The sequence below is a fragment of the Anas platyrhynchos genome, chromosome 4 (assembly GCF_047663525.1).
Source record: "Anas platyrhynchos isolate ZD024472 breed Pekin duck chromosome 4, IASCAAS_PekinDuck_T2T, whole genome shotgun sequence".
Lineage (NCBI taxonomy): Eukaryota > Metazoa > Chordata > Aves > Anseriformes > Anatidae > Anas > Anas platyrhynchos.
Genome location: NC_092590.1, coordinates 1,037,161 through 1,108,691, shown reverse-complemented (window position 1 = coordinate 1,108,691; position 71,531 = coordinate 1,037,161). Strand labels below are relative to the sequence as shown.

Below are 71,531 nucleotides of genomic sequence, written 5' to 3'. Positions count from 1 at the left end.
GTCACAATGCTGAGGTCCTATTGCTGAGGTCACAATGCTAAGGTCCTATTGATGAGGTCACAATGCTAAGGTCCTATTGCTGAGTTCCTATTGCTGAGGTCGCAATGCTTAGGTCCTATTGCTGAGGTCACAATGCTGAGGTCACAATGCTGAGGTCCTATTGCTGAGGTTCTATTGCTGAGGTCACAACTCTGAGGTCCTATTGCTGAGGTCACAAGGCTGAGGTCCTATTGCTGAGGTCCTATTGATGAGGTCACAATGCTGAGGTGCTATTGCTGAGGTCCTATTTCTGAGGTCACAATGCTGAAGTCACAATGATGAGGTCCTATTGCTGAGGTCCCATTGCTGAGGTCCCATTGCTGAGGTCGTATTGCTGAGGTCCTATTGCTGAGGTCACAATGCTGAGGTCCTATTGCTTTGGTCACAAGACTGAGGTGCTGTTGCTGAGGTCCTCTTGCTGAGGTCACAATGCTGAGATCACGATGCTGAGATCACGATGCTGAGGTCACGATGCTGAGGTCACGATGCTGAGGTCCTATTGCTGAGGTCCTATTGCTGAGGTCCTATTGCTGAGGTCCTATTGCTGAGGTCCTATTGCTGAGGTCCTATTGCTGATGTCACAAGGCTGAGGTCCTATTGCTGAGGTCCTATTGCTGAGGTCCTATTGCTGAGGTCCTATTGCGTAGGTCCTATTGCGTAGGTCCTATTGCGTAGGTCACAATGCTGAGGTCCTATTGCTGAGGTCCTATTGCTGAGGTCCTATTGCTGAGGTCCTCTTGCTGATGTCACAAGGCTGAGGTCCTATTGCTGAGGTCCTATTGCTGAGGTCCTATTGCGTAGGTCACAATGCTGAGGTCCTATTGCTGAGGTCCTATTGCTGAAGTCCTATTGCTGAGGTCACAATGATGAGGTCCTATTGCTGAGGTCGTTTTGCTGAGGTCACAGTTCTGTGGTCCTATTGCTGAGTTCCTATTGCTTAGGTCCTATTTCTGAGGTCCTATTGCTGAGGTCACAATGCTGAGGTCCTATTGCTGAGGTCACAATGCTGAGGTAAGAATGCTGAGGTCCTATTGCTGAGGTCACAATGCTGAGGTCACAATGCTGAGGTCCTATTGCTGAGGTCCTGTTGCTGAGGTCACAATGCTGAGGTCCTATTGCTGAGGTCGCAATGCTGAGGTCACAATGCTGAGGTCCTATTTCTGAGGTCGCAATGCTTAGGTCCTATTGCTGAGGTCACAATGCTGAGGTCACAATGCTTAGGTCCTATTGCTGAGGTCCTATTGCTTAGGTCACAATGCAGAGGTCACAATGCAGAGGTCACAATGCAGAGGTCACAATGCTGAGGTCCTATTGCTGAGGTCACAATGCTGAGGTCCTATTGATGAGGTCACAATGCTGAGGTCGTATTGACGAGGTCCTATTGCTGAGGTCACACTGCTGAGGTCCTATTGCAGAGGTCACAATGCTGAGGTCCTATTGCAGAGGTCCTATTGCTGAGGTCACAATGCTGAGGTCCTATTGCTGAGGTCACAATGCTGAGGTCACAACGCTGAGGTCCTATTGCTGAGGTCCTATTGCTGATGTCCTGTTGCTGAGGTCACAAGACTGAGGTGCTATTGCTGGGGTCCAATTGCTGAGGTCCAGTTGCTGAGGTCCAATTGCTGAGGTCCAATTGCTGAGGTCCAATTGCTGAGGTCCTATTGCTGAGGTCACAATGCTGAGGTCACAATGCTGAGGTCCTATTGCTGAGGTACTATTGCTGAGGTTCCTTTGCTGAGGTCACAATGCTGAGGTCGTATTGCTTAGGTCCTACTTCTGAGTTCCCATTGCTGAGGTCCTACTTCTGAGTTCCCATTGCTGAGGTCCTGTTGCTGAGGTCACAATGCTGAGGTCCTATTGCTGAGGTCACAATGCTGAGGTCCTATTGCTGAGGTCAAAATGCTGAGGTCCTATTGCTGAGATCCTATTGCTGAGGTCACAATGCTGAGGTCCTATTGCTGAGGTCCTATTGCTGAGGTCCTATTGCTGAGGTCACTATGATGAGGTCACAACGCTGAGGTCCTATTGCTGAGGTCCTATTGCTGATGTCCTATTGCTAAGGTCACAAGACTGAGGTCCTATTGCTGAGGTCCTATTGCTGAGGTCACAATGCTGAGGTCCTATTTCTGAGGTCCTATTGTTGAGGTCACAGTGCTGAGGTCACAGTGCTGAGGTCCTCTTGCTGAGATCACGATGCTGAGGTCCTATTGCTGAGGTCCTATTGCTGAGGTCCTATTGCTGAGGTCCTATTGCTGAGGTCACAATGCTGGGGTCACAATGCTGAGGTCCTATTGCTGTGGTCACAATGCTGAGGTCCTATTGCTGAGGTTACAATGCTGAGGTCCTATTGCTGAGGTCACAAGGCTGAGGTCCTATTGCTGAGGTCCTATTGCTGAGGTCCTATTGCTGAGGTCCTATTGCTGAGGTCCTATTGCTGAGATAACAATGCTGAGGTCCTATTGCTGTGGTCACAAAGCTGAGGTCACAGTGCTGAGGTCCTATTGCTGAGGTACTATTGCTGAGGTCACAAGGCTGAGGTCCTATTGCTGAGGTCCTATTGATGAGGTCACAGTGCTGAGGTCCTATTGCTGAGGTCGCAATGCTGAGGTCCTGTTACTGAGGTCCTATTGCTGAAGTCCTATTGCTGACGTACTATTCCTGAGGTCCTATTGCTGAGGTCACAATGCAGAGGTCACAATGCTGAGGACCTATTGCTGAGGTCCTATTGCGGAGGTCACAATGCTGAGGTCCTATTGCTGAGGTCACAATGCTGAGGTCACAACGCTGAGGTCCTAGTGATGAGGTCCTATTGCCGAGGTCACAGTGCTGAGGTCCTCTTTCTGAGGTCACAATGCTGAGGTCCTATTGCTGAGGTCACAATGCTGAGGTCACAAGACTGAGGTCCTATTGCTGAGGTCCTATTGCCGAGGTCACAGTGCTGAGGTCCTCTTTCTGAGGTCACAATGCTGAGGTCCTATTGCTGAGGTCACAATGCTGAAGTCACAATGCTGAGATCACTATGCTGAGGTCCTATTGCTGAGGTCCTATTGCTGAGGTCACAATGCTGAGGTCACAATGCTGAGGTCGTATTGCTGAGGTCGTATTGCTGAGGTCGTATTGCTGAGGTCGTATTGCTGAGGTCGTATTGCTGAGGTCCTATTGCTGAGGTCCTATTGCTGAGGTCCTATTGCTGAGGTCCTATTGCTGATGTCCTATTGCTGAGGTCCTATTGCTCAGGTCACAATGCTGAGGTCCTATTGCTGAGGTCCTATTGCTGAGGTCACAATGCTGAGGTCCTATTCCTGAGGCCGTATTGCTGAGGTCACAATTCTGAGGTCCTATTGCTGAGTTCCTATTGCTTAGGTCCAATTTCTGAGGTCCTATTGCTGAGGTCACAATGCTGAGGTCCTATTGCTGAGGTCACAATGCTGAGGTAACAATGCTGAGGTCCTATTGCTGAGGTCCTATTGCTGATGTCCTATTGCTGAGGTCGTGTTGCTGAGGTCACAATGCTGAGATCACAATGCTGAGGTCCTATTGCTGAGGTCACAATGCTTAGGTCTTACTGCTGAGGTCACAATGCTGAGGTCCTATTGCTGAGGTCCTATTGCTGAGGTCCTAGTGCTGAGGTCACAATGCTGAGGTCACAATGCTGAGGTCACAATGCTGAGGTCCTATTGCTGAGGTCACAATGCTAAGGTCCTATTGATGAGGTCACAATGCTAAGGTCCTATTGCTGAGTTCCTATTGCTGAGGTCACAATGCTGAGGTCACAACGCTGAGGTCCTATTGCTGAGGTCCTATTGCTGAGGTCACAAGGCTGAGGTCCTATTGCTGAGGTCCTTTTGATGAGGTCACAATGCTGAGGTGCTATTGCTGAGGTCCTATTTCTGAGGTCACAATGCTGAAGTCACAATGATGAGGTCCTATTGCTGAGGTCCCATTGCTGAGGTCACAATGCTGAGGTCGTATTGCTGAGGTCCTATTGCTGAGGTCACAATGCTGAGGTCCTATTGCTGAGGTCACAATGCTGAGGTCCTATTGCTGATGTCCTATTGCTGAGGTCACAATGCTGAGGTCACAACGCTGAGGTCCTATTGATGAGGTCCTATTGCTGATGTCCTATTGCTGAGGTCACAAGACTGAGGTCCTATTGCTGAGGTCCTATTTCTGAGGTCACAGTGCTGAGGTCCTCTTGCTGAGGTCACAATGCTGAGGTCCTATTGCTGAGGTCACAATGCTGAGATCACGATGCTGAGGTCACAATGCTGAGGTCACAATCCTGAGGTCCTATTGCTGAGGTCCTATTGCTGAGGTCCTATTGCTGCGGTCACAAGGCTGAGGTCCTATTGCTGAGGTCCTATTGCTGAGGTCACAATGCTGAGGTAACAATGCTGAGGTCCTATTGCTGAGGTAACAATGCTGAGGTCCTATTGCTGAGGTCCTATTGCTGATGTCCTATTGCTGAGGTCGTGTTGCTGAGGTCACAATGCTGAGATCACAATGCTGAGGTCCTATTGCTGAGGTCACAATGCTTAGGTCTTATTGCTGAGGTCCTATTGCTGAGGTCCTATTGCTGAGGTCCTAGTGCTGAGGTCACAGTGCTGAGGTCACAATGCTGAGGTCCTATTGCTGAGGTCACAATGCTAAGGTCCTATTGATGAGGTCACAATGCTAAGGTCCTATTGCTGAGTTCCTATTGCTGAGGTCACAAGGCTGAGGTCCTATTGCTGAGGTCGCAATGCTTAGGTCCTATTGCTGAGGTCACAATGCTGAGGTCACAATGCTGAGGTCCTATTGCTGAGGTTCTATTGCTGAGGTCACAACTCTGAGGTCCTATTGCTGAGGTCCTATTGATGAGGTCACAAGGCTGAGGTCCTATTGCTGAGGTCCTATTGATGAGGTCACAATTCTGAGGTGCTATTGCTGAGGTCCTATTTCTGAGGTCACAATGCTGAAGTCACAATGATGAGGTCCTATTGCTGAGGTCCTATTGCTGAGGTCCCATTGCTGAGGTCACAATGCTGAGGTCCTATTGCTGAGGTCCTATTGCTGAGGTCACAATGCTGAGGTCCTATTGCTGAGGTCCTATTGCTGATGTCCTATTGCTGAGGTCACAATGCTGAGGTCACAACGCTGAGGTCCTATTGATGAGGTCCTATTGCTGATGTCCTATTGCTGAGGTCACAATCCTGAGGTCCTATTGCTGAGGTCACAAGGCTGAAATCCTATTGCTGAAGTCCTATTGCTGAGGTCCTATTGCTGAGGTCCTATTGCTGAGGTCCTATTGCTGAGGTCCTGTTGCTGAGGTCCTGTTGCTGATGTCACAAGGCTGAGGTCCTATTGCTGAGGTCCTATTGCTGAGGTACTATTGCTGAGGTCCTATTGCTGAGGTCCTATTGCTGAGGTCCTATTGCGTAGGTCACAATGCTGAGGTCCTATTGCTGAGGTCCTATTGCTGAGGTCACAATGATGAGGTCCTATTGCTGAGGTCGTTTTGCTGAGGTCACAGTTCTTAGGTCCTATTGCTGAGTTCCTATTGCTTAGGTCCTATTTCTGAGGTCCTATTGCTGAGGTCACAATGCTGAGGTCCTATTGCTGAGGTCACAATGCTGAGGTAAGAATGCTGAGGTCCTATTGTTGAGGTCCTATTGCTGATGTCCTATTGCTGAGGTCCTGTTGCTGAGGTCACAATGCTGAGATCACAATGCTGAGGTCCTATTGCTGAGGTCCTGTTGCTGAGGTCACAATGCTGAGGTCCTATTGCTGAGGTCGCAATGCTGAGGTCACAATGCTGAGGTCCTATTTCTGAGGTCGCAATGCTTAGGTGCTATTGCTGAGGTCACAATGCTGAGGTCACAATGCTGAGGTCACAATGCTGAGGTCCTATTGCTGAGGTCACAATGCTTAGGTCCTATTGCTGAGGTCCGATTGCTGAGGTCACAAGGCTGAGGTCCTATTGCTGAGGTCCTATTGCTTAGGTCACAATGCAGAGGTCACAGTGCTGAGGTACTATTGCTGAGGTCACAATGCTGAGGTCCTATTGATGAGGTCACAATGCTGAGGTCGTATTGACGAGGTCCTATTGCTGAGGTCCTATTGCTGAGGTCCTATTGCTGAGGTCACACTGCTGAGGTCCTATTGCAGAGGTCACAATGCTGAGGTCCTATTGCAGAGGTCCTATGGCTGAGGTCACAATGCTGAGGTCCTATTGCTGAGGTCACAATGCTGAGGTCACAACGCTGAGGTCCTATTGCTGAGGTCCTATTGCTGATGTCCTGTTGTTGAGGTCACAAGACTGAGGTGCTATTGCTGAGGTCCAATTGCTGAGGTCCAATTGCTGAGGTCCTATTGCTGAGGTCACAATGCTGAGGTCACAATGCTGAGGTCCTATTGCTGAGGTACTATTGCTGAGGTTCCATTGCTGAGGTCACAATGCTGAGGTCGTATTGCTGAGGTCCTACTTCTGAGTTCCTATTGCTGAGGTCCTATTGCTGAGGTCACAATTCTGAGGTCCTATTGCTGAGGTCCTATTGCTGAGGTCACAATGCTGAGGTCACAATGCTGAGGTCACAATGCTGAGGTCACAATGCTGAGATCCTATTACTGAGGTCCTATTGCTGAGGTCCTATTGCTGAGGTCCTATGGCTGAGGTCCTATGGCTGAGGTCCTATTGCTGAGGTCACAAGGCTGAGGTCCTATTGCTGAGGTCCTATTGCTGAGGTCCTATTGCTGAGGTCCTATTGCTGAGGTCCTGTTGCTGATGTCACAAGGCTGAGGTCCTATTGCTGAGGTCCTATTGCTGAGGTCCTATTGCTGAGGTCCTATTGCTGAGGTCACAATGCTGAGGTCTTATTGCTGAGGTCCTATTGCTGAGGTCACAATGCTGAGGTGCTATTTCTGAGGTCACAATGCTGAGGTCACAATGCTGAGGTCCTATTGCTGAGGTCCTATTGCTGATGTCCTATTGCTAAGGTCCTATTGCTGAGATCACTATGCTGAGGTCCTATTGCTGATGTCCTATTGCTGAGGTCGCAAGGCTGAGGTCCTATTGCTGAGGTCACAATGCAGAGGTCACAGTGCTGAGGTCCTGTTGCTGATGTCCTGTTGCTGAGGTCCTATTGCTGAGGTCACAATGCAGAGGTCCTATTGCTGAGGTCACAATGCTGAGGTCCTATTGCTGAGGTCCTATTGCTGAGGTCCTATTGCTGAGGTCCAATTGCTGAGGTCCTATTGCTGAGGTCACAATGCTGAGGTCCTATTGCTGAGGTCCTATTTCTGAGGTCACAATGCTTAGGTCACAATGCTGAGGTCCTATTTTTGAGGTCCTATTTTTGAGGTCCTATTGCTGAGGTCACAATGCTGAGGTCACAATGCTGAGGTCCTATTGCTGAGGTCACAATGCTGAGGTTACAATGCTGAGGCCCTATTGCTGAGGTCGTATTGCTGAGGTCCTATTGCTGAGGTCACAATGCTGAGGTCCTACTGCTGAGGTCCTACTGCTGATGTCTTAATGCTGAGGTCCTGTTGCTGAGGTCCTATTTCTGAGGTCCTATTGCTGAGGTCCTATTGCTTAGGTCCTATGGCTGAGGTCCTATTACTGAGCTACTATTGCTGAGGTCACATTGCTGAGGTCCTATTGCTGAGGTCACAATGCTGAGGTAACAATGCTGAGGTCCTATTGCTGAGGTCCTATTGCTGAGGTCCTATTGCTGAGATCCTATTGCTGAGGTCACAATGCTGAGATCCCCATGCTGAGGTCCTATTGCTGAGGTCCTATTGCTGAGGTCACAATGCTGAGGTCCTACGTCTGAGGTCCTATTGCTGAGGTCCTATTGCTGAGGTCACAATACAGAGGTCCTATTGCTGAGGTCCTATTGCTGAGGTCCTATTGCTGAGGTCCTATTGCTGAGGTCCTATTGCTGAGGTCCTATGGCTGAGGTCCTATTGCTGAGGTCCTATTGCTGAGGTCAGAATGCTGAGGTCTCAATGCTGAGGTCCTATTGCTGAGGTCACAATGCTGAGGTTACAATGCTGAGGCCCTTTTGCTGAGGTCCTATTGCTGAGGTCCTATTGCTGAGGTCACAATGCTGAGGTCCGATTGCTGAGGTCACAATGCTGAGGTAACAATGCTGAGGTCCTATTGCTGAGGTCCTATTGCTGAGGTCCTATTGCTGAGGTCACAATGCTGAGGTCCTATTGCTGAGGTCACAATGCTGAGGTCACAATACAGAGGTCCTATTTCTGAGGTCCTATTTCTGAGGTCCTATTTCTGAGGTCCTATGGCTGAGGTCCTATGGCTGAGGTCCTATGGCTGAGGTCCTATTGCTGAGGTCCTATTGCTGAGGTCACAATGCTGACGTCTCAATACTTAGGTCCTATTGCTGGGGTCCTATTCCTGAGGTCCTATTGCTGAAGTCACAATGATGAGGTCCTATTTCTGAGGTCCTATTTCTGAGGTCCTATTGCTGAGGTTACAATGCTGAGGTCCTATTGCTGAGGTCCTATTGCTGAAGACCTATCGCTGAGGTCACAATGCTGAGGTCACAATGCTAAGGTACAATTGATGAGGTCCTATTGCTGATGTCCTATTGCTGAGGTCACAATGCTGAGGTCCTATGGCTGAGGTCCTATTGCTGAGGTCACAATGCTGAGGTCCTGTTTCTGAGGTCCTATTGCTGTGGTCCTATGGCTGAGGTCCTATTGCTGAGGTTACTACGCTGAGGTCCTGTTTCTGAGGTCCTATTTCTGAGGTCCTATTGCTGAGGTCACAATGCTGAGGTCCTATGGCTGAGGTCACAATGCTGAGGTCCTATTGCTGAGGTCACAATGCTTAGGTCACAATGCTGAGGTCCTATTGCAGAGGTCCTATTTCTGAGGTCCTATTGCTGAGGTCACAATGCTGAGGTCACAATGCTAAGGTCCTATTGCTGAGGTCCTATTGCTGAGGTCCCATTACTGAGGTCACAATGCTGAGGTCCTATTGCTGATGTCCTATTGCTGTGGTCCTATTGCTGTGGTCCTATTGCTGAGGTCACAATGATGAGGTCTTATTGCTGAGGTCCTATTGCTGATGTCACAATGCTGAGGTGCTATTTCTGAGGTCCTATTGCTGAGGTCACAATGCTGAGGTCCTATTGCTGAGGTCCTATTGCTGATGTCCTATTGCTAAGGTCCTATTGCTGAGTTCACAATGCTGAGATCACTATGCTGAGGTCCTATTGCTGATGTCCTATTGCTGAGGTGGCAAGGCTGAGGTCCTATTGCTGAGGTCACAATGCAGAGGTCGCAGTGCTGAGGTCCTATTGCTGATGTCCTGTTGCTGAGGTCCTATTGCTGAGGTCCTATTGCTGAGGTCCAATTGCTGAGGTCACAATGCTGAGGTCCTATTGCTGAGGTCACAATGCTGAGGTCCTATTGCTGAGGTCCCATTGCTGAGGTCCCATTGCTGAGGTCCCATTGCTGAGGTCCCATTACTGAGGTCCTATTGCTGATGTCCTATTGCTGATGTCCTATTGCTGAGGTCCTATTGCTGAGGTCCTATTGCTGAGGTCACAATGCTGAGGTCCTATTGCTGAGGTCACAATGCTGAGGTGCTATTTCTGAGGTCCTATTGCTGAGGTCACAATGCTGAGGTCACAATGCTGAGGTCCTATTGCTGAGGTCCTATTGCTGATGTCCTATTGCTAAGGTCCTATTGCTGAGTTCACAATGCTGAGATCACTATGCTGAGGTCCTATTGCTGATGTCCTATTGCTGAGGTCGCAAGGCTGAGGTCCTGTTGCTGAGGTCACAATGCAGAGGTCACAGTGCTGAGGTCCTATTGCTGATGTCCTGTTGCTGAGGTCCTATTGCTGAGGTCACAATGCTGAGGTCCTATTGCTGAGGTCACAATGCTGAGGTCCTATTGCTGAGGTTTCAATGCTGAGGTCCTATTGCTGAGGTCCTATTGCTGAGGTCCTATTGCTGATGTCCTATTGCTGAGGTCCTATTGCTGAGGTCACAATGCTGAGATCACTATGCTGAGGTCCTATTGCTGAGGTCCTATTGCTGAGGTCACAATGCTGAGGTCACAGTTCTGAGGTCCTATTGCTGAGGTCACAATGCTGAGGTCCTATTGCTGAGGTCACAATGCTGAGGTCACAATGCTGAGATCACGATGCTGAGGTCACAATGCTGAGGTCCTATTGCTGAGGTCACAATGCTGAGGTCACAATGCTGAGGTCCTATTGCTGAGGTCCTATTGCTGAGGTCGCAAGGCTGAGGTCCTATTGCTGAGGTCACAATGCAGAGGTCACAGTTCTGAGGTCCTATTGCTGAGGTCACAATGCTGAGGTCCTATTGCTGAGGTCACAATGCAGAGGTCACAGTTCTGAGGTCCTATTGCTGAGGTCACAATGCTGAGGTCACAATGCTGAGGTCACAATGCTGAGGTCCTATTGCAGAGGTCACAATGCTGAGATCACGATGCTGAGCTCCTATTGCTGAGGTCCTATTGCTGAGGTCACAAGGCTGAGGTCCTATTGCTGAGGTCACAATGCTGATGTCCTATTGCTGAGGTCTTATTGCTGAGGTACTATTGCTGAGGTCCTATTGCTGAGGTCACAATGCTGAGGTCCTATTACTGAGGTCCTATTGCTGAGGTCACAATGCTGATGTCCTATTGCTGATGTCCTATTGCTGATGTCCTATTGCTGAGGTCCTATTGCTGAGGTCCTATTGCTGAGGTCCTATTGCTGAGGTCCTATGGCTGAGGTCCTATTGCTGATGTCCTATTGCTGAGGTCACAATGCTGCGGTCCTATGGCTGAGGTCCTATTGCTGAGGTCACAATGCTGATGTCCTGTTTCTGAGGTCCTATTGCTGTGGTCCTATGGCTGAGGTCCTATTGCTGAGGTTACTACGCTGAGGTCCTGTTTCTGAGGTCCTATTTCTGAGGTCCTATTGCTGAGGTCACAATGCTGAGGTCCTATGGCTGAGGTCACAATGCTTAGGTCACAATGCTGAGGTCCTATTGCAGAGGTCCTATTTCTGAGGTCCTATTGCTGAGGTCACAATGCTGAGGTCACAATGCTAAGGTCCTATTGCTGAGGTCCTATTGCTGAGGTCCCATTACTGAGGTCACAATGCTTAGGTCCTATTGCTGATGTCCTATTGCTGAGGTCCTATTGCTGTGGTCCTATTGCTGAGGTCCTATTGCTGAGGTCGCAAGGCTGAGGTCCTATTGCTGAGGTCACAATGCAGAGGTCACAGTGCTGAGGTCCTGTTGCTGATGTCCTGTTGCTGAGGTCCTGTTCCTGAGGTCCTATTGCTGAGGTCCTATTGCTGAGGTCCTATTGCTGAGGTCACAATGCTGAGGTCCTATTGCTGAGGTCACAATGCTGAGGTCCTATTGCTGAGGTACGATTTCTTAGGTCCTATTGCTGAGGTCCTATTGCTGAGGTCAAAATGCTGAGGTCCTATTGCTGAGATCACGATGCTGAGGTCCTATTGCTGAGGTCCTATTGCTGAGGTCCTATTGCTGAGGTCCTATTGCTGAGGTCAAAATGCTGAGGTCCTATTGCTGAGGTCACAATGCTTAGGCCTTATTGCTGAGGTCACAATGCTGAGGTCCTATAGCTGAGGTCAGAATGCTGAGGTCACAATGCTGAGGTCACAATGCTGAGGTCACAATGCTGAGGTCCTATTGCTGAGGTTCTATTGCTGAGGTCCTTTTTCTGTGGTCCTATTTCTGAGGTCCTATTGCTGAGGTCCTATTCCTGAGGTCACAAGGCTGAGGTCTTATTGCTGAGGTCCTATTGCTGAGGTCACAATGCTGAGGTCACAATGCTGAGGTCACAATGCTGAGGTCCTATTGCTGAGGTCCTATTGGTGAGGTCTTATTCCTGAGGTCCTATTGCTGAGGTCTTATTGCTGAGGTCCTATTGCTGAGGTCCTATTGCAGAGGTCACAATGCTGAGATCACGATGCTGAGGTCCTATTGCTGAGGTCTTATTGCTGAGGTCACAATGCTGAGGTCACAATGCTGAGGTCACCATGCTGAGGTCCTGTTGCTGAGGTCCTATTTCTGAGGTCCTATTGCAGAGGTCACAATGCTGAGATCCCGATGCTGAGGTCCTATTGCTGAGGTCCTATTGCTGAGGTCCTATTGCTGAGGTCACAATGCTGAGGTCACAATGCTGAGGTCCTATTGCTGATGTTACAATGCTGAGGCCTTATTGCTGAGGTCACAATGCTGAGGTCCTATAGCTGAGGTCAGAATGCTGAGGTCCTATTGCTGAGGTCACAAGGCTGAGGTCCTATTTCTGAGGTCCTATTTCTGAGGTCACAATGCTGAGGTCACAATGCTGAGGTCCTACTGCTGAGGTCCTACTGCTGAGGTCCTACTGCTGAGGTCCTATTGCTGAGGTCCTATTGCTGAGGTCCTATTGCTTAGGTCCTATTACTGAGGTCACAATGCTGAGGTCCTATTGCTGAGGTCCTTTTGTTGAGGTCCTATTGCTGAGGTCCTATTGCTGAGGTCACAATGCTGAAATCTTATTTCTGAGGTCCTATTGCTGAGGTCCTATTGCTGAGGTCACAATGCTGAGGTGCTATTTCTGAGGTCCTATTGCTGAGGTCCTATTGCTGAGGTCCTATTGCTGAGGTCCTATTGCTGAGGTCACAATGCTGAGGTCACAATGCTGAGGTCCTATTGCTGAGGTCTCAATGCTGAGGTCTCAATGCTGAGGTCCTATTGCTGAGGTCCTATTGCTGAGGTCCTATTGCTGAGGTCCTATTGCTGAGGTCACAATGCTGAGATCACTATGCTGAGGTCCTATTGCTGAGGTCCTATTGCTCACGTCACAAGGCTGAGGTCCTATTGCTGAGGTCACAATGCAGAGGTCACAGTTCTGAGGTCCTATTGCTGAGGTCCTATTGCTGAGGTCCTGTTGCTGAGGTCCTATTGCTGAGGTCCTATTGCTGAGGTCCTATTGCTGAGGTCACAATGCTGAGGTCGTATTGCTGAGGTCACAATGCTGAGGTCCTATTGCTGAGGTCCTATTGCTGAGGTCACAATGCTGAGATCACGATGCTGAGGTACTATTGCTGAGGTCCTATTGCTGAGGTCACAAGGCTGAGGTCCTATTGCTGAGGTCACAATGCCGATGTCCTATTGCTGAGGTCCTATTGCTGAGGTACTATTGCTGAGGTCCTATTGCTGAGGTCACAATGCTGAGGTCCTATTGCTGAGGTCGTATTGCTGAGGTCCTATTGCTGAGGTCACAATGCTGAGGTCCTATTTCTGAGGTCACAATGCTGAGGTCCTATTGCTGAGGTCCTAATGCTGAGGTCCTAATGCTGAGGTCCTATTGCTGAGGTCCTATTTCTGAGGTCCTATTGCTGAGGTCCTATTGCTGAGGTCCTATTGCTGAGGTCACAATGCTGAGGTCACAATGCTGAGGTCCTATTGCTGAGGTCACAATGTTGAGGTCCTATTGCTGAGGTCCTATTGCTGAAGTCCTATTGCTGAGGTCCCATTACTGAGGTCACAATGCTTAGCTCCTATTGCTGAGGTCCTATTGCTGAGGTCCTATTGCTGAGGTCCTATTGCTGAGGTCCTATTGCTGAGGTCCTATTGCTGAGGTCACAATGCTGAGGTCTTATTGCTGAGGTCCTATTGCTGAGGTCACAATGCTGAGGTGCTATTTCTGAGGTCCTATTGCTGAGGTCCTGTTGCTGAGGTCACAATGCTTAGGTCCTATTGCTGAGGTCCTATTGCTGATGTCCTATTGCTAAGGTCCTATTGCTGAGTTCACAATGCTGAGATCACTATGCTGAGGTCCTATTGCTGATGTCCTATTGCTGAGGTCCTACTGCTGAGGTCACAATGCAGAGGTCACAGTGCTGAGGTCCTATTGCTGATGTCTTGTTGCTGAGGTCCTATTGCTGAGGTCCTATTGCTGAGGTCCAATTGCTGAGGTCACAATGCTGAGGTCCTATTGCTGAGGTACGATTGCTTAGGTCCTATTGCTGAGGTCAAAATGCTGAGGTCAAAATGCTGAGGTCCTATTGCTGAGATCACGATGCTGAGGTCCTATTGCTGAGGTCCTATTGCTGAGGTCCTATTGCTGAGGTCCTATTGCTGAGGTCCTATTGCTGAGGTCCTATTGCTGAGGTCCTATTGCTGAGGTCACAGTGCTAAGGTCCTATTGCTGAGGTCCTATTGCTGAGGTCCTATTGCTGAGGTCCTATTGCTGAGGTCACAATGCTGAGGTCACAATGCTGAGGTCCTATTGCTGAGGTCACAATGGTGAGGTGACAATGCTGAGGCCCTATTGCTGAGGTCCTATTGCTATGGTCCGATTGCTGAGGTCCTATTGCTATGGTCCGATTGCTGAGGTCCTATTGCTGAGGTCCTATTGCTGAGGTCCTTTTTCTGAGGTCCTTTTTCTGAGGTCCTTTTTCTGAGGTCCTTTTTCTGAGGTCCTTTTTCTGAGGTCCTTTTTCTGAGGTCCTATTGCTGAGGTCCTATTGCTGAGGTAACAAGGCTGAGGTCTTATTGCTGAGGTCCTATTGCTGAGGTCCTATTGCTGAGGTCACAATGCTGAGGACACAATGCTGAGGTCCTATTGCTGAGGTCACAATGCTGAGGTCCTACTGCTGAGGTCCTACTGCTGAGGTCCTACTGCTGAGGTCCTATTGCTTAGGTCCTATTACTGAGGTCACAATGCTGAGGTCCTATTGCTGAGGTCCTATTTTGAGGTCCTATTGCTGAGGTCCTATTGCTGAGGTCACAAGGCTGAAATCTTATTGCTGAGGTCCTATTGCTGAGGTCCAATTGCTGAGGTCACAATGCTGAGGTGCTATTTCTGAGGTCCTATTGCTGAGGTCACAATGCTGAGGTCACAATGCTGAGGTCCTATTGCAGAGGTCAAAATGCTGAGGTCTCAATGCTGAGGTCCTATTGCTGAGGTCCTATTGCTGATGTCCTATTGCTGAGGTCCTATTGCTGAGGTCAAAATGCTGAGATCACTATGCTGAGGTCCTATTGCTGAGGTCCTATTGCTGAGGTCGCAAGGCTGAGGTCCCATTGCTGAGCTCCTATTGCTGAGGTCACAATGCTGAGGTCCTATTGCTGAGGTCCTATTGCTGAGGTCCTATTGCTGAGGTCCTATTGCTGAGGTCCTATTGCTTAGGTCCTATTACTGAGGTCACAATGCTGAGGTCCTATTGCTGAGGTCCTATTGCTGAGGTCCTATTGCTGAGGTTCTATTGCTGAGGTCGCAAGGCTGAGGTCCTATTGCTGAGGTCACAATGCAGAGGTCACAGTTCTGAGGTCGTATTGCTGAGGTCACAATGCTGAGGTCCTATTGCTGAGGTCCTATTGCTGAGGTCCTATTGCTGAGGACCTATTGCTGAGGTCCTATTGCTGAGGTCACAATGCTGAGGTCGTATTGCTGAGGTCGTATTGCTGAGGTCACAATGCTGATGTCCTATTGCTGAGGTCCTATTGCTGAGGTCCTATTGCTGAGGTCCTATTGCTGAGGTCCTATTGCTGAGGTCCTATTGCTGAGGTCACAATGCTGAGGTCCTATTGCTGAGGTCACAATGCTGATGTCCTATTGCTGATGTCCTATTACTGAGGTCCTATTGCTGAGGTCACAATGCTGAGGTCACAATGCTGAGGTCCTATTGCTGAGGTCCTAATGCTGAGGTCTTATTGCTGAGGTCCTATTGCTGAGGTCCTATTGCTGAGGTCCTATTGCTGAGGTCCTATTGCTGAGGTCCTATTGCTGAGGTCCTATTGCTGAGGTCACAATGCTGAGGTCACAATGCTGAGGTCACAATGCTGAGGTCACAATGCTGAGGCCCTATTGCTGAGGTCCTATTGCTGAGGTCCTATTGCTGAGGTCACAATGCTGAGGCCCTATTGCTGAGGTCCTGTTGCTGAGGTCACAATGCTGAGGTCCTATTCCTGAGGTCCTATTGCTGAGGTCCTATTGCTGAGGTCCCATTGCTGAGGTCCTATTGCTGAGGTCCCATTACTGAGGTCACAATGCTGAGGTCCTATTGCTGAGGTCCTATTTCTGAGGTCCTATTGCTGAGGTCCTATTGCTGAGGTCACAATGCTGAGGTCCTATTGCTGATGTCCTATTGCTAAGGTCCTATTGCTGAGTTCACAATGCTGAGATCACTATGCTGAGGTCCTATTGCTGATGTCCTATTGCTGATGTCCTATTGCTGAGGTCCTATTGCTGAGGTCCTATTGCTGAGGTCACAGTGCTGAGGTCCTATTGCTGAGGTCCTATTGCTGAGGTCACAATGCTGAGGTCATAATGCTGAGGTCCTATTGCTGAGGTCACAGTGCTAAGGTCCAATTGCTGAGGTCCTATTGCTTAGGTCCTATTGCTGAGGTCACAATGCTGAGGTCACAATGCTGAGGTCCCAATACTGAGGTCATAATGCTGAGGTCCTGTTGCTGAGGTCCTATTGCTGAGGTCACAATGCTGAGGTCCTATTGCTGAGTTCATATTGCTTAGGTCCTATTGCTGAGGTCACAATGCTGAGGTCCCAATGCTGAGGTCCCAATGCTGAGGTCCTAATGCTGAGGTCCTATTGCTGAGGTCCTATTGCTGAGGTCACAATGCTGAGGTCCTATTGCTGAGGTCTTATTGCTGAGGTCCTATTGCTGAGGTCACAATTTTGAGGTCCTATTGCTGAGGTCCTACTGCTGAGGTCCTATTGTTGACGTCCTATTGCTGAGGTCACAATGCAAAGGTCCTATTGCTGAGGTCCTATTGCTGAGGTCCTATTGCTGAGGTCCTATTGCTGAGGTCCTATTGCTGAGGTCACAATGCTAAGGTCCTATTGATGAGGTCACAATGGTAAGGTCCTATTGCTAAGGTCACAATGCTGAGATTCTATTTCTGAGGTCCTATTTCTGAGGTCCTATTGCTGAGGTCATAATGCTGAGGTCACAATGCTGAGGTCCTATTGCTGAGGTCACAATGCTGAGGTCCTATTGCTGAGGTCGCAATGCTGAGGTCACAATGCTGAGGTCCTATTGTTGAGGTCCTATTGCCGAGGTCACTATTCTGAGGTCCTATTGCTGAGGTACTGTTGCTGAGGTCACAATGCTGAGGTCCTATTTCTGAGGTCAACATGCTGAGGTCCTAATGCTGAGGTCACAAGGCTGAGGTCACAATGTTGAGGTCCTATAACTGAGGTCACAAGGCTGAGGTCACAATGCTGAGGTCCTATAACTGAGGTCACAATGCTGAGGACACAATGCTTAGGTCCTATTGCTGAGGTCATAATGCTGAGGTCCTATTGCTGAGGTCCTATTCCTGAGGTCCTATTGCTGAGGTCACAATGCTGAGGTCACAATGCAGAGGTCACAATGCTGAGGTCCTATTGCTGAGGTCACAATGCTGACGTCCTATTGCTGAGGTCCTATTGCTGAGGTCACAATGCTGAGGTGCTATTGCTGAGGTCATATTGCTGAGGTCACAATGCTGAGGTCCTATTGCTGAGGTCACAATGCTGACGTCCTATTGCTGAGGTCCTGTTTCTGAGGTCACAAGGCTTAGGTCCTATTGCTGAGGTCATATTGCTGAGGTCACAATGCTGAGGTCCTATTGCTGAGGTCACAATGCAGAGGTCACAATGCTGAGGTCTTATTGCTGAGGTTACAATGCTGAGGTCCTGTTGCTGAGATCACAATTCTGAGGTCGTACTGCTGAGGTCCTGTTTCTGAGGTCCTTTTGCTCAGGTCCTATTGCTGAGGTCCTATTACTCAGGTCCTATTGCTGAGGTCCTGTTGCTGAGGTCACAATGCTGAGGTCCTAGTGCTGAGGTCCTATTGCTGAGGTCCTATTGCTGAGGTCACAAGGCTGAGGTCCTATTGCTGAGGTCATATTGCTGAGATCACAATGCTGAGGTCCTATTGCTGAGGTCACAATGCTGAGGTCTTATTGCTGAGGTCCTATTGCTGAGGTCCTATTGCGGAGGTCACAATGCTGAGGTCCTATTGCTGAGGTCCTATTGCTGAGGTCCTATTGCTGAGGTCACAATGATGAGGTCCTATTGCTGAGGCCCTATTGCTGAGGTCACAATTCTGAGGTCCTATTGCTGAGGTCCTATAGCTTAGGTCCTATTGCTGAGGTCCTATTGCTGAGGTCCTATTGCATAGGTCCTATTGCTGAGGTCACAATGCTTAGGTCCTATTGCTGAGGTCCTATTGCTGAGGTCACAATGTTGAGGTCCAATTTCTGAGGTCAGAATGCTGAGGTCCTATTTCTGAGGTTTTATTGCTGAGGTCCTATTGCTGAGGTCCAATTGCTGAGGTCACAGTGCTGAGGTCCTATTGCTGAGGTCCTATTGCTGAGGTCACAATGCTGAAGTCCTATAACTGAGGTCACAATGCTGAGGTCACAATGCTTAGGTCCTATTGCTGAGGTCATAATGCTGAGGTCCTGTTGCTGAGGTCCTATTCCTGAGTTCCTATTGCTGAGGTCACAAGGCTGAGGTCCTATTGCTGAGGTCCTATTGCTGAGGTCACAATGCTGAGGTGCTATTGCTGAGGTCTTATTGCTTCGGTCCTATTGCTGAGGTCACAATGCTGAGGTCCTATTGCTGAGGTCCCATTGCTGAGGTCACAATGCTGAGGTCCTATTGCTGAGGTCACAATGCTGAGGTCGTACTGCTGAGGTCCTGTTTCTGAGTTCCTATTGCTCAGGTCCTATTGCTCAGGTCCTATTGCTGAGGTCCTATTGCTGAGGTCCCATTGCTGAGGTCACAATGCTGAGGTCCTATTGCTGAGGTCCTATTGCTGAGGTCCTATTGCTGAGGTCACAATGCTTAGGTCCTATATCTGAGGTCCTATTGCTGAGGTCCTATTGCTGAGGTCACAATGCTGAGGTCCTATTGCTGAGGTCCTATTGCTGAGGTCACAATGCAGAGGTCCTATTTCTGAGGTCCTATTGCTGTGGTCCTATTGCTGTGGTCCTATTGCTGAGATCACAATACTGAGGTCCTATTGCTGAGGTCCTATTGCTGAGGTCACAATGCTGAGGTCCTATTGCTGAGTTCCTATTGCTTAGGTCCTATTGCTGACGTCACAATGCTGAGGTCCTATTGCTGAGGTCCTATTGCTGAGGTCACAATGCTGAGGTCCTATTTCTGAGGTCCTATTGCTGAGGTGCTATTGCTGAGGTGTCCTGGTTTCAGTTAGCACAGAATTAATTTTCTTCCTAGTAGCTGGTGGAATGCTGTGTTTTGGCTTAGGATGAGAAGAGTGCTGATCACACCCCGATGCTTTAATTGTTGCAGAGTAGTGCTTATACTAAGCCAAGGACATTTCAGCCTTTTGCTCTGTCCTACCAATGGGCAGGCTGGGGGTGCAGTAAGAGCTGGGAGGGGACAGACCCAGGACAGGTGACCCAAACTAGCCAAAGGGGTATTCCATACCATCTGACGTCATGCTAAACAATATATAGGGGTGGCTAGCCGGGGGGAGGGGGCCGGACTGCTCGGGGTTAGGCTGGGCATCGGTCAGCGAGTGGTGAGCAATTGCATTGTGCATCACTTGTTTGTATATACTATTATTACTTTCGTATTATCACTATTGTATCATTATTATTATTATTATTATTATTATTGTTATTATTATTTTCCATCTTATTAAACTGTCTTTATCTCAACTCACGGGCTTCACTTTCCATTTCTCTCCCCCGTCCCAGAGAGGGAGGGGGGAGGGTGAGCGAACGGCTGCGTGGTGTTTAGCTGCCGGCCGGGTTAAACCACGACAGTCTTTTTGGCGCCCAACGTGGGGCCCGAAAGGTTGAGATAACGGCAGATCTGACCAGAGTGTGTTAAACTAAAACTGGTGTAAGGATTAGACCTGCATAATAGTCACTTGTCATAATGCTGATTGCTTTAATCTCAACTCTGCTGCGCCTGTTTTCCAAATTGAGTATTATAGTACATTATTTTCCGTATTTGCTCTCTGTCGTGGTGTTTATCCTCTCCGGGCCCTGGTTTCAGATCATTATGGTACTAGCAATGGCTTATGAGACGATAAGATACCTGGTCATGACTCTAACTCTTTATTTGTATTCAGTAACATCGTCGACTCTGTACTTTGGAAACTGTATCTTGGAAACTATTAGCAATTATTCCTATTGTTTTTTTCCATTAGGGAGTCAATCTGTGGAGGGGAAAGGGGAGGATATTTTTCCTTACTTGCTTACTCTCCCTTTCTCCTTCACCATCCCTGTATCCTCCTGGATCACTCTGCCTTCCTCCTTCACCACCCTCTTATCCCCTGAGCTTGTCACAATAGCTCTCCAAGATACTGAATATTCTTGGGATACTCAGACCACCATAGTCTTGTTGTTCTGCCTCCTGAATGCACTTCAGGTTCTGCTTAAAGTTAAACAATTACTTAGGAAGCTCATCCGGAGATCTGCCCGGAGGCAGGATAGTTGTGGGTGGCAGGGAGTATGGGTGGATATGGGCAGGCATCTAGAGCAGTTGGCACCCCCAGTGTGTTGGAAATTCACCCCTGAACAATGGCAAAATCCTCAAAAACTGGCAGAATGCTTGAAAAAAAGGTGTCATGATTCTGGCAGTTCCAAAGTAACACAAATCATTGTAACGTGCTGGGGCCTGGCTCATGCCTATCGAGCTGCCATTGATACTGCTATCAACTTAGTGACAGACCCTGCGGCCACTCCAAGCCCTGTGACAGATCCAACGGCCACTGTGACCCCTACGGTGGACTCTGCAGCCGCTCCAGTCCCAGTTCCTGCAGCCGCTCCAGTCCCAGTTCCTGCAGCCGCTCCAGTCCCAGCTCCTGCAGCCGCTCCAGCTCCAGCTCCTGCACCCGCTCCAGTTCCAGCTCCGGCTGCTACTCCAGTCCCAGTTCCTGCAACTGCTCCAGCTCCAGCTCCTGAAGCCGCTACAGCTCCGGTTCCTGCAACTGCTCCAGCTCCTGCAGCCGCTCCAGCTCCTGTGGCTGTGTCAGAGAAACGAGCTGTAGCAGTGCAAGTTGACCCTGCAGAGGGTATTCCAACCTCTGTGGCAGACCCTGTAACAAAGTCAGAGAAACGAGCAGTAGCAGTGCAAGCTGCCCCTGTAGAGAAGGTGAAAAAATGGTATAGAGAGTCAGGTCGTTTAGAACGCAGAGAGTCTTCTGCCAATCCAGGTGAGGCTTCTGCCAAAACTAGGTATAGAGATGACGAGGATGACGACGATGCTGGGCCATCAAGGATTTGGGAGGAGGAAGATGAGGATGTCGAAAAATCAACAGTAACTACCCGAAGCCTAAACGAGCGCGAGCTACGAGATGTGCGAAAAGATTTTGGTCGCTGTATAGGTGAGCAGCTTGTCACCTGGCTGCTCCGGTGCTGGGACTCTGGAGCCAATTGTGTGGAACTAGACGGCAGGGAAGCCAAGCGGCTGGGATCCCTTGCTCGAGACGCCGGCATTGACAAAGCAATTGCAGATGGAGCACAATCCACCAGCCTCTGGAGGCGTCTCCTCTCAGCTGTGAGGGAAAGGTATCCCTTCAAGGAAGAACTTTTATGTCTACCAGGCAAGTGGACCACTATGGAGAAGGGAATCCAGTACCTGAGGGAATTAGCCGTACGGGAAGTGATTTATGAGGATCCAGACCTCAGACAAACATCCAAAGATCCAGATGAAGTCAAGTGTACACGACCCATGTGGCGGAAGTTTGTACGGAGTGCACCATCATCATATGCCAGCTCATTGGCAATAATGGCCTGGAAAGAGGATGAGGAACCCACAGTGGATGAAGCGGCTAAACAACTCCGGCAGTACGAAGAAAGTCTCTCCTCTTCCTTACAGGCCTGCGTCTCAGCTGTGGAGAAACTTTCTGAAAAGGTTCACCAACTTGAAGAGAATCTATCTTCCTCCCCACCTGAACCAACCAGTGTCCAACGACCGAAAGAGAACACCTGGGAGAAAACACTTTCTGAAAAGTTTCACCAACTTGAAGAGAGATTATTCTCCTCTGTACCTGTACAGAGCAGTGTCTCAGCTATCAGGGGTAGGCGTTCATCTACACAAGGAAGACGGTATGGTGGGTACTCACCCCGTGCCACCCTGTGGTTTTACTTACGAGACCATGGAGAGGACATGAGAAAATGGGATGGAAATTCTACCGCGACCCTAGAGGCACGGGTACGTGAGTTGCAAAAGAAAACAATCAGGAAAAAGGGATTCTCTGAAAAGTTTGCTGCTCCAACTTCCAGCAGACAGTCCTTCAAACACAGAAACGAAGAAGATTCTGACCAGGATTAGGGGGGCCCTGCCTCCAGCCAGGGGGAGGAAAGGGACAATCGAGTTTATTGGACTGTGTGGATTCGATGGCCTGGCACGTCACACGCACAGAAGTATAAGGCTTTAGTAGACACCGGTGCACAATGTACTATAATGCCATCGAGCTATAAAGGACCAGAGCCCATCTATATTTGTGGAGTGACAGGGGGATCTCAGCAGTTGACTGTATTGGAGGCTGAAGTGAGTCTGACTGGGAATGAGTGGGAAAAGCACTGCATTGTGACTGGCCCGGATGCTCCATGTATCCTTGGCATAGACTATCTTAGAAGAGGATATTGCAAGGACCCAAAAGGGTTCCGGTGGGCTTTTGGTATAGCTGCCTTAGAGACAGAGGGCATTAAACAATTATCTACCTTGCCTGGTCTCAGAGGACCCTTCTGTTGTGGGGTTGCTGAGGGTTGAAGAACAGCAAATGCCAATCGCTACCACAACTGTGCACCGGCGGCAATATCGCACTAACCGAGACTCCCTGATTCCCATCCATAAGCTAATTCGTCAATTGGAGAGCCAAGGAGTGATCAGCAAGACCCATTCACCTTTCAATAGTCCCATATGGCCAGTGCGAAAGTCTAATGGCGAGTGGAGACTAACAGTGGACTATCGTGGCCTGAACGAAGTGACGCCACCACTGAGTGCTGCAGTGCCGGACATGCTGGAACTTCAGTACGAACTTGAGTCGAAGGCAGCCAAGTGGTACGCCACAATTGATATCGCTAATGCATTTTTCTCCATCCCTCTAGCAGCAGAGTGCAGGCCACAATTTGCCTTCACTTGGAGGGGAGTCCAATATACTTGGAATCGGCTGCCCCAGGGGTGGAAACACAGCCCTATCATTTGCCATGGGCTGATCCAGTCTGTGCTAGAGCAGGGGGAAGCTCCTGAACACCTGCAGTACATCGATGACATTATTGTGTGGGGTGACACAGCAGAGGAAGTTTTCGAGAAAGGGAAGAAAATAGTCCAAATCCTTCTGAAAGCCGGTTTTGCCATAAAACAAAATAAAGTCAAAGGACCTGCACGAGAGATCCAGTTTTTAGGAATAAAATGGCAAGATGGACGTCGTCAAATCCCAATGGATGTGATCAACAAAAGAACAGCTATGTCTCCACCAACTAACAAAAAAGAAACACAGACTTTTCTAGGTGTTGTGGGGTTTTGGAGAATGCACATCCCAAATTACAGTCTGATTGTAAACCCGCTCTACCAAGTAACCCGTAAGAAGAATGAGTTTGAATGGGGCCCTGAACAACGACAAGCCTTTGAACAAATCAAGCAGGAAATAGTCCATGCAGTAGCCCTTGGGCCAGTTCGAACAGGACCAGATGTAAAGAATGTGCTCTACACTGCAGCCGGGGAGAATGGCCCCACCTGGAGCCTCTGGCAGAAAGAACCTGGGGAAACTCGAGGTCGGCCTCTGGGGTTTTGGAGTCGGGGATACAGAGGATCTGAGGCCCGCTATACTCCAACTGAAAAGGAGATGTTGGCAGCATATGAAGGAGTTCGATCTGCTTCGGAGGTGGTCGGTACTGAAGCGCAGCTCCTCCTAGCACCCCGATTGCCAGTACTAGGCTGGATGTTCAAGGGAAGGGTCCCCTCTACGCATCATGCAACTGATGCTACATGGAGCAAGTGGGTTGCACTGATTACTCAGCGGGCTCGAATAGGAAACCCCAGTCGCCCAGGAATATTGGAAGTGATCATGGACTGGCCAGAAGGCAAATACTTTGGGATATCATCAGAGGAGGAGGTGGGTCGTGCTGAAGAAGCCCCGCTGTACAACCAGTTACCAGAGAATGAAAAGAAATATGCCCTGTTCACTGATGGGTCCTGTCGTATTGTGGGGAAGCATCGGAGATGGAAGGCTGCTGTATGGAGTCCTACGCGACGAGTTGCAGAAGCTGCTGAGGGAGAAGGTGAATCGAGTCAGTTTGCAGAAGTGAAAGCCATTCAGCTGGCTTTAGACATTGCTGAACGAGAAAAATGGCCAGTTCTCTATCTCTACACCGATTCATGGATGGTAGCAAATGCCCTGTGGGGATGGTTACAGCAATGGAAGCAAAACAACTGGCAGCGTAGGGGCAAACCCATCTGGGCTGCTGCATTGTGGCAAGATATTGCTGCTCGCGTAGAGAACCTGGCTGTGAAAGTACGCCACGTAGATGCTCATGTGCCCAAGAATCGGGCTACTGAAGAACATCAAAACAACCAGCAGGTGGATCAGGCTGCTAAGATTGAAGTAGCTCAGGTGGACCTGGATTGGCAGCATAAAGGTGAATTATTTATAGCCCGATGGGCCCATGACACCTCAGGCCATCAAGGTAGAGACGCAACATACAGATGGGCTCGTGATCGAGGGGTGGACCTGACCATGGACGCTATAGCACAGGTTATTCATGACTGTGAAACATGTGCTGCAGTCAAGCAAGCCAAACGGTCAAAGCCTCTTTGGTATGGAGGACGGTGGCTGAAATATAAATATGGAGAGGCCTGGCAGATTGATTACATCACACTCCCTCAAACTCGCAATGGCAAGCGCCACGTACTTACAATGGTGGAAGCAACCACCGGATGGCTGGAAACATATTCTGTGCCTCATGCCACCGCCCGGAACACCATCCTGGGCCTTGAAAAGCAAGTCCTATGGCGACATGGCACCCCAGAAAGAATAGAGTCAGACAATGGGACTCACTTCCGAAACAACCTTATAGACACTTGGGCCAAAGAACATGGTATTGAATGGGTGTATCACATCCCCTATCATGCACCAGCCTCCGGGAAAGTTGAACGATACAATGGCCTGTTAAAGACTACCTTGAAAGCAATGGGCGCTGGGACGTTCAAAAACTGGGATACGCATTTGGCAAAGGCCACCTGGTTAGTCAATACTAGGGGATCTACCAACCGAGCTGGACCTGCCCAATCAAACCTGTTACGTACTGTAGATGGGGATAAAGTTCCTGTAGTGCATGTAAAAAATATGCTGGGTAAAACAGTCTGGGCTACTCCTGCCTCAGGAAAAGGCAAACCTATTCGTGGAATTGTTTTCGCTCAGGGACCGGGATACACTTGGTGGGTGATGCAAAAGAACGGAGAGGTCCGGTGTGTACCTCAAGGAGATTTAATACTGGGTGAGAATAGCCCATGAACTGAATTGTACCATGTTAATTAGTATATTATACTGTATGTTATCACTACCATGATTACTATAGGTGACTAATTAGAATGTATGGAAAAGAGTGTAACCTGAGCATGACATAAATGGTATGGAATAAGGGGTGGATAGATGTCCTGGTTTCAGTTAGAACAGAATTAATTTTCTTCCTAGTAGCTGGTGGAATGCTGTGTTTTGGCTTAGGATGAGAAGAGTGCTGATAACACCCCGATGCTTTAATTGTTGCAGAGCAGTGTTTATACTAAGCCAAGGACATCTCAGCCTTTTGCTCTGTCCTGCCAACGGGCAGGCTGGGGGTGCAGTAAGAGCTGGGAGGGGACAGACCCCGGACAGGTGACCCAAACTAGCCAAAGGGGTATTCCATACCATCTGACGTCATGCTAAACAATATATAGGGGTGGCTAGCCGGGGGGAGGGGGCCGGACTGCTCGGGGTGAGGCTGGGCATCGGTCAGCGAGTGGTGAGCAATTGCATTGTGCATCACTTGTTTGTACATATTATTATTATTTCCCTATTATCACCATTGTATTATTATTGTTATTATTATTTTGTTATTATTATTTTCCTGTCTTATTAAACTGTCTTTATCTCAACTCACGGGCTTCACTTTCCATTTCTCTCCCCCGTCCCAGAGAGGGAGGGGGGAGGGTGAGCGAACGGCTGCGTGGTGTTTAACTGCCGGCCGGGTTAAACCACGACATTACTGCATGGGATCAATCATGCACGAGGAAGAGAGATTCCTTTTGAAGCTCCTGCTTAGAATAACAGTAGGGAGCGCTTCAGAAAGCCCAATGGATGTAGCTGTAGGGGGAAGGAGCTGAGCCTAAAGCCTTCCTGCCTCCAGCAGCGGCAAATCCTGAGCTCAGTTCCCACCAAGGTATCAAAAAAACATGTAGTGAGCCAAGCTGAGTGTGGTCTGGTTGTAAGGTTAGCAATGAATATGGTCAACTGCTGTCCTGCCGGGCGGGCTACCCTCCTGGTGCTGCAACCACTGGGGACAACACGGTGCCAGTTCCACAGAGATGCTGACCAGCGTCAAGGCGCTTGACCTGGTCTGCATGAAGGCAATTTCACATCACGAAAAGCAAAGATTTCCTCCAGTGATTCCCGAGCCAGCTCTCAGGTTCTCCTCTGCACCAGCGCTAAGACTTTTAATCCTCAGCCTGGCAGGTGTTGACAAACTTTGTAATCCTCGTCATTTAAAAAGAAGAGGGGAAAAAAATGCTGTTTCTTCTTATGGAATTAAAGCCAATGTGTAAAGAAATCCCCATTAATAGGGCAAATAATAAAACAGAGGGTTAACTCCGGCAGGGTGTCAGGTGGCTGCTGCTTACAGAAACAAGGTGGATACTGATTAAGGAGGTATTGGGGAGGCATTGGTGAGGCAAGGACAATCCCCAGACAAGGACTGTATATCTCGAAACAAGACACTGGAACTCATGATAAGGAAGCGGCAGACGGACAGAGAAACAAACGTAAGGACTATAAATCTCAAAATTGGACATTGGAATTCATTATAAAGATACAACAAACAGAAGAATTGGCAACAACCAGCTCTCGCAATTAAGAAACGTGCCAATTCAGCAGATTCCTGACCAAAGGTGAAAAGTACACTGTGAGGAAGACTCGGGGTCTTCCTCCCAAAGACCCCTGCCCACGTCCCAAAGACCCCTGCCCACAATTCTTGGGAGGCTCTACGCAGGCGCAAGGTGCCAAAAGGCTAATTAGCATGAGAAGCGAGGGAAGGCGGGGATAGGTAATGCATATGTATAGGCGCTTGTAGAATATTGATAGATTGATTGTATAAATTCAAGACTGCTTTCCGCTTTGGGTATGCACGATAGGTGGAGAGATCCCCCGTGCATCCAGCGCTGCAATAAAGAATATACCACTTAAAGGAATTTCAGCTTCGATCTTTGAATCAATCTGGCACCCCAGATGGGACTACCTCTCTGCCGGACCGCAGGACCCGCTGGGGACAGGACTCCCTAGGGTACCCCCGGGATTTCCCGGAGGGACTCCTCGACTCACCGGATCACTGCGGAGGCAGACAAGGACCCCATCATTGTAAGTGAGTATATCCTTTATTCTGCTTTGGTTTTCTGGTAGACCGGTCATCTGGGACTGTCCAGTAAGTCGGAAGGTGACTTCTGCAGGACAGTATTTGGTATATACTTTGTGGTTAGTACCACAAGTATATCTGGGGACCTTGAGGTCCGTCTGTGTCTGGAACTGTCTGTAAGTCGGAAGGTGATCTTCTGCGAGGCAGTGTTTGGTATATACTTTGTGGTAAGCACCATAAGTATATTTGGGGACCTTAAGGAAAGAGCTCGCTTTAAGGTCCATCTGGAATTGTGTTGTTTATTTCGGTTTTCTGACTCATGGAGTATGGTATTTAACTCTGGTTATTGTTACTGTGATTTTGGCTATTTTTCTGGTGGTAATAGTAGGTTCGTGGCATTGTTATAAGAAAGATATCGTTATGGTGTTACACAGTTCGGTTTTCTGACTTATCGCATGTGGAATTTGACTCTGACTGTTGTTATTGTGATTTTAGCAATATTGCTGGTAATAGTAGCTTTGTGACATCGCTACTGAAAGATATTGCGTGCCTGTAAATTTGTGAGTGATACGTTTTTGTGATACGCTTTTGTAAGTAACACGTGTATTCTGAAAGTGTAAACTGGAAAATGGGGGGGCGAGTAAGCAGTGAAATTCCTAAGAAAAGTGCGTTAGGATGTGTTTTGAGTCACTGGAAGGATATTGGAGGATCTGCCGGTGGAAGTGTGAACAGGAAAACATTGATAAAATATTGTAATCAATGGTGGCCGCTTTATAAGCTGGAATGTGGAGAAAAGTGGCCCCTAAATGGAACTTTAAACTCTAATGTTTTGCTACAGTTAATGTTGGTTTTGAGAAGGAGAATAGGATGAAATGTTGTATACTGATGTTGTTTCAGCATCTTGGTGGGAAAAGGTACGGAATTAAGTTGGCCCCTGACTGAGCCTTTGATGTTGGCATTAGAGAAGTAGAGGCTGGAGAAAGATAAAGGAAGTGTTAAAAGGGTTGTTGAAAGTGTTAAAGGTGTTTGAAGTTGAATGAGCAGGGAAAGAGGATGTAGGAATGTTAATAGTTCTGCCTCTGCTCTAGGCAGAGATCTTAAAATCATGGGTGTTAGCCCTTCGGGGCAAATGGATCATGATGGGTCCGAGAGAGAGTTGTTATGGAAACAGAAAAACAGTTAACTCTTAAAACAACCTGAGTTCATGTGCGAGCTCAGATTACCGATGGGACCGCTCAGGGAACTGTGGACAACTGCATTCCCCTGACCAACCCCACTGAGACCCTAATCATCCCTAAAATTATGAACGGCTAAGTAAATACTAAAATCTGGATGAATTGGGAATTGAGAATATGCTTCCAACAAGGTCTAAAAGAAACCCCTATGGAATTTTTGGACCAACTCTGAAATGTAATGAAAATAAATAAATAAATAAATAAAACAAAACGGTTTGGACCTGGCTTCGGAGGACAAATTGACTAGCCTTTTTCTAGGGTAATCATTGGTCCCTGATTTCAACAGGAATAACGGGGACCTGGGGAATCTACCCTAGCGGATCCTCCACTGATTATAATGAAGCTAGGGGAGGAATGGAAGTGAAATTTCTTATTGATATGGGGCAACGTATTCAGTTCTAAATCAAGCATTAATGCCTTCACAGAATTATTATATTAGGGTAAAAGGTGTGTTGTGGTTTAACCCGGCTGGCAGCTAAACACCACGCAGCCGTTCGCTCCCCCTCCCCCTCCCTCTCTGAGACGGGGGAGAGAAATGGAAAGTGAAGCCCGTGAGTTGAGATAAAGACAGTTTAATAAGACAAAATAATAATAATAATAATAATAATAATAGTAATAATACAATGATGATAATAGTACCACTACTAATAATATGTACAAACAAGTGATGCACAATGCAATTGCTTACCACCCGCTGACCGATGCCCAGCCTAACCCCGAGCAGTCAGGCCCCCTCCCCCAGCTAGCCGCCCCTATATATTGTTTAGCATGACGTCAGATGGTATGGAATACCCCTTTGGCTAGTTTGGGTCACCTGTCCTGGCTCTGTCCCCTCCCAGCTCTTACTGCACCCCCAGCCTGCCCGTTGGCAGGACAGAGCAAAAGGCTGAGATGTCCTTGGCTTGGTATAAGCACTGCTCTGCAACAATTAAAGCATTGGGGTGTTATCAGCACTCTTCTCATCCTAAGAAAAAAATTAACTCTATTCTAACTGAAACCAGGACAAGGTGTAACCGAAAAGGCTTATTTTTGTGAACCTTTGAAGTACAAGTTAGGGAAACAATGGGGCATACACAGATTTTTATATACGCCTAACTCTTCCTGGGCACTCTTAGGTAGAGATTTATTAGAGCAATTAGGAGCAGAAATTGTCGTTGAAAAAGGGAAAATGAAATTAAGAATAGGAGAAGAACAACTAATAAATGTGTTAAGCTTGGCACTCATACAAACTGACCCTAAAAGTGAAATACCTTTAGAGATCACAGATCAATATGTCCAGTAGTTTGGGCTACCGAAGTCCCTGGAAGAGCAAAAAAATGTGACCTTAATAATTATTAAATTAAAGCCAGGAGAGAAACCCGTTAAGGTTAAGTAATATCCTTTGAGGATAGAAGATAGGAAAGGAATTAAAGAGATAATTGATAAATTTTTACAGTATGGATTATTGATTGAATGTGAATCAGAATACAATACACCCATATTGCCAATTAAAAAGGCAGATGAAAAAAGCTATAGGTTAGTTCAGGATTTGAGGGCCATAAGTAAAATCACTGAGGATATACATCCAGTAGTGGCAAACCCTTATACTTTGCCGACTAAATTAAAGAATAGTCAAGTCTGGTTTACCGTACTGGATTTAAAAGACGCCTTCTTCTGCCTAGGCTTAGCCACAGAAAGCCAAAACCTATTTGCCTTTGAATGGGAAAATCCCAATTCAGGCAGAAAGACGCAGCTTACGTGGACATTACTACCTCAAGGATTCAAGAATAGCCCCACTATTTTTGGAAACCAATTAGCAAGGGAACTCGAAACATGGATGCCTCCGGACACTGAAGGTGCTTTGTTACAATATGTAGATGATCTCTTAATAGCTACCGAGACTAAAGGGAGCTGTATTCAATGGACTATAAGTTTTCTTAATTTTCTGGGTTTAAAATGGATATCAAGTCTCTCGACAGAAAGTCCAGCTGGCTCAACAAAGTGTGACCTATCTGGGATTTGAAATTTCGGGAGGACAACGAGAACTAGGAACTGAACGTAAGGAAGTCATTTGCCAGACTCCAGAACCTCAAACGGTAAAGGAGCTACAAACCTTTTTAGGAATGACAGGTTGGTGTCGCCTTTGGATTTATAATTATGGACGATTGGTAAAGCCTCTATATGAATTGATAAAGAGTAATCAGTCAAAGTTAGTCTGGACTGGAGAAGCACGAAACGCCTTTAAAAAAACTTAAACAAGAATTGATGCAAGCTCCAGCTTTGGGATTCCCGGATCTCTCGAAACCCTTTTGGTTGTTTTCTCATGAGAGACAAGGGATAGCTTTGGGAGTACTAGCACAAAGACTGGGTCCCTATAAACGAGCAGTAGCTTACTTCTCTAAACAATTAGATGAAGTAAGTAAAGGATGGCCCTGATTCCTTCGAGCTGTTGCAGCTGTTGTTATCAATATACAAGAAGCTCGGAAGTTTACAATGGGACAGAAAATGACAGTGTTAGTCTCCCATACGGTCTCAACAGTTTTGGAACAAAAAGGAAATCATTGGCTTTCACCACAGAGATTTTAAAATATCAAGCAATATTAGTAGAACAAGATGATGTGGAAATTGTGGTCACTAACGTCGTAAATCCAGCTTCTTTCCTTAGCGGAACTCTGGATGAACCTATAACTCATGATTGTATAGAAACAAGAGAGACTGTGTATTCTAGTCGACCCGATCTTAAGGAAGAACCTTTAGAAGATGCTGACGAATCTTGGTATACTGATGGGAGCAGCTTTGTGAAACAAGGACAACGTAAGGCAGGGTACGCCATTACAACCACTCAACAGGTAATCAAGTCCAAACCATTACCCCCTGGGACGTCCACCCAGAAAGCAGAGATAATTGCTCTTACACGAGCACTGGAACTAGCAGCAGGAAGGAAAATAAGTATTTGGACAGACTCTAAATATGCATTCGGCGTGGTACATGCTCATGGAGCGATATGGAAAGAACATGGATTGCTGAGTGCTCAGGGAAAACAAAAAGAAAACATGCTGAAGAAATTTTAAAATTGTTACAGGCTGTAAAACAATCAGAAAAGGTAGCTATGATGCATTGTCAAGGACACCAAAAGGGAAACTCTGATTTTGAAATTGGAAATCGATTGGCAGATCAGGAGGCTAAACAGGCAGCTGAAATAACTGAGGTGAAGGCATTGTCTTTAATACCAGACGGTAAAATCCAAACTATATATATGAACCAAAAAGCCAAATTATACAAAAGAAGACTTAAAATTAATTGAAGATTTGAAAGGTAAAATGAAACCAGATAGATGAGTATATTTAAAAGATAACTGTGTAATAATACCCTCTAATTTGATATGGCCCATACTTCTTATAGAACACAATAAAACACATCGGGGAGCTGACACATTGCATAAGAGCCTGAGTCAGACATTAGTGGAACAAAATTTATATACAACAATAAAACAAGTAACTCAACAATGTAGCATTTGCTTACACAATAACCCCAATACCAGGAATAGAATAAAATTTGGAATAATCAGTAAAGGAAATTATTCGGGGCAACTGTGGCAAATTGATTTTTCAGAACTCCCTAGAAAAGGGGGGTATTGTTATTTACTGGTTCTGACTGACATGATTTCAGGAAGGCCTGAAGCCTTTCCCTGTCGAACAAACAAAGCAAGAAGAAGTGGTTAAAGTCTTGTTAAATGAAATAATACCATGCTTTGGGATTCTAGTAGCAATGTCTTCTGAGAGAGGTTCACATTTTTGTGTGCAAGTGGTACAACAGGTAAGTAAGATTCTAAAGATATTCTAAAGACAACTGCATTCTCTTTATAGACCGCAGGCAAGTGGACAGGTAGAAAAAATGAAACATTTAATTAAACACTAAAATCGGACAAGAATCTAATTTGTCATGACCTCAATCCCTCCCTTTAGCATTACTTAGAATTTGAGTTAAACCTAGAATAAAAGGGAATTTGAGTCCCTTTGAAATCTTATATGGAAGGCCGTATCCATTTCTATTTAGTGGAGAGGATCTAATGCAGCTAGGATTAGAATATTCATATGCATATATAACTGAACTTCAGAAATAATTAAATAAAGTACATAAATTTGTTCTCAGGACCTGGGCTAGACGGTTGGATCAACCAATCCACCCTTTTAAGCTCAGGGATTATATATATAAAGACTTTTTCAGGACAACCCCTAGAGGAAAAACGGAAGGAAAGTGGACGGGACCATACCAGGTATTACTGACAACACACACCGCCATTAAGATTAAGGAGCAAGCAGCTTGGATCCACGATTCAAGGGTGAAGAAGGCCCTGGTGAGGATATGGACCACCACTCCAATTGGACCAACAAAATTATGGTTTTCCAGATCCTAATGATTGCAGGGGTGTGGTTCTCAGATTCGGGGTGGGCAGTTTGGGACGAGAACTTACACCTGACCTTAATACAAACTGTATCTCAAGTGATTAATAAGACGAACTGTTGGGTATGCACCCATCTGCCACAGCATGGGAATAAGGGTGTATCGTTAATCAGGATTCCCTTGCCTGCAAACTTACCTTGGACTAATTTGTGGGAAAACACATCTTGGGGTCAAAAATATGAAGAAGTTTTGGAACTAGAAGTTAGTAGCTTCGTGCCATTGGAATCTTACTATGTATGTGTACAAAGGTGTAACCTGCCTAAGGGTATGGGAAAACAGGATTGTATAAATACGGGTACTACTTATGTGGGAAATCAGACATCTTGTAATCAAACAATTGATATTAGTACAACTAGCAGTTGGGCAAATTCAACCAGCTGGCCGGTTCCAGAAGGAAAAGGGTGGTATTGGTTATGCAATGATACAGCCTGTAAGGTCTTGCCCGAGAATTGGAAGGGAACTTGCACTCTTGGAGCAGTAGTCCCCAATTTGACCATACATGATGTAGCGCCTCGAGGTTATTTGAGAAATCATATCCGGAGAATTAGACAAAAAATTAACAATCCATTGATAGAGAGACACACTGCTTTTCATAGTTTTGTTCGATGGTTTATCCCATGGTTAGGAGTGAGTGAATTGGAAAAGGCGATAGTTAATATTTCTGCAATTATAGAGAAGTTAGAAAACAAAGCTCTGGATGCTATAAAGGCTCAACAAGAAGAGATATCTAGTTTATCACAGGTAGTATTACAAAATCGGATGGCCCTAGACTTGTTACTGGCCGCTCAAGGGGGAGTCTGTACAGTAATAAATACAAGTTGTTGTATGTATGTAGATCAGAGTGGAAGGATCTCTACCGACCTGGAAGAAATATGGAAGCAGACAAGGGTCCTACATGAGATCAGTAAAGATGATCTTTCATGGAGTTTTAGTGAAATATGGAATAAGTTAACCTCCTGGTTGCCCAATTTCCAATGTTTGAAACAAGTGTTCATTGCTCTATAACATTAGTAGTGTTAGGAATATTTGTGTGCATGTTGTTTAGATGCCTGCTTTGTTTTGTTACTGTAAATAATGAAAGTATCTGATGCAAAAGAATTTGCATGGGAAAAGAAAAGGGGGGATTGATTAAGGAGGTATGGGGAAGGCATTGGGGAGGCAAGGACAATCCCCAGACAAGGACTGTATATCTCGAAACAAGACACTGGAACTCATGATAAGGAAGCGGCAGACGGACAGAGAAACAAACGTAAGGACTATAAATCTCAAAATTGGGCATTGGAATTCATTATAAAGATACAACAAACGGAAGAATTGGCAACAACCAGCTCTCGCAATTAAGAAACGTGCCAATTCAGCAGATTCCTGACCAAAGGTGAAAAGTACACTGTGAGGAAGACTCGGGGTCTTCCTCCCAAAGACCCCTGCCCACGTCCCAAAGACCCCTGCCCACAATTCTTGGGAGGCTCTACGCAGGCGCAAGGTGCCAAAAGGCTAATTAGCATGAGAAGCGAGGGAAGGCGGGGATAGGTAATGCATATGTATAGGCGCTTGTAGAATATTGAGAGATTGATTGTATAAATTCAAGACTGCTTTCCGCTTTGGGTATGCACGATAGGTGGAGAGATCCCCCGTGCATCCAGCGCTGCAATAAAGAATATACCACTTAAAGGAATTTCGGCTTCGATCTTTGAATCAATACTTTATTATTATTATTTTTTTTATAAAGGCGGGAGGAGTTGTGGAGATGTGGGTAGTGCTTAGGTCCAGCAGGAAACTTGTGCATGTCAGTGGGACGCTAGAGACTGAGGAGGGGATGAATTTTTAACGCAGCCTGTCCACAGAGATATCACACCATTTGGGGACAGCCCAGTGGCCTCCATTTGACCAAAGTGCCTGGAACTTGCAGAAAAGCGAGAGGGGCACACCTCCAGCAAGCCGCGGGGCAACCGCCTTACGGCTTACAAAATTAAATCAATCCATCCAAAAGAATAAGTTACAGCTCGTGTCTCAAACTCTGCAGCCTGCGCGTCTTCAGGGCTGCTCCCAGCTACTTTCTGAGGGACCCTTTGCAACCTCAGTTCCTAAAGCCCTGTCAGGGAGCCCCAGCGGCCGCCCCGCGCATGCGTCACAGCCTCGCCCCTCCCCTCCCCGCACTGTGGCAACGGCTCCTGCGCATTCAGCGGGGGCGTGCGCAGTGTGCGCAGTGTGCGCAGTGTGCGTAGCGCGCTGCGTGCGCGGCGTTCCTAGGGCGCGGCCGGTGCCCCGCCTGGAGCTGTTTGTTTGTGCCGCTGCGGCGGCGCGGCGCGGCACGGGAGCGGAGCGGAGCGGAGCGGAGCCCGGCCGGGCTCGGCGCTGCTGCGGTCGCCATGTTGAGGCGCAGCAAGGCCGAGGTGGAGCGCTGTGTCGCCTCCGTGCAGGCCTCTGCGGCTTCTCGGAGAGAGGTGAGCGAGGCCTCGCCGCTTCCCTTGGCCGGCGGGGGGGGAGGCGGAGGGGGTCCCGGTGGGGTCCCGGTGGGGTCCCGGTGGGGTCCCGGGTGGGGTGGGGGGCTAGGGGGGTGGCCGGCGTCGTGAGGGGAGGGTTGGGGCTGCCCCTGCCCCTGCCCCGCGGCGCCTCACGGACAGGAGGGGTTTTATAGCAGGGCTTTCCTCGGGGCCGGAGCGAGGGAGAGGTACTTTCCTTCACAAACGAAGCACCGCGCCGCCTTCAAGTTTCAGTGTCCTTTCCGTGCGGCGCCGTGGAGGTTTCTGGCCGGCCGCTCGCTGAAGCGACAGCGCCGAGCGAGGGGGGCTGGGGGCGCACAGCTCCGCTCCCTGTCAGCCAGCGGGCCCGGGGGTGACAAACGCCACCCGTGCCCATTTTAGCTGGGAAACGCTCAGCCGCCTGATGCGATTCAGCGGGCCCTAATCCTGAAAGATCCCGGCCTGCCGCTCGGAGTTGCTTTGAAGCGGCGTGAATGTGCCCGAGCTAAGCGTGATCCGGTAGGGACTGCGTGCAGGGGCTGTGCCTTTGGTTGGTGCCTTTCCCAGCAGCAGCAGCAGCAGCAAAGCTGTCCTGTGACTTTGTGGGTTCGACTTGGGCACTGTTTGGGCTAGACAGCGTCAAGTGCATCGTCGCCAGGTGCACAGATACGTTCCCACAGTGTTGATACTCCCCGGTGGCCTCGACACAAAATATTTCCTCTCCTCTTCTTGTGCTCAAGGCCACCGGACGCGTTTAGTTTTGACTTTCGAGCGATGCTTACAGCTGACTGTGTAGCACAGTCCACCGAGGGAATAGTTACTGGTTTCCTTGTTGTGTTGATTTCGGAGGGAAGGGTCTGCCAAGGCTGCAAGCGTTTCTTTTGAGGTTGCTTTTCATCCCTGTCCGCAAGGCGTCAAGCGTGAGTCCGCTCTGGCGTGTCAGTGATACCTGAAAAGATGGACCGAAAACGCGGAGGCCTGTTTTCATTGAAATTCACTTAAAGTTTTACATAGATCACTTGGGGGTGGGGGAGGGGTGGGGAGTAGCAATTTGAGTGTATTTCGAATGCAGACCGTTGATTCATGTTTTGCGTCGTTGGGCCTAACTACCTCCAGTAGTTTGGAGTTCACAGACAAAACCTGCTTTTTGATCCGATGTTGGGAGCTCGGATTTTAAATACATATTTAAAAATAGCTTCTAGTTTGATATGAGAATTTGATATGAAGCCTGTCTGCAAAACCTGCTATGAGAAGCTTCCTCTAGAGCTGAAGAAAAGACTGAAGAAACTAGCTGAAACTTTGGGAAGGAAGTGAAGACTTTTCTGCTCTCCCTGTTCTTTATGGAAATGTTATACATCGTACTCGTGGGGAGGGACTTTGAGGCTGCAATGAGATAATAGATTATGATGCATGCCTTTCAATCAGACTGAGATATTTTGGAATTTTCCATTCTCTGTACGTGTACATGTATACTTATTTGTTGATAAATAGACCACACTTATAGACTAAATTAAATATCAGCTCACCTGAAAGGTTTCAGACCCTGATAATGCAGTAGAATTGGTACAAGTGTGCCACTGTGCACAGTAATCTCTGTGGAATTTTAGATGGAGAATATGCTTGTGAATACCGGCAAAGACACACTTTGCAAATGTGTCCAATGTTACGGACACAGAGTGTCATTTATATTAATGAAAGTATTGATGTGCAGATTAAGCATGAATATAAAACTTCAAGTGTCTAGGGCAAGAAACCAAACATACCTCACCTCATGGAAAAACAAAACAAAACAAACATGCCCAGATTTCAGGTCAAATAGTCTCATTAAGGAGCCTGGTTTCAGATGGTTTGAAAAGTATCTTATTTCTAGATACAGTCACTGTACAAATGACCTGCTTCTGATCGTTTGTGCTTACATGATGAATCTGTACATCGGACTTAGCATGAAATATCTGTATGAAGTCTATATTCCTACTGCAGGAAATGAGCATGCTCAGAACTACTTGAATTTTGCTATATTCCATTCAGAGTAACTCATTAACTTTTATATATGCTTTTGCATTGTATTCACTTTTTGTGCCTTGTTCTGCTGGACCATACATAACAGTGTTCCATTAAATATATATATATAGTTTTATTTTTATTTCATATTTTTATGCAGAAACTATATACAAGGTATTTTCAAAAGATAACATACTTTGCCTTAATTATTCAGGATGCAAGAGGAATTTTGTTACAAATGTGAACACCTGAGGTTTAAATTTAGCTTCTTTAACGTCTAGAACAGTAATGGAAATGCATATTTCAATTAACTGGCAATATTACTTTTACACTGTGAGTGTAAATATATGTGGTTTGATCCTGCTAGGATCTATTTCTTTAGTCATCCTCAAGAACTGAGTTCACAAGTCATCAGAATTCCTTATAACATACACCTGATTGTTTTATACCGTTGAGTTCTGTTCATGCACACCTGTTTTATTTTTCCCTTTTCTATTGAAAATGCAGTTGCTCAGGAATTCCTGATGGTACTGTGTTACCAACTACACGTGTTTGTTTTTTCCTTTTTATACTAGTGACTTACACAGATTTTATGTAATTACATCATAGCAAGCAAAATTTCCTTTCCTGTTTATGGAAAACTGGTTGCTTCAAAACATCTTTCCAGTGTCATCAATAAAGGCTATGTTATTAAGACTTGTATCAGCTCTCTTCAATGAGTGTTTGAGATGGATGGAAAAGCAGCAAGGCAGCCTTTCTTCCCTATGCTTCTACCTGTGCCTATGTAAATACTTCCTTATCCTGATTTAAAGGAGACACACACCTAACCTATGTATGCACTTTAGTTATTAGGTTTAAGACAGAAACTGCAGTTTGCTTCGTAATGAACAACTTGGTTCTTCTGGCTGTTTTCTGAATCGGCACAGTCAGGAGGTTTTCCTAAAGAAAATACCTTGTCTGAGTTTAAAATGCGTACCTTCCTACCACATCTTTCTCTCTTGTTTTCAATGTAATGCGGCTTTCACCTCAAGCCTATAGTTTAGTGCTAGGTAAGGTCTTTTTGATTGTTATTATTTGTTATTATTGTATGTAGTTATTCAGTGCAGTAACAGTTCAGTAGCTGAATGCAGTCCTTACTGTGTTCATGACGAGAAGCCCTCTTCCCCCCCAAAAAAAAGTTTATATAACTAGCCTGATAACACCGTTGGGATTTCGGACTGTGCCGTGGGTTCGGGAGACCACTCTCAGCAATACTTCCTTTAAATTGTAATTCAGTTCTTCTAGTTTTTTCATGCTCCGCTGACCGTATGCGCAGCCCTACTGTGGGTGGAAACAGCCCCTGACCCCAAGGGGTATGGCCTGCCTTGTGTGGTTATATCCCAGAACGTGGCAGCCTCGTTTGCACCTCCTCCAGGCTCCGCAGTAACCCTGTGGCCCGAACTCCATGGTTTTTGCTGTGTTTCCACGCTCTAAACTGAGAGTAGGTGGGATTTCTTAGGTGGGAAGAAAACATTTTACCTATCTTGAAACAGTTGTGAGTGATATGTACTAGACCAGGACTAAGTACCATCTTTTTTGTTTACTCTGTCAGATTTTAGGGGTTCTTTTTGCAACATTGTTACATTGGGGGAAAAAAACAGGCTGTACTTTAAATGTAGCAGACTCTCTTCTTCTACTTCTTCTACACTCTTCAGTAAGAAGTGGTTGTGAAATGTCACAAGTATTAAGGCTTGTTGCTTGCTTCACCAGTAACCTCAATTTCACGTTTGTAGCCTTGGCCAGTTACAGGAAAAGCATTGTTTTCCAAATCCCACATCTTTCAAAAACAAAACTTTGGTTATGAGGAGCGGACTGGAGCTGATAACTAGTTATCAAATTCAGTCTCTCAAAAAGTATCCCCATAATTTCTGAAGGCATAGGAGATCGGTATCTGCTCACGTATACCTTCCCTTCGTTCCTAAAAGTCTTCCAAATATTCAGTAGGAGGTATAATGACTTAAAACAGGTAAAATAAACTGAATTCCTTACATGCTACAAGAATGCTTTTGCATAATGCTACATCCCTCAAGGCAGGGCACAATCGTTTCCAAATTCAGAAATGGATAGCAATATACAAATGGCTTGTCATCAGAGTGAAAAACTCTCCAGTCTTGACTGGGTATTAAGTGAATCTGAAGTATGACTCTCGTTGTTCTTTTCTTTAAACTTTCTGCACAAAAGCAGGAAAGTTCTGATCAGTGGTACCATGACTTTTTCTGGGTGGTCAGTTTTGTGCCTGCAGGGACTAAGTGAGAATAGAGATAATCGTGGTTGCCAGTTGTAAGGGCCGAGTGAAGCAGGAAGCAGAAAGTGGGAATGACCCGCTTAGAGTAGTTGCCATGTGGAACAAAGATAAAATGCTGTGTTCAGGATAAACGAGGAACATTCCAGTAATGCTTTGTTACCACGAGCAAATCTGCTGAAGGTGGAAAGCCTTATATCCAAGTAACTATAGTACTTGTGATAACTAAGAATGAGGTTTTACCTGTGTTTTTTGAACAAAAACTCTTATTTTGGAAAGAATGTAACTGTGCTATTGGTCGATGTTCTTGAACATCACGATGTTCGTGATGATCTTGTTCTTTGGGACTTGAAAGTAAACGCTGTGCTTTTTTTTTAAGGGAGGTGATGTAACTAACCATGGTGGAACAGGTGGACGGTCAATTTATGGAGATGCATTTGAAGAAGAGAGCTTTGAAGTGAAGCACACGGGTCCTGGATTGCTGTCGATGGCAAATAGGGGTCGGGCTACGAATAACTCTCAGTTCTTCACAACACTCAAAACAGTAGAAGCCTTGGACTTTAAACACGTGGTGTTTGGTTTTGTGACAGATGGAACGGATGTTGTGAAAAAGCTCGAATCCTTTGGTTCTCCCAACGGGTTAGTAAGTGGAAGAGTTGTCATTACAGACTGTGGGCAAATAGAGAATTCTGGCTTTTGAGTATACAGATGTTCTAGCAGTATAAATCAGTATTTAGATGTTATTGATTAATTATTTCCACTTCCTTAAAAAGGACACTTCTGATGTATAAATGTAAAATTGCAGCTTATGGTTGTTTTTTATGTGTTCTAATTGATTTTTTTTGCATGTTAAATAAGTTCAGACACTGGCATATTTTGGGTGTATTTGTGTTATGACATATTTGTATGGAATGTCAAATTTTACAAATTAAATCTTAGTCTTGTCAAAATAACTATTGTCTTCACTTTGGCTTGCTGAAGAGCAATTTGCATCGCGTTGTGTACTTATTTTGAACGTGCTAATTGATGTTGATGGTCAGTAGACGGAAGGCCTTTGAAATGTCATTCTTCCTCTGATGAGCAGTGAGGAAGCTGAGGCAGCTGGGCAGGTGCTGGTCAGGTGGATGCTGTTTTGTGCTGTCTGCAGGCTCTTGGGCACTTGAGTACTTTGAAAGGTAAAGAGCAGTTCTTATGTGCAGTCTGCCACAGGATTTAGTTCATACTTGCTCGGGAGATTACCTTCCAGACCCACGTTGTTTTTGTACATGGTATGTTAAAGTGGCTGGTAACTTTTCGTGACAACCATCTCCTGGAGTGTTATCTGGGAAGCTGTGGTGCAGAGGGGGAACGTGCATGGGTAAGTTCTTTTTAACTTCTCTCTTACAGCTCGGCGCCAGGACTATCAGTATTTTTTTCAGAACAGCCGACTTGCTGTTCATATATGCAGTTAGAGATGACTATAGACATCACATGTTTCTGTCACGCGCTATATCTTCATATCATGCTTTACTTCTGAGGCTAGCGAGAGCAACCCTTCCCTCAGCCTCTCCAGGGAACGCTGCTTACACAAGCATTACCCTGCACGCCCCTAGCGCACAGATTCGACCCGTGCCTGCGTTACACGGAGCTGTAACCCAACAGCGAGCCTCTCCCCTGCTCGTCCCCGTTTCAGCTCCACAGCACGGGACGAGGCCCCGCCGTTGTTCCCGTTAACCCCCTCCGCCCGCCCCGGTCCCTCAGCGCAGCGGCCGCCTCGATTTCACGTTGGTAGCCTTGGCCAGTTACTGGAAAAGCATTGTTTTCCAAATCCCACATCTTTCAGAAACAAAACTTTGGGTATGAGGAGCGGACTGGAGCTGATAACTAGTTATCAAATTCAGTCTCTCAAAAAGTATCAGAAGGGTCTTCCTATGCAATTACTTTGAAAGTGTTGTACATCTAAAATGTGCTTGTTGTGTGTTTTCCGTTCAGAAATCGTTGAAAGGATTCCAGTTCGCTAAGCTGTATTTTGAAGTAAAGAAGTATGAACTTGCTAAAAGGTAATACGCGTTGCTGTATTCTGCTATTCTGTTCTCTAAAGTACTTTAGAAAAGCTAAGTGAATATGAAGTAGACTGGAGAAATCAAGATCACTATCATGCTGCTTTACAGTAGCAGTAGATGTGGGTATCAAGTGCTGTTTAAATCTTTATAAAACAGCAACTTAGATAATTAGTTGCGTGATACTGAAAAACTTGCTGTTTGAAATGGCTTTTATTCCATTGTATTATGAAGTAATTACAGTTACAGTTTCTTTCTCTTTTTTTTTTTTTTTTTTTTTTTTTTTTTTTTTTTTTAGTAAATACCAATACTTGGTGGCAAATAAGTAGCGTCTGTACATGTAAAAATAATGTTGTTCTGTACTTTAAGGTCCAGACCAGGTATCTGGAACCAACCATGACTGCATTTCCTGTATCACATGTTAAATTCCTGCCCCGCTTCCGTGGACACTGGGGGGGGGCGGGGGAGGACAGAGGGACTCGTATTATTGAGGAATATTGATCCTTTTTTTCCTGCTCCATAGGTATATATCTACATACCTCAGTGTGCAAAAGAGAGATCGGAGAGCACACAGATTTCTTGGACAAATTTATGAAGCTGAGGACAACATAGAAAAAGCTTTTGGATGTTACAGGGTAAGTACTCCACCGACCTCCGATGTCCTGCTTTAATCCATTGTAAAGGGACTTTTAAAATCTTTCTGTTCTGGACTTTTCTTAAATGCATAGAAGAAAACATGTTTGTGGAAAAAGTGTAATATGTATGCTTTCTGTTGCCAAAGGTGTATATGACGTACTGCAGAGGGGATTCTTCATTTGATGTGTTTTGCTTCATCAGTATTTTTTTTTAAGATGATTCTTTTGTGACCTAGACTGGGTCTTTGTGCTAGCTGCTACTAAATTCTTTCCATATCTTACATTGCCCTTTGGATTAGGGAATTTGACAGCAGTGACAGATTCTTAGCAAGGGCTCAGGTGACAGCAGTAATCTAGTTGCTACTGGAAGACTAGACCTAGGGTGTTTTCTAGTTGTTTGTATTTATTGCTTTTTTGGGGGGTTTTGTTTGGGGGGGTGTGAGATGGGGCAGGGCGAACATAATTGACATTTATTTGTATGATTGCCCAATGAAAAATTCACCATCAGAATGCCTTTGTTCAGGTTTTGGGGAGGGAGAGGATGTGCTCAAAAGTTTTGCTGCCAATACATCCCAGCTTGTCGTAGGGTGTGACTTAATTATATATTTCTTCAAAAATGTCTATATGGAGTTAGACTAAAGGTACGTAAGAGTCCAGCTGCCTGCGTATAGCTGGTGGTGGGGGCAGAGTAGCTGGCTTCTGCGTTTTTTCCCTTGGAAATTCTTTCTTTTCTGAATTTTTGCTCTTTTGAGTTGCAGCAGATGTATCTGGGTGCTGTAGACTAGTGATGCATTTAGCAACTGAGGTCTTTCTTAACTCATTCAAAAAGTATTTACTAATAGATCTGTCTAATTTGAATACCTGTGTCTTTTCAATGACTGTTATAATTTTCTTTCCCATTCTGTGTGGATTGCAAGATCAGGTTACCTTTTTTTTCCTGCCTTTTTTTCCAGTGTGCGTGCATGGGGAAAACTAGCGTTCTGTGGAGTTGAACCCAATGCAGAAAGATCTAGTACTGAAGATAGCGGAGTTACTGTGCAATAATGCCGTCACTGATGAAAGAGCAAAATACTGGGTTGAAAAATCTGCTAAGTTGTTTCCTGGAAGCCCTGCTGTTTACAAGTTGAAGGTAAATGCCAATTTCCAACCTCTGTTCTGTGACGTTCAGAAGCTTCTAGCGTCTGACTGGAGGAGCACTTTTCCCGTGTCATCTTCTGTAAAACTTCCTGGCTAAATTATTTTAGAATCTTGAGTATTAAATCTAATGGAATTAATATTCTTTAGATGTAATTCTTCTAGAATTTATTCTATTTTTCTAGATTTCCTATTCTTCTATTTAAAGAAATGTTAATTTCTCTGCCATTTGACACTTCGGTCTAGCTTTCAAGAAAACTGCAACTGCAGGCTTTCGTACACTTGTCAAGGTTTCAGGGTTGACAGTCTTCAAAAATGCAGGAAAATCATGTTAGTAGTCACATCCAAGAAGTTAAGACTAGGTAGGCAGTTCTCTATTTATTGTGTGACTGGCAGGAAGGTATCAGGCCTGAGAACTCAGACTTCCTTGCCCTCTATGCTGCTTGTTTGTTTTCTAAATTTGGATTAAATAGAGCAGAAAGTAAGGAATGCTCTAACTCTCGATGGCTGCGTAAAAGCCTTCAGTCGCACAGTCTGACTTTTGCACAGGTATTAGTTTTGTGTAACACAGCAGCAATGACACTTAGTCTTAAGATGTTTGTTTTAGACAGGCTATTCTGTGGCAGGGTATGCTGCCTTTGAACCAAATGGTTTCACAAGCTGAACATGCCATCCATAAGAGACAAATTCTGATTTTTTTTCCCTATTTTAAATGTTTGAGTGTTTCATTAAGCTTCGTCATAACTGGAAGCTTTTCAGCTTTAATAGTTTAAGTAATGTAGTTTGTGTGGTGGAGGCAAGAGTTGTCTGTTAATGTAGTTGTTGAAAAGGCCCACATGCAAGATGAAATATTAATGCGTTGCCTTCATGTTCAATAGGAGCAGTTGCTGGATTGTAAAGCACCATCGCTAGCGGAACTTCATAAATATGATGTTGGTAAGAGGCGTTACTCTCTGAAACTCAGCATAAACATGACTGTCTGTACCAGAGGTTCTTCTAGAAATACTTCGTATTGCAGTAAGAGACAGATAGCAACACTGAACAGCTAGTATGGCCCTAATCACTCCAAAAGAGGAGTGAATATGTAAGGAGTTTCAATTTATGCTGTAACATGTTGCTGAGAAGCAGTATTGTTATGCTTGGTTCTTAAGAATCTGTCACATACTTCCCTACTTCTATCCTTTCTGTGTTCTCTAGTCTGTTCTGATCCATTTTCATTTGCTGCTGCCTGTTTAGCTCTTTGTGTTTGGACATCGGTAAGCGTCAATGGGAAGGCAGGTCTGTCTTCCTATGTGACCTATGAATATAGGCTCCGAATATGTTTCTAACCACCTAAGAATGAATTCAGCTCTGTAATAATGGCAGTGTCGGACTAATACTGGTTTGGAACAATGGGCAGTAATGTTTGTGTTATCGTCATTTGTGCCAAAGATGTACACTTGGGTCTTCAAGACAGAACAAGGGAGGACCAGGAATGACAAAAAGGAATTTGCATTGGGGCTATATGGGTGCTCACGCTCATTGCTAATGTAGTCGGTTAGGTAGGACTAAATATTCGAGCAAGAGGCGTATCTATTAGTATTTTTAGAGTCGAGTGTGAGGCAGCCTTTATCAGAAATGAAAGTGCTCAGGTTCCCTAAATGGTGGACTGGCTTCTCTTTATTCTAAACTAAATTCTTAACAGAGAAACTGTGACTATTGTACATCAACTCTCATTGTATACAACTAAATGCCTCTTAATTTACTCAGTAGCAATTTGTTAAATTGCAGTTCTGAAGTGTTTCACTCAACGGGAAATAGGAGAGGTCCGGGTCTATTCAGCAGTTAATCACTTTCCTGAAGCCATAACAAAAAGGAAACTTTGGCTACCTCATGTTTCAGTCCGTGCATAGATTGATTCAAACAAGTCATGGAACAAAACTTTGAGCATTTCTCCGTAATTCTTTAGGAGATTACTTTTTCATTTCAATATGTCTTGCTTTATGCTGGTCGCTGTAAACGCTTAAAATACACTTTCGCTGGTTTGGATAAGCAGTCTTTATTTATTTAAGACTATATTTTTAATGTAAAGTGTGTTCTTTTTCTCCACAGATAACACCTTACCATCCCATTTGGGTAAAAGTCAGAGTAATAGCGAACTGCAAGTCGCCTGTCAGAATCTCCAGGTAGGAACTGTAATGGCCTCAGACATTTTGTAATGATCAGTAATGTTACAAAGATTCTCACTTTTGACAGAGAATTCAGAAATTACTAACTATATCACTGTCATCATCCACCTCTTCCCCTAAATTAGTTCACTGACTTGGTAATGACATGGGTAGTGGTTAGATCAGATATTTGCTCTGCTGAAGGGAGTTTGAACACAGTGCTATTATTCCAAGAGTTGTGTCTTGTGATGCGGTGTTGGCATGGAGAGAAACACCTACAAGCACTGCTTTTCCTGACAGCACCTGAAACTATGCTCTTCACTCTGGGCATTCAAGAGCACTTGCCCTCTTGACTTGATCTTCTGTGAAGACCATCCCTTCTGCCTTTACTTTTCTGCTGCTGGTGACTCCCAATAGTTTATCCACCAGCAGGCTTGGGCCACTAACTAAAGAGCTCCCAAACCTGCGTTGGTTTTATTCTGTAACAGCTTCTGTGCTTCTGCTAGATTTCCTGCTGGGACTGTCTTTTGCACCATCCAAGATCAAAAGAATTGTGCGTATCTTTTTTCTCACCACTTTCCTAGAGGTGCTTTCCACTAACTGAAGAAACAATACAGCAATCTAGTGTTTAGGGCACTGGACTCTTTTGTCTTACAGATAATAGCATTATCCAAAACTTCTGGAAACAAAATCCTACTTTTAATTGTCTATGCTGTTACTTGAACAGCCATGCAGAGCTGAATTCTGCATTTTGGAAGGCCAAGCAGTCCTGCCGCAAATCCAATTGAATGTAGATGGCCATTAGGATACTTCTAATTAGTCAGCTATTGTGTAACACTATAATTAAAAACAAAACCTAAGCATATCTGCAGAGGAAAGAATTCTAGTTCACTATAAATCGGTAATTTCATGTGTTTCGAAGGCGTTTCAACATTTTTTTTCCTTGGTATAGAGGGAGCGTTCAGCACAGGAGAAATATGCACTGGAACTTGAGAGACGAGAAAGTGCTCTAGTTGAGCGAGAAGAATTGCTTCACAGATGTGAAGCAGCTTTCGCTGCAATAAAAGATGCTGATGAAGACGTTTAGGCAGTACTTGGAACTATGAAAAAAGTACAATAACTTACTTAGTGATTCTTATTGCTCCCCATACATTTTAACTTGCTTGTAGTTTTCTTAAGCCATCATATGTTTGCTGGATATAATGCTTATTTCTTTAAAGTGTTTGAAACCCCCAAATGAAAGATTTAGCATAAAAAGTGCCAAACTGTTGTTAGTGAGTTTGGTGTGGTTTCCAGTTCAGAATGGTGCAATGAATTGTGGGATGTGTAGGTACAGATTACTGTTGAAATTTGGGAAAACTAGATTAAAATGAAGCAGTTAACCACTGGGTTAGAGAGGTCAGTAAGACTGGTGCTTCCAGTATTTGCAGGTCTTCGGAACAGACTAGACAAACATTTGGCAGGAATGAAGTGATGCACTTTATTATGATACAGATGGTACCCGATTTGATAATGGAATTGGATGGTTTAGACATCCTGGCACCACCTACAACAGCCCTGTGGTCTGTGAAATTATTGCCAAATCCCTGAAGAACTGTGAAATTATTGTCAAAACCCCAAATATGCAAGCCTTATAAAGCATTGTGTAATGTGGTTTGGAGAAATTGAGAATATTAATTCTTTTTTATTTCCTCTCAAAACCTTTCACTTATAATTCTGCTGTCCCTGACTGTTTTGAAAGTTTATGGTCAATTTCAAGCCACCTTGCTCCTGTTCCATCCCAAGCTGGGCAAGCTTTTCCTAGGCTTGGTTAACTCTAAAGGTTTGGCCTTTTCAATGGAAGTAATTGAGCACTCCGTTTGGAGCCTATCTGTACCATTTTCTTTGTTGATGAGATCATTTCTATATTTACCGCTTAAGTCCTTTTTGCAGCATGATAACAGTCTGAGAGTGAGGCTTAAGAAAATGTAGTGGATGGTTGAATTCCTAGTGCAGAAGACAACACTTCTGAACAAAAAGCTATTTTCACATAGAAGATTCTCACGGTTTCTGAGAAATGGAATGTTACTTTCTGAAAACATTTGTTTTATACTCGGCTTCAAAGCCTCAGTGTTGTTTTTTTTTTTTTCCAGAATCTGCTGGAAAATATTTAATTATATTTCAAATTTCCAATGAAGGGGAAAAAAGACATATTCCTTGGTTTCTTTTTCAAGGCACGCAGGTTTTTGACTGTTACAAGTAATTGTCGCTTCAATTTTCCTTTGTTGCAGTTTCTTTTGTCTGTTTTTGCTTATATTTTAATGGTATGTACTGGTATTAAATTATATTGTGGACTAATAATAATAACAAATATTAAAAGATTACTATCTTGAGTTTCACAATTATTTTTTTCCAATTCGATGAAATGTAGCACGTATTGGATACATTGCTGGACATTGCAGGACAGGTGTTTAAGTACAGGTGAACTAAAGCGTCTTAACTATCAGCAGTGAATAGTTAGAATATTTGAAAGATTCAAAAAAAGGGAGAATTGGGCATATTTGTGGTTAAAATGGATGCTAAAAGAAAAAAGAGCTAAGTGTAAACAAAAGCTTTGACATTTGTTTTCATTCACAATTCTTTCCCACACCTGACTTAACTGAGGAATGTACAAGAGGATCAATGAGAAGATCTAGGTATTTTCTGAAAAAAAAAAAAACAAGATCCATAGGCTGTACACCATGGCTCCCATTTTCTTTATATTTCTTCTTAATATGTGGTGTGGATGTTGCTTTCTTCACTACTGGTGGTATGTGCAGATTGGACCATGAAGAATTACAAATTTGATCTTTGAAAGTTTGTCCTGTTTTTTAACACTGAAATGGAACTTAGTTGAGAATTATTTCTAAAAAGACTCTCTTGTTAATCACGTTTTAAAATTTGATATTTCTCTAGCAGCATGAGACAAAAATGAGCCAACTGAGAGAAACCTTGAGAAAAATGACTGATGAAAATAACGAACTGAGGTCATCGCTTAACTCTCTGAGGGAAAATAACGAATTGCTAAAAACCCAGGCAAGATTAATTATTTCCTGTTACTAGCTTTACGAGTTACAGTCAAGTAGTCAAGCAGTACAGTCAAGTTTATAAGTAGCTTTGCAAGTTACAGTCAACAATTTTAAATGTTTGAACAAGTTGTTTGCAAAATTGCTGATTTTGTTTCTTTAAGACAAGAATTGTGTGAATGGTTGTAAATACTTTCTGCTTCGTTTTCTAGTACATGAAATTTAGTCTCTCAGAGCTTTTGCAGTATTAAAGACTTTAGAGTTAGTTATTTTTGAAAGTGTTAATTAAAGGAGTATTTTCTCTGTTCTTAAAGGCACGCTGAGACAGTGGTTCACAAGAATACAACGTTAAAGTTTTCTTCTCACTTGACTTAAATCTGACCTAAATGCTGACAAGCAAATTGCTGCCTAAACTCTTTTGACCGTTGCTCCTTCAGTGAATTGCAGTTCTGATGCTCTTGAGTATGATTAAAATCATCTGCTTCCTAGTCTCAGCAAAATCTTTCTTTCTCTTTCTCTTTTGTGCAAACTGAAGTATTCATAGAGGACTTACATGATGATCAGGATGCTTGTTGTATCCATAGAGTATGCTACTTATATTTAAATGGCGGTTATAGTTTGCCCCATATTCTTTTCTCACAGTCGCAAGTGATATATGAGCAGTATCAGTAGTTAGAATTCTGAGTGAAGAGAAGAACAGTTGTCTGAAGGTAGATACAAGAAAACTTGTGAAGGTTTTAGAGAGATGTTCGTGTAGTTTGTCTTCAGGAACGTCTGGATACCTTTCACAGAGCTTTTCTGTACAGTTGTAGCAGAGGGACAGAATGACAATTTCACGAAATCTTTATTCTTCCAACAATGCTAGTTACACAGTTAAAATTTAGCCTAAGTAGATTGTATGAAATAAAGCAAAGGAGTGTATTAAATGTATTAAAATGAGGATCATGCACAGATCATTAAATATTTTCTTTCTCCTATGATCCATTTAGTTAGAATTATAAAATAGAGTGATTTTGTATGTGAAAATCTCTTCCCAAGGCTTTCATAAACATTTGTTTAAGCACAAAATAAAGCATGTGCGTATTACTAATGTACTCGTATATTTTAGTCTATTGGTATTGTGGTTTAGAAAATCATAGACTTGAAAACTGAAATAACTGATGTTGTGGATGTGTTACAGTTACTACGGATTTCAAAAGTTTACGACCCCTTAACTATTCTTATGGACTGGATCTCAGACCAACACCTTAGCAAAATAGAAATACAAGAAGAGAGAGAGGGCAGTGAGAAACCTCAGTGTGCTAAAGAAAACTACACTCTAGAAAATTGTATGAAGGTAAAGGCATTTGAATTTGTTTAGGTTGAAATGTTAAGATTCTTTGTATTATTTCTGAGTGTAACAGGTCTGCCTGTTTTACACACGCTTTGAATACATGAATTAAAAGAAAGCAGCAGTTAATCCATCAGTATTAATTCCAACAGTGAGATGTAATAGATAATTTTTCATACAGATATTTATACAGATCATTTTTAAGGAAATGTGTAGTGTGCAGTCTGACCTTGAGATTCCACCTGTCTTTCTATTTTAAGTCACTTTTCTCAGCTGATAATTTATCTCGTGTTTTATCTGTAATACTGTATGTAATTCCTTTTTCCTAAGGAGACACACACGTCTAATTTAAAGTATTTTAGTGCTGATACTAGGTATTAAAAGTTCAAGTTATGTCTTATAAAAGATGATACCGTGCTATACTTGTAACGCTTTTTTGGGATACCGAGGCTTGGAAATCAGTGAAGCGTTCAGGAAATCTGCTTTTTCTGTTTGTTTGTTTGTTTGTTTAATTATTATTCTATCTAAAATTTGTAGCCCTTGGTATTAGACTTCAGAGCTTGAGCTCACACAATGTCTTTCCACTTTTTGTGTAAACCTGTGTAAAATGTAAATTCAGTATATAATTCTGTTACCTGTACCAGATCTGCCCAGTGAGTATTTGTACATGTAGTCTGTTAAACTCCGGGAATACGTTGATTTTAGTTTGGTTTAGTTTTGCTTAGTTTGCTTTTTACTTGTGGTTAGCTTGTACTGTAAGTTCGTATACTGCACGTAACTTTGCCATTCTGTATTTTTACAGCTTTTGCCTATGGTCACTGGACAGCTCCAGTGGATGCCATTTGTGGATCCTAAACTACATATGTCTGTGATTCAATTTATCTACTGGTCTCTAAGGCAGATAGACACTGGTAGTCAGGTAAATTCCCAAGAGATATTTTGTATTATAAATGAGTATGAAAAGTAGATATTTTCAGGGAGTATATATAAAAGAAACTTTGCTGTCTTTGCAAAGCATAAATGCCTACCACAGATACATAGCAAATGAAAAACTAATTCTCACCAAATTAACTTTCTCACATTCGTTGTAATATTTTGCACCGTGTCTGTAAACATATTTTTGCACACATATGTGATCTTTGTTGCAGTAGTGTGTAGCATCTCAGAAATGGTATTTTCCATATGTGCTTACAAAACGTGTGAACTAGGAAAAGAAATATATTTTTGTTCGCTTTATGCATGAGATTTGTTGAAATTGATGGCAACGTGTGGCAAAGTAGCAAAGGTATTTTGATTTCTTTGTTCTCTACTCAGTGTCTAACTGAATAGAACTAAGCTGGTGGTTCCAGTGCTAATGAGAACGTATTTTAAATGAGCTTGTTATTAAGTTTGATTCTGAAGTAATATTTCTGCACCGGTTTTTGAAAAGTCCAATACATCTTACCTGTACAGTATTCTTAAGGGTCATGTTTAGACCTTAGTTCTGTAAACGCTTTTGTAGGACCTAGCTTCAGGCATCTTCACAAAAGAGGGTAGTGTAGTAGGCAGCACTGATTAAAGCTGAGTTTGAACTGACTTTATTCTGGAACCAGAGGCAAATTAAATAACGTCAGCATATCAGGGGCCCTGACTACCTTGTTTCTTTGTGAAGTGTGTGTTGACTAGGCCCTGTGCTAATGTTGTTCAACTGCTTGTGGAACGCAAAGTAGTATCCCATGTACAGACTATATTGCAATACACGGTCACGACATCTGCTATTTAATATTTAATCCTTAGGGGAACATACGTACTTAGCAGACAGGATTTTCATGTATTTTAATGTTTACGCTAAATGTGCACGTTGTTTGAAACAGGATGCAAGCATGACAGCAACAATGGAGAGACTTGCAGAAGTTATTCTCAAAGGCGCAGTACAAAAGGGAAGCATGCAAAAATGGACTAAAAAGTCTACACGGAGTAAACCAAAACCTGCACATTTCTTTAAAAGCTCCTCTATGCCTTTGAGGTTTCTGTCAACTTTGGTTGTGCTTAGAACAGCAAAACGAAGTAAGTTCTGGTTTTTATTATGTCTTTTTTAAATTATCTTTTTCTTTTTCTTTTTTTTTTTTTTTTTAAATCTTATTTTCAGGTATGTGCCCAGACAAAAAAACAAATGTACAAAATGCAGCAGTTCAATGATACTGTAGCATCTGTAATGCTTTAGTAGTAAAGGATGTTTTATTTGAATTTTACCACCTGATGAAGCATAATATAGGGAAGCAAGTATGAACCTTGCTATTATTCATGTCATAATTTGTGTGGTCATTTTAATATGCTTTATTTATGTCAGTGAGATGAACGTATTTTGTGACAAAGGGGAAAAGAGATGTTGGTAATTCTCTCAAGCAATCACCGTAGCAGTGATTTGTTTGTCAAGATCTGCACTGCATATAATGGTACAGCTAATTGCTCCTCAGTAAACTGAAATCAGTAGCAAATTCAGAACAGTTCTAGAATTTCATTGCTTTGTCAAAGTTTAATGTAAAGCTCATACTCTATCTAGCTCTTACCTCTCTGCTGTCTCCCCTTTTCTCCTACCAAGTCTGTCACTGCAAGTGGCTACCCATAAACATTATCAGCATTGAAGAATGCTACCATATGCTGATGCAGTATAGTAATGTATTTTGTTAACAGGCAAAAGCAAACGAGGTCGTACTTGTCTGGAGATATCGCAGTTCTTAGTGACTTTTGCTTCAGTTCATGAGAGTTACTCCACTTGTGCAATTTCCAGGATGCCGTAGTATCTCTTCTCAGCAGCAGTTTCTTTAAAAACAAACAGGGCCTGAAAAGACAAAAAACGTTTTCTTTGAAGTGATGACAAAAATACTGACCTGTGCAGTATTTATACTGGTAGTACTTAGAATAAGTAGGATTTAAACATTCTGGAAGACCACCCTGTCACCATTAATAAACAAATACAGTATTTCAGCTGTTGGAGGGAAGAATCAGTGTATTTTCAATTTCAGTATCATATAGTTTCAGTCAGAATATTTTGGTGAAGCATGATTACCCTGAAATTGAAACTCACATTTCTAGAAATGTTTGATGAAAATGATGCAAATGAATTACAATACAAAAAAAGTACTTATTGCAGAGATTAACTATAAGCAGATGAAAGCTGTTGATCAGAATGAATCAGTTTAGCTTCTCATGGTCGGTTTTTACTGCGAGCCTATAGAACATGGAAAAAAATTACCTGTTAAATTTATGTTGAAACTTACCGTGTATGAATTTTCATCACTGACCACATGTCTAATGATCTAGCGATGACAAAGCAGCACATTCAGTTTAAACATATATATCCTGTTCCCTTCAAGATGCTAATATCCAGCAGATGGCACTGTAATTAAACTTTTGCTATGTGATAAATTTTTCCCTTACTCTTAATTTTCTGTGCTCCAGATGATCAATGCTATTCCAAGATATTGAGGAAGATTTGACATCATGAAATTAAGAAAACTGAATTGATTCACTTAATCTAAATTCTCTGAATAATTTAGTGTTCTCCAAAATGGATGCATATATAACGTGGATGCATATATAACTTAAACTACAGCTTTTTATGGAAAGGAATGTGAATAGTTGCTGTCATGACAGTAATTGCAGTTATTCAGATGAATGAGCCTTTTACTCCTTTATTAGAGGCTTCCCAGATGTTGAAACCAATATAGTCCCAAACTATGCAGCTTGTGATTTCTTTTCTCTCTTAAGGAAGCGATTAGAAAGGTGTTATATTTGCAAATATATTTTGCTCAATTTGTGAGTTGTAACTTGTCTTTTTTTCCACTCACAACAATTTTTGTAAGGAATAAAAATAGGCAGAAGATGCATTTAAACAAATAAGTAAATTAATATTTTCAGCCATTTAATTTTTTTTTTTTTAATTAGTATATATCTGCAACAGTAACTCTTAGGATAAATATTCATGTATTTGTGATCATCTAATGGAACTGTGATTACATAATTTTTATTCCCTGTTTTCTGTTATCTTTCAGTGAATTACCTGACTCAGGCATTTCGTTCCCTTTGCGTGGACTTGAAGACAGATGAAGGAAAGATCTTATTTTTGCAATACCGATGTGTGCCTATCATACTAAGCCACTTAACTATATCCAAAAAATGTCTCCTTTTTATTGCACTTAATGCATTAGTTGAGATGGCCATGAACAACGATAAAAGTGAGTAATTGAAAAAAATACATACAAAGTTATGATGAAAGTAGGTGAGGTAAGCATAAATACCAAATCAAAAATAACGTGCTGCTTCTCTATAAATAACCTGATCTAGCATTAGCATTCATTTGTGTCATTTAAATTCATTAGAGATATAAAGTATGTTTCTGAATTGTCCGTCTCTTCTCACTGTCAGCATCCAAGCTTTACATCTTGTCCTGGTTGCTTTCTTAGTGGTGTGATTTTTTTTTGATGTTTAGTTTAGCTTTTCTGTTTATTCCACTGGTTTACCTTGCTGATGTTTTGCCAATGAGTAATTTTCTTTTGAAGTAAGGCTGTGCCAGGGCAGCCATTTCATGAAATCCTGTTAGCAGGTGGAGATAAAATAAATAAATAAATAAATAAACTTTTATCTTTTTTTACCCCCCTAATGTGAACAGCTCACCCCTAGCCATTTTTCACTTTAAAGTAATTGGAAATGGCACATCTGTAAGGGATGGTTATGTTTCAATGAGTTGTACTGTGGTGTGGTCCTATAAAAGGGTTAATAGTCTCCTTCACAGTGGTTTTCCAGGTGACACAGGCAAAGAATCAGTTGATAACAATCTGGATGAACACACAAGTAGTGAGCCATTCCAGTGTCATGTGGAACAATCCTTGTTAATTTTCTTAAAATAAAAAGTATTCATTGTTTTTTGGAACAGAAAAGGGAAGGAGAAGGGACTGCTGCTATTTGTGAAATGTATATTGTTGGCTTGGGGTATTTTGTTACCATGTACTATAGGGGCAAAAACAGAAAGCGTGTTTGACTTGGGATGGAACAACGTTGAGTTAGAAGGCATTTTGTAGTGAGATAAGTGGCAGAAAGATTTACCTGATGTTGTTTTCATCCTTTCAGACCGTGTGGTTAGTTTATCTATTTGTTTTTTTTCCACTAAAGTATTTCTAATCATCATAATTTTGATCGGTATAGTAACTGGGAAAGAAAAACCTAAGCAGGGTTGATGGTATCTGACATTACTTTGAAGAAAAATTCCACTAACAGTACATGTTCTGTTATCTAGTAGTAGTCATTTCGATCTGCTGGATGCCTAGATTTGGAAGAATAATGGAGATAAATTGTGACAAGTTCACATTTTGCCATGTTGCTTGTAACCTTGTTGCATGTCAAATGTAACCGTTCAGGTATTGGTACCATCTGTTTCCTATCTATAGGTAGTATCTTAATGACAAATTAGAATTAATAGTCTTATTGCTGTTCATCTTTACTGGCACGCAGCTTTTCATGTACCCCATCCCTGTTTGGTTCAGGTGTTTCACATCCAGAATCCTGTCAGTCTGTCTTGTTATAAAGGTAGTTCCTGGCCTCCAAGGTGTAGGTTTTTGTTCTGGTCTTTTCTGATCTTTGTAAACTTCTGTTCAGTCCAACTTAGTTCTGTGACATAAGGAATCCTGTTCTATTTTTAACCTTTTTTATTGCTTTTTTTTGTGTGTGTATGTTTGTGATGGTCATTTAAGAATGAGGGTGGCCTCCCGTACATCCTGTGTCATAGCTGCGTGAAGGTCTTGCACATCTAGGAAGCTGAAGAACAATTGATACCATCCTGAGGTCAACATGTACTGGGTGATGGGCTGGACCTGTCCTTGGGCTCTCTTAACTCGGGGTCACCCACGAAGGCATCCACACTCGAGGGGCCTTGCACTGACTGTTACCTCGCCTGCCCTCCGTTGTGCTATAACCACTGGCTCTTAGCAGGCCCAGCTGTTGACGACGAGAATCAGTTAAACTCAGCAAATGGTTCCAATCTTGCCAGTGACTGTGTAAGAGACAGCAGCTCATCAGCAAGCTGTTCAGTGTAGTTACTGGTTCTTTTTCTGTGGTCCTTATGTAACTTTTCCACGAGCTAACTCTCCATCACTCTGTTGGGTTGGTCCGGTCTCCTGGCAGATCCACATGCAATTAGAAACGAGGCAAAACCGTAATGGTTAATTTGTTAAAACATGAACTTCAAGCTGGTGTTCCTGACAGTCTTCATTTTCTGAGGTGACGGAGCTTTAGCTATAAAACAGAAATTTCTGAATGACAATAGCTGGTGAGACTTGATGCTGTGAGTGACTGATCACTTTGAGGGTAAATTTCAGATGAGTTCTGTCAACAGTGATAAATTGCTCATTGTTCATTACAGTCTACCAATGAAGTTAAGTTAATGTAACTACCAAATGCTGCAATTTTTTATGGCTCCTATGGGAGGCTTTTGCAGATTATTTAAAATTGTGTCAAATCCTGACCGGATAGATTCCAAGTTAGTTTTTCTACAGTAGTTAATAAAAACAAAATCTGTGCAGAGATGATGCAGAAAAATATGTAAAAATACACAGTTTTTATTCTTCTAGTTCATCAGATAGACAGGCATTTAAATTATATGCTTATTTTGTACATTTGTGATGATTTAAAATCTATTCTGCAAAAGCTTATTTGAAATGAATATATAAAATGAATAGATAAACAATGTAGGAAAAATCTCTTTAAATGCATGTCTTTATCAGTTTGCTTTCATGTGATTGAACTTTGTGAAACTTGAGGTATTATTTCCACTTTGGCTCTTCTGCTTTATGGTAAAATTCCCTCAGCGTATTTTTTATATTGTTTTATAAACCTCACAGTTAAAACATTTTACAGTGTATCTGTATGTATATGTGTGTGTATATATATTAATAAAGTTTTCTTCAGATACCTTAAGACCGGTATTTTTAATAATAAAATAATACAGTATTATTGAGACCAGTAAGAACAAGCCAGCAAAGAAATGGCCAAGTAAGCAGAATATGGTATTTGTTTACACCTACAAAAAGGAATTTAAGGCATTTTTAGATATTTAAGGATATTTATAGGAATAAATTGTAGGACCTCCTTCTTCTACAGTAAAAGTAGAATAATATTACAATAACTATTAATTTAATGGCATATTCGAAGTAACTATATCCTGGGGCATACCAAGTGTGTTTATACGCTAAGGGCAGAGTGCAGTGAATAGTGACTTGTTTTGTTGGATTCCTAACAAATGTGTTCAGTTCTGTGACCTATTAAATCGGTACTTATGTTCTTTATGGTGTTGCTCTAAATCAGCCTGTACTATTAGAATCAAGAGTGAAATAACACAAGGGAACAGATTTTACTTTATTCTGAATTGACTAAGTTTTGGGGAGCAGGATAAATAGAAAAGATTATACTATATGGCCATGTTTAAAAATTATCCAGCATTTTACAGGAATTGTTTTGATATTCAGGTGTTCTTATCCAACTCTGACCTCTCAATTACGATTCTGCCTGTCTTGAAACGGTACGGTGACAGTTTTGATAATGAAAAGCTGTCTAGTCATCAGTGTCTACATGTACTATTTCCGTACGTCATTTTGCAGCAGCTTAAAATATTTCCTTGTCAGTTTTTTTAGCATAGCTTAGTGTTCTCCTCATGTCATCATAAGAAAAGGAGCATTGAATAAACATGTTGAAGATGAGATTTTTTTATCTGAGTTTAAAATTGCTCAGTGTCCTGTTTTCCTTTGTTCTCAAGGGAATAGGCCTTGTTTTAATACCACAAGTGCTGGTAATATCAGAATTCTTAGGAACTTGGGTGAGTTTTGTTCGCGGTTTTACCTGATTTTTGCATCACATGCCTAGAATATACCCAGTTAGTACATTGTTCTCATGGTTGTACAGCATGAGGCGCATATAAAACCCTCAAAAGCTATAAATCAATGATTTAGTTTTCCATGAGCCAAGTGCTGTGATTAAACTTTTTAACTATTTTCTTTTACAGTTTACTTAAAGATTTTCCTGGAAGACTGCAGTAATGAACGCTTTTTCCATACTTTGGCTGCATTGCTTCAGAATCGCGAGCTAGACATTTCGATTTTGGAAAGGATTTGTTTTATATTACAGAAAGTCTCCGAAATAAAGTAATCCTTTACTACCGTTTTTCTGTTAATTGCCATTAGATCACTGAACTTGGGGACCTTTCTCTTTTTTTAAAAGCGCATCTCTGTTTTGACGTTCATTTGCTCCAATACAAATAATGCTGGACTTTCATTGTTAGCAATTATGTTTAAAATGTTTGTCACAGATATGTAAGATGAATCTCTCAATTTGCCTATATATCTGTGTAGTTCAGAATATGAACTAAAAAATAACTAGCCTAAAGAACATATATTCCTCATTTATTTAGATGACGAGAATGCTTAGAAGAAAACCCTTCTTTTCTTCCCCCGACCTTCGGTTTTACTGAGTTACTTGGTAAAAATGTCCTCTGAAAATTGTTTAGTATGTGACTTAAATTTCAGTTTTGTCAATTTTCATCTCTATCAAAACAAACAAACAAAACAAACAAAAAAACAACACACGGTTTAAAGTCTTGAGCCATTTAAGACTTTGGGGGAATGTTAACCTTTACAGAATAGGTTTCTGTTGCTTACTGGTTACTAATTTATTATAACAAAGACCTTCAGCATGTCAGTGGTAGAATGCTGCTGAGTTCCGTTGATGTGCATTATTTAATGGGATTGTTTCATTTATAAAAGCAGGTATTTACACTAAACTGTTGCTTACATTAGAGTTAGTTATTTACAAAACTGAGGGTTTTGTTTGATTTTTCTTAGGAACAAAATTGAACTCTGGGGGAAAAAAAAAAAAAAAAAAACAAAAACAACAAAAAACTTCCTGTAAAATACTCTTATTTCCGATGAATAATATGATTTAAATTAACTAAAGGTGTACTCAGAAATCCAGATTTTTTAATTTGTTTAATTAAAAGACAACCTCACAGGTGGTGCCATAAATCTTAAGAAATGAACCTTGAAATATTCTTTAAATTTTTTATCCTTGGTTTTGTAGTAGTTCATTACTGTATTTGCCTCGATGTTATTGTGGATTTTCTGTACACATCCTGTTTCTGAAATCTTGCTTCTCACTGGGGAAATCTTTTTACAGGTTTTCCTTGATCTTCCACTGTACTACATGTAAATACCATTTAGTCAAGAGAAAGCATAGTTCTTGATGTGAGGAATGTTTTAACAATTCCAATTCGTGTCCATAAATTCGTGTCCATAAAGAACAATTCTGTTTGAATCCTGTCTGCCTGGGCCCTGCACTGGCAATTTAGTTCTTGAACCACAGATGCAGTGTGTCCCAGTCTCCCCCTCATTCCAGTCAATTTATCACGTCTTCAGAAAACACTCCTTAAATTTATGAACCTGTTTGCTTTTGTTTTTGTTTGCTTTTTTTGGTCAGTGTGTGCTAAACAGATGGCAGTGTGATGGGGATCCGGATTGTGAAGATGGGTCTGACAAAAGTGCTGAGCTGTGTCATATGAGAACAGTGTCATGGAAATGTGATGGTGAAAGAGACTGTGACAGTGGAGAGGATGAAGAGAATTGTGGCAATGTGACTTGTAGTGCAGCAGAGTTCACATGCAGTAGTGGACAATGTATTTCCAAAAGCTTTGTCTGCAATGGTCAAGGTGACTGCTCCGACCACTCGGATGAATCTTTGGAGCAGTGTGGCCGCCAGCCTGCACCTCCGGTGAAGTGTTCTGTGAGTGAGGTGCAGTGCGGCTCAGGTGAATGTATCCACAAGAAGTGGTGATGTGACAGAGATCCTGATTGCAAGGATGGAAGTGATGAAATTAACTGCCCTTCTTGGACCTGTGGACCAGACCAGTTCAGATGTGAAGATGGGAACTGTGTCCATGGGAGTAGGCAGTGCAATGGTGTGAGAGACTGTCTGGATGGCACTGATGAAGCAAACTGTAACAATGTTATTCAATGCTCTGGACCTGGCAAATTCAAGTGCAGAAGTGGAGAATGCATAGATATCAATAAAGTGTGTAACCAGCAGAGAGACTGCAAGGACTGGGGTGATGAGCCCCTGAAGGAATGCAACATAAATGAATGTGACTGTCCAGCTGGGAAACTGTGGAGTTAGTGATGAATGCCAAAACCCTGGTATCTGTAGTCAAATCTGTATCAACCTGAAAGGCTATCAGATGAATCCTGCTACAGGAACCTGGAAAGGGCCATACGGCAAAGCAAATTAGATAACTGTTATTTAACTTGTCAGAAGATAAAAAAGAAAGTGTTTCAACAAGCAGCCACGGGAGGGAAGAATCACTGAACCCTCGGTGTGAGGGACTGTACCTTGTTTTACTGACTACTGAAACAGCTGTGAGAACCGCAGAAAGGGACCCATGCATCCAGAATAAAAGGACCAGTAACTACTGAAACTTGGAGGGTTGAGTCTGCTCCTGGGAAACTGAAACTCAAGCTAAGGAAGAACTAATATTCTGGCAACGAGGCTCTGCATGAATTAAGGATGCCAAATAAAGGGGACAAGCTTGAAGTGAGGAAAGGGAGAAGGCAAGACCAGGGCAGGACCCTCCACTGCGGTGTGTATGGTCTACCGAGGGAGGCAACCCCTATGGGTATTGACTGCCGAGTGAGAGGGCCTCGACTGGACTTCTCCCACACTAAGGTCAGGTTGTCCTGAGAAAATAACATAAGAACCTTTATTTTAACCTATATAAATTTGTGATTCGTTTTCCAGGAGCTGGATCACCCTGACAGGCCGAACGGTAACACAAGCCTGAATCAACCCTGAAGGTGTTTGCCTATTATGATCCAGATACGTGGGCAGAAGACAGATCGTGGGACTATAGGACCCCAGTATATATACTTAATAGAATAATTAGGTTATTAGCTGTAATAGAAATAGTTATAAATGATGAGAACTGCTTTGTATCAAAATTGCCTAGCTTTGGATTATTTACTAGCACAAGAAGGAGAAGTCTGTGGAAAATTTAGCTTTAGTAATTGCTGTTTAAAGATTGATAAAAAGGGTGTTTCTTCCTAGTAGCTGATAGAATGTTATGTTCTGGTTTAGGATGAGAAGAATGTTAATAATATGCTGATGTTTTAATTGTTTTTAATTGTTACAGAGCAGTGCTTACACCAAGCCAAGGACCAAGCCAAATTCAGCTTCTCACTGTCCTGCCAGCAGGCAGGCTGGGAGGAGGGCCGGACTGCTCGGGGTTGGGTTGGGCATCGGACAGCAGGTGGTGAGCAATTGCATTGTGCAACACTTGTTTCGTATACATTATTACTAGTAGTAATATTATCATCATTATTATTGTTATTATTATTATTATTTTCTTGTTATCTCAACTCACAGGCTTCACTTTCCCATTTCTCTCTCCCATCCCAGAGAAGGAGAGGGGGGGAGGTGAGCGAGCAAACACAAACCTGGAAGGATATGGAATGGGATTTATTTTCATGGCTGCCTGGTGGACCATGGGTTAAAAGAGTGTTATTTTTATTGTTATGTGGTGTAATGACGTTATTATTTGTACCTTGTATGATACCTTGTTTTACATTATCAATACACCGGGTGATAAATAGTACATTGGTAATAACTTCATTAAAAAAGGAAGGGAATATGTCAATTATGATGCTTAAGGATTGGACCCTCCAAGAACAAACTGATGAAATCCAATTATTAATAACAGAAGAGACACGAATTGGGGATAGTAAAAAGAAGATAAGGGATTGTGAGGAATGTTTTAACAATTCCAATTCGTGTCCATAAATTCGTGTCCATAAAGAACAATTCTGTTTGAATCCTGTCTGCCTCTGGGCCCTGCACTGGCAATTTAATTCTTGAACCACAGATGCAGTGTATCCCAGTCTCCCCCTCATTCCAGTCAATTTATCACGTCTTCAGAAAACACTCCCTAAATTTATGAACCTGTTTGCTTTTGTTATTCAGGACTTCTATTTCTAACAGTTACAGCCTTTTTTTCCTGTCTTCTTCGAGATTAACTTAACACTGCTATAGATGTGTCTGTGAATGGCTGGGGAAGAATGTTTTAATTACTCGTGAAGCGTCAAATAAGAAAGCTGTTTGTGTTTGATGTCTGGGAGTTTCAGAACAACTGATAACAACTAGTGACTGTTATGGGATACTATGAGGATCCTTGGTATCTGGCCAGGGGGGCCAAGAGATTAAGAGGAAGAAAAAAGAAGGTGAAGGACGGTTGGGAGACAAGACCTGTGGAGAGTGTACAGAGAGTGTTCCATAAACTTGGAATAGTGCCGAGTAAGTACAAAGGGTGAGAGGAAGAGTACAAGCCTTCAGCATGAAAGACCCCTAGAGACCCCCAGAGGAGACTGATGCGCATGCTCCAGTAGGAGGGACTGGACCCTGGAACCTAATTATAATAATCTATTTTTTTTTAGAAGTAGTAATGAATATGTATTAGTCTAGGTGCATAAAAATCAGCTGCTTGATGTAACTGGTGTGCGTCCTGGTGGAGCAGAGACTCCCGGTGCACCAAGCGCTGTTTGCTTACCTCTATTCCTTTATATTATTTTAATAAATCCTATTTTTTTATTTAATCCTAATTTGAATCCTGAGACATTTAAAACACTGAGGTCCTATTGCTGAGGTCACAATGCTGAGGTCCTATTGCTGAGGTCACAATGCTGAGGTCACAATGCTGAGGTCCTATTGCTGAGGTCACAATGCTGAGGTCACAATGCTGAGGTCACAATGATGAGGTCCTATTGCTGAGGTCACAATGCTGAGGTCCTATTGCTGAGGTCCTATTGCTGAGGTCCTATTGCTGAGGTCACAATGCTGAGGTCACAATGCTGAGGTCACAATGCTGAGGTCCTATTGCTGAGGTCACAATGCTGAGGTCCTATTGCTGAGGTCCTATTGCTGATGTCCTATTGCTGAGGTCCTATTTCTGAGGTCACAATGCTGAGGTCCTATTTCTGAGGTCCTATTGCTGAGGTCACATTGCTGAGATCCTATTGCTGAGGTCCTATTGCTGAGGTCCTATTGCTTAGGTCACAATGCTGAGGTCACAATGCTGAGGTCCTATTGCTGAGGTCACAATGCTGAGGTCCTATTGCTAAGGTCTTATTGCTGAGGTCACAATGCTGAGGTCCTATTGCTGAGGTCACAATGCTGAGGTCCTATTGCTGAGGTCACAATGCTGAGGTCTTATTGCTGAGGCCATATTGCTGAGGTCCAGTTGCTGAGGTCCTATTGCTGAGGTCCTATTGCTTAGGTGCAATTGCTGAGGTCCTATTGCTGAGGTCCTATTGCTGTGGTCCTATTGCTGAGGTCACAATGCTTAGCTCACAATGCTGATGTCCTATTGCAGAGGTCCTATTGCTGAGGTCCTATTGCTGAGGTCACAATGCTGAGGTCACAATGCTGAGGTCACAATGCTGAGGTCACAATGCTGAGGTCCTATTGCTGAGGTCCTATTGCTGAGGTCACAATGCTGAGGTCCCATGGCTAAGGTCTTATAGCTGAGGTCACAGTGCTGAGGTCCTATTGCTGAGGTCACAATGCTGAGGTCACAATGCTGAGGTCACAATGCTGAGGTCTTATTGCTGAGGTCCTATTGTTGAGGTCCTATTGCTGAGGTCACAATGCTGACGTCCTATTGCAGAGGTCACAATGCTGAGGTCACAATGCTGAGGTCCTATTCCTGAGGTCCTATTGCTTAGGTCCTATTGTTGAGGTCCTATTGCTGAGGTACAATGCTGAATTCTCATTGCTGAGGTCGTATTGCTGAGGTCCTATTGCTGAGGTCACAATGCTGAGGTCCTATTGCTGAGGTCCTATTGCTGAGGTCCTATTGCTGAGGTCACAATGCTGAGGTCACAATGCTGAGGTGCTATTGCTGAGGTCCTATTGCTGAGGTCACAATGCTTAGGTCTTATTGCTGAGGTCCTATTGCTGAGGTCCTATTCCTGTGGTCCTATTGCTGAGGTCACAATGCTGAGGTCTTATTGCTGAGGCCATATTGCTGAGGTCCAGTTGCTGAGGTCCTATTGCTTAGGTGCTATTGCTGAGGTCCTATTGCTGAGGTCCTATTGCTGACCTCACAATGCTGAGGTCCTATTGCTGTGGTCCTATTGCTGAGGTCACAATGCTTAGCTCACAATGCTGATGTCCTATTGCAGAGGTCCTATTGCTGAGGTCCTATTGCTGAGGTCACAATGCTGAGGTCCTATATCTGAGGTCCTATTTCTGAGGTCCTATTGCTGAGGTCCTATTGCTGAGGTCCTATTGCTGAGGTCCTATTGCTGAGGTCCTATTGCTGAGGTCCTATTGCTGAGGTCACAATGCTGAGGTCACAATGCTGAGGTCACAATGCTGAGGTCCTATTGCTGAGGTCCTATTGCTGAGGTCCTATTGCTGAGGTCACAATGCTGAGGTCCCATGGCTAAGGTCTTATAGCTGAGGTCACAGTGCTGAGGTCCTATTGCTGAGGTCACAATGCTGAGGTCACAATGCTGAGGTCTTATTGCTGAGGTCCTATTGTTGAGGTCCTATTGCTGAGGTCACAATGCTGACGTCCTATTGCAGAGGTCACAATGCTGAGGTCACAATGCTGAGGTCCTATTCCTGAGGTCCTATTGCTGAGGTACAATGCTGAATTCTCATTGCTGAGGTCGTATTGCTGAGGTCCTATTGCTGAGGTCCTATTGCTGAGGTCACAATGCTGAGGTGCTATTGCTGAGGTCCTATTGCTGAGGTCACAATGCTTAGGTGCTTTTGCTGAGGTCCTATTGCTGAGGTCACAATGCTGAGGTCCTACTTCTGAGGTCACAATGCTGAGGTCCTATTGCTGAGGTCCTATTGCTGAGGTCACAATGCTGAGGTCACAATGCTGAGGTCACAATGCTGAGGTCCTATTGCTGAGGTCCTATTGCTGAGGTCCTATTGCTGAGGTCCTATTGCTTAGGTCCTATTGCTGAGGTCACAATGCTGAGGTCACAATGCTGAGGTCACAATGCTGAGGTCCTTTTGCTGAGGTCCTATTGCTGAGGTCCTATTGCTATGGTCCTATTGTTGAGGTCACAATGCTGAGGTCCTATTGCTGAGGTCACAATGCTGAGGTCGTATTGCTGAGGTCACAATGCTGAGGTCCTATTGCTGAGGTCACAATGCTGAGGTCTTATTTATGAGGTCCTATTGCTGAGGTCCTATTGCTGAGGTGCTATTGCTGAGGTCACAATGATGAGGTCCTGTTCCTGAGGTCCTATTGCTTAGGTGCTATTGCTGATGTCCCATTGCTGAGGTCCTATTGCTGAGGTCACAATGCTGAGGTCCTATTGTTGAGGTCACAAGGCTGAGGTCACAATGCTGAGGTCCTATTGCTGAGGTCCTATTGCTGAGTTCACAATGCTGAGGTCCTATTGCTGAGTTCACAATGCTGAGGTCCTATTGCTGAGGTCCTATTGCTGAGGTCCTATTGCTGAGGTCCTATTGCTGAGGTCCTATTGCTGAGGTCACAATGCTGAGGTCCTATTGCTGAGGTCACAATGCTGAGGTCCTATTGCTGAGGTCCTATTGCTATGGTCCTATTGCTGAGGTCACAATGCTGAGGTCCTTTTGCTGAGGTCCTATTGCTGAGGTCCTATTGCTATGGTCCTATTGCTGAGGTCACAATGCTGAGGTCGTATTGCTGAGGTCACAATGCTGAGGTCGTATTGCTGAGGTCACAATGCTGAGGTCCTATTGCTGAGGTCACAATGCTGAGGTCTTATTTATGAGGTCCTATTGCTGAGGTCCTATTGCTGAGGTGCTATTGCTGAGGTCACAATGATGAGGTCCTGTTCCTGAGGTCCTATTGCTTAGGTGCTATTGCTGATGTCCCATTGCTGAGGTCCTATTGCTGAGGTCACAATGCTGAGGTCCTATTGTTGAGGTCACAAGGCTGAGGTCACAATGCTGAGGTCCTATTGCTGAGGTCCTATTGCTGAGGTCACAATGCTGAGGTCCTATTGCTGAGGTCACAATGCTGAGGTCTTATTTATGAGGTCCTATTGCTGAGGTCCTATTGCTGAGGTGCTATTGCTGAGGTCACAATGATGAGGTCCTGTTCCTGAGGTCCTATTGCTTAGGTGCTATTGCTGATGTCCCATTGCTGAGGTCCTATTGCTGAGGTCACAATGCTGAGGTCCTATTGTTGAGGTCACAAGGCTGAGGTCACAATGCTGAGGTCCTATTGCTGAGGTCCTATTGCTGAGGTCACAGTGCTGAGGTCCTATTGCTGAGGTCACAATGCTGAGGTCACAATGCTGAGGTCTTATTGCTGAGGTCCTATTGTTGAGGTCCTATTGCTGAGGTCACAATGCTGACGTCCTATTGCAGAGGTCACAATGCTGAGGTCACAATGCTGAGGTCCTATTCCTGAGGTCCTATTGCTGAGGTACAATGCTGAATTCTCATTGCTGAGGTCGTATTGCTGAGGTCCTATTGCTGAGGTCCTATTGCTGAGGTCACAATGCTGAGGTGCTATTGCTGAGGTCCTATTGCTGAGGTCACAATGCTTAGGTGCTTTTGCTGAGGTCCTATTGCTGAGGTCACAATGCTGAGGTCCTACTTCTGAGGTCACAATGCTGAGGTCCTATTGCTGAGGTCCTATTGCTGAGGTCACAATGCTGAGGTCACAATGCTGAGGTCACAATGCTGAGGTCCTATTGCTGAGGTCCTATTGCTGAGGTCCTATTGCTGAGGTCCTATTGCTTAGGTCCTATTGCTGAGGTCACAATGCTGAGGTCACAATGCTGAGGTCACAATGCTGAGGTCCTTTTGCTGAGGTCCTATTGCTGAGGTCCTATTGCTATGGTCCTATTGCTGAGGTCACAATGCTGAGGTCCTATTGCTGAGGTCACAATGCTGAGGTCGTATTGCTGAGGTCACAATGCTGAGGTCCTATTGCTGAGGTCACAATGCTGAGGTCTTATTTATGAGGTCCTATTGCTGAGGTCCTATTGCTGAGGTGCTATTGCTGAGGTCACAATGATGAGGTCCTGTTCCTGAGGTCCTATTGCTTAGGTGCTATTGCTGATGTCCCATTGCTGAGGTCCTATTGCTGAGGTCACAATGCTGAGGTCCTATTGTTGAGGTCACAAGGCTGAGGTCACAATGCTGAGGTCCTATTGCTGAGGTCCTATTGCTGAGTTCACAATGCTGAGGTCCTATTGCTGAGTTCACAATGCTGAGGTCCTATTGCTGAGGTCCTATTGCTGAGGTCCTATTGCTGAGGTCCTATTGCTGAGGTCCTATTGCTGAGGTCACAATGCTGAGGTCCTATTGCTGAGGTCCTATTGCTGAGGTCACAATGCTGAGGTCCTATTGCTGAGGTCACAATGCTGAGGTCCTATTGCTGAGGTCACAATGCTGAGGTCGTATTGCTGAGGTCACAATGCTGAGGTCCTATTGCTGAGGTCACAATGCTGAGGTCTTATTTATGAGGTCCTATTGCTGAGGTCCTATTGCTGAGGTGCTATTGCTGAGGTCACAATGATGAGGTCCTGTTCCTGAGGTCCTATTGCTTAGGTGCTATTGCTGATGTCCCATTGCTGAGGTCCTATTGCTGAGGTCACAATGCTGAGGTCCTATTGTTGAGGTCACAAGGCTGAGGTCACAATGCTGAGGTCCTATTGCTGAGGTCCTATTGCTGAGTTCACAATGCTGAGGTCCTATTGCTGAGGTCAGAAGGCTGAGGTCCTATTTCTGAGGTCCTATTTCTGAGGTCCTATTTCTGAGGTCCTATTGCTGAGGTCCTATTGCTGAGGTCCTATTGCTGAGGTCCTATTGCTGAGGTCACAAGGCTGAGGTCGTATTGCTGAGGTCCTATTGCTGAGGTCCTATTGCTGAGTTCACAATGCTGAGGTCCTATTGCTGAGGTCCTATTGCTGAGGTCCTATTGCTGAGGTCCTATTGCTGAGGTCCTATTGCTGTGGTCCTATTGCTGAGGTCACAATGCTGAGGTCCTATTGCTGAGGTCCTATTGCTGTGGTCCTATTGCTGAGGTCACAATGCAGAGGTCGTATTGCTGAGGTCACAATGCTGAGGTCGTATTGCTGAGGTCACAATGCTGAGGTCCTATTGCTGAGGTCACAATGCTGAGGTCTTATTTATGAGGTCCTATTGCTGAGGTCCTATTGCTGAGGTGCTATTGCTGAGGTCACAATGATGAGGTCCTGTTCCTGAGGTCCTATTGCTTAGGTGCTATTGCTGATGTCCCATTGCTGAGGTCCTATTGCTGAGGTCACAATGCTGAGGTCCTATTGTTGAGGTCACAATGCTGAGGTCCTATTGCTGAGGTCCTATTGCTGAGGTCCTACTGCTGAGTTCACAATGCTGAGGTCCTATTGCTGAGGTCAGAAGGCTGAGGTCCTATTGCTGAGGTCCTATTGCTGAGGTCCTATTGCTGTGGTCCTATTGCTGAGGTCCTATTGCTGAGGTCCTATTGCTGAGGTCCTATTGCTGAGGTCCTATTGCTGAGGTCCTATTGCTGAGGTCCTATTGCTGAGGTCCTATTGCTGAGTTCACAATGCTGAGGTCCTATTGCTGACGTCACAGTGCTAAGGTCTTATTGCTGAGGTCCTATTGCTGAGGTCCTATTGCTGAGGTCTTATTGCTGAGGTCACAATGATGAGGTCCTATTGCTGTGGCCCTATTTCTGAGGTCCTATTGCTGAGGTCCTATTGCTGAGGTCCTATTGCTGAGGTCCTATTGCTGAGGTCCTATTGCTGAGGTCCTATTGCTGAGGTCACAATGCTGAGGTCCTATTGCTGAGGTCACAATGCTGAGGTCCTATTGCTGAGGTCCTATTGCTGATGTCCTATTGCTGATGTCCTATTGCTGAGGTCCTATTTCTGAGGTCACAATGCTGAGGTCCTATTTCTGAGGTCCTATTGCTGAGGTCACATTGCTGAGATCCTATTGCTGAGGTCCTATTGCTGATGTCCTATTGCTGAGGTCCTATTGCTTAGGTCACAATGCTGAGGTCCTATTCCTGAGGTCACAATGCTGAGGTCCTATTGCTAAGGTCTTATTGCTGAGGTCACAATGCTGAGGTCCTATTGCTGAGGTCACAATGCTGAGGTCACAATGCTGAGGTCCTAATGCTGAGGTCCTAATGCTGAGGTCCTATTGCTGAGGTCCTATTGCTGAGGTCACAATGCTGAGGTCACAATGCTGAGGTCACAATGCTGAGGTCCTATTGCTGAGGTCCTATTGCTGAGGTCCTATTGCTGAGGTCCTATTGCTGAGGTCCTATTGCTGAGGTCACAATGCTGAGGTCCTATTGCTGAGGTCACAATGGTGAGGTCACAATGCTGAGGCCCTATTGCTGAGGTCCTATTGCTATGGTCCGATTGCTGAGGTCACAATGCTGAGGTCCTATTGCTCAGGTCACAATGCTGAGGTCCTATTGCTGAGGTCACAATGCTGAGGTCACAATGCTGAGGTCACAATGCTGAGGTCCTATTGCTGAGGTCCTATTGCTGAGGTCCTATTGCTGAGGTCCTATTGCTGAGGTCCTATTGCTGAGGTCCTATTGCTGAGGTCCTATTGCTGAGATCCTATTGCTGAGGTCCTATTGCTGAGGTCACAATGCTGAGGTCACAATGCTGAGGTCCTACTGCTGAGGTCCTATTGCTCATGTCATATTGCTGAGGACCTACTCCTGGGGTCACAATGCTGAGGTCACAATGCAGAGGTGACAATGCTGAGGTCCTATTGTTGAGATCCTATTGCTGAGGTCACAATGCTGACGTCCTATTGCTGAGGTCACAATGGTGAGGTTACAATGCTGATGTCCTATTGCTGAGGTCCTATTGCTTAGGTCCTATTGTTGAGGTGCTATTGCTGAGGTCACAATGCTGAATTCTCATTTCTGAGGTCGTATTGCTAGGAGACAATGCTGAGGTCCTATTGCTGAGGTCCTATTGCTGAGGTCCTATTGCTGAGGTCATAATGCTGAGGCCCTATTGCTGAGGTGCTGTTGCTGAGGTCCTATTGCTGAGGTCATAATGCTGAGGTCCTTTTGCTGAGGTCCTATTGCTGAGGTCATAATGCAGAGGTCTTAATGCTGAGCTCCTATTTCTGAGGTCCTAATGCTGAGGTCCTATTGCTGAGGTCACAATGCTGAGGTCACAATGCTGAGGTCACAATGCTGAGGTCACAATGCTGAGGTCCTATTGCTGAGGTCCTATTGCTGAGGTCCTATTGCTGAGGTCCTATTGCTGAGGTCACAATGCTGAGGTCCTATTGCTGAGGTCACAATGGTGAGGTCACAATGCTGAGGCCCTATTGCTGAGGTCCTATTGCTATGGTCCGATTGCTGAGGTCACAGTGCTGAGGTCCTATTGCTGAGGTCACAATGCTGAGGTCACAATGCTGAGGTCACAATGCTGAGGTCACAATGCTGAGGTCACAATGCTGAGGTCACAATGCTGAGGTCCTATTGCTGAGGTCCTATTGCTGAGGTCCTATTGCTGAGGTCCTATTGCTGAGGTCCTATTGCTGAGGTCACAATGCTGAGGTCACAATGCTGAGGTCACAATGCTGAGGTCACAATGCTGAGGTCCTACTGTTGAGGTCCTATTGCTCATGTCATATTGCTGAGGTCCTACTCCTGAGGTCACAATGCTGAGGTCACAATGCAGAGGTGACAATGCTGAGGTCCTATTGCTGAGGTCGTATTGTTGAGATCCTATTGCTGAGGTCACAATGCTGACGTCCTATTGCTGAGGTCACAATGGTGAGGTTACAATGCTGATGTCCTATTGCTGAGGTCCTATTGCTTAGGTCCTATTGTTGAGGTGCTATTGCTGAGGTCACAATGCTGAATTCTCATTGCTGAGGTCGTATTGCTTAGGAGACAATGCTGAGGTCCTATTGCTGAGGTCCTATTGCTGAGGTCCTATTGCTGAGGTCCTATTGCTGAGGTCCTATTGCTGAGGTCATAATGCTGAGGCCCTATTGCTGAGGTGCTATTGCTGAGGTCCTATTGATGAGGTCACAATGCTGAGGTCCTATTGCTGAAGTCCTATTGCAGAGGTCTTAATGCTGAG

The 71,531-nt window shown here is 44.2% G+C and overlaps 1 protein-coding gene and 1 long non-coding RNA gene across 4 annotated transcripts; both read left to right on the top strand.

Annotated features, from left to right (window-relative positions):
- The first annotated feature begins 35,243 nt into the window (after positions 1-35,243).
- On the top strand, positions 35,244-40,997 carry LOC140002378 (uncharacterized). Its single transcript, XR_011808747.1, has 2 exons — positions 35,244-35,744; positions 40,424-40,997. It is a non-coding gene; the product is annotated as an uncharacterized lncRNA (long non-coding RNA).
- Positions 40,998-42,378: 1,381 nt separating this feature from the next.
- On the top strand, positions 42,379-57,324 carry LOC119714773 (coiled-coil domain-containing protein 138). 3 transcript variants are annotated; one of them, XM_072036804.1, is made up of 5 exons: positions 49,504-50,379; positions 51,176-51,292; positions 52,227-52,419; positions 54,408-54,590; positions 56,103-57,324. In XM_072036804.1, the coding sequence occupies exons 1-5, from the start codon at positions 50,266-50,268 to the stop codon at positions 56,105-56,107; spliced, it is 612 nt and encodes a 203-aa protein (XP_071892905.1). In that variant the 5' UTR covers positions 49,504-50,265; the 3' UTR covers positions 56,108-57,324. The 3 variants fall into 3 exon arrangements, 2 of the variants coding, with proteins under 2 accessions (XP_071892905.1, XP_071892904.1); XR_011808746.1 differs by adding exons at positions 42,379-42,718; positions 43,672-46,017 and having other exon boundaries at positions 48,934-52,419; positions 54,408-57,324; XM_072036803.1 differs by having other exon boundaries at positions 49,565-50,379; positions 54,408-57,324.
- The last annotated feature ends 14,207 nt before the right edge of the window (positions 57,325-71,531 follow it).

Excerpts from the sequence above, each read along its gene's own strand:
- LOC119714773 (XM_072036803.1), top strand. The coding sequence starts at position 50,266 with ATGGACTGGATCTCAGACCAACACCTTAGCAAAATAGAAATACAAGAA. Across the intron at positions 50,380-51,175 it reads CTCTAGAAAATTGTATGAAG|CTTTTGCCTATGGTCACTGG; the intron begins GTAAAGGCATTT and ends GTATTTTTACAG. Across the intron at positions 52,420-54,407 it reads GCTTAGAACAGCAAAACGAA|TGAATTACCTGACTCAGGCA; the intron begins GTAAGTTCTGGT and ends GTTATCTTTCAG.